General features: G+C 46.2%; 1 protein-coding gene and 1 long non-coding RNA gene across 5 annotated transcripts; one reads left to right on the top strand and one right to left on the bottom strand.

Annotated features, from left to right (window-relative positions):
* Window positions 1–17,126: 17,126 nt before the first annotated feature.
* On the bottom strand, window positions 17,127–28,976 carry LOC308593988. The gene is made up of 2 exons (XR_014011192.1): window positions 26,341–28,976; window positions 17,127–17,786 (listed from the first exon to the last, which is right to left on the bottom strand). It is a non-coding gene; the product is annotated as an uncharacterized lncRNA (long non-coding RNA).
* On the top strand, window positions 23,752–53,062 carry TFAP2A (transcription factor AP-2 alpha). Of its 4 annotated transcripts, XM_081206364.1 has the most exons (8): window positions 29,197–29,368; window positions 33,685–33,711; window positions 34,964–35,398; window positions 39,136–39,187; window positions 42,152–42,383; window positions 44,572–44,690; window positions 49,112–49,253; window positions 51,246–53,062. In XM_081206364.1, exons 1-8 carry the CDS (start codon window positions 29,318–29,320, stop codon window positions 51,532–51,534), a joined length of 1,347 nt encoding a protein of 448 aa, XP_081062490.1. In that variant the 5' UTR covers window positions 29,197–29,317; the 3' UTR covers window positions 51,535–53,062. The 4 variants fall into 4 exon arrangements, with proteins under 4 accessions (XP_081062492.1, XP_081062490.1, XP_081062491.1 ...); XM_081206366.1 differs by lacking the exons at window positions 29,197–29,368; window positions 33,685–33,711 and adding an exon at window positions 23,752–23,906; XM_081206365.1 differs by lacking the exon at window positions 33,685–33,711 and having other exon boundaries at window positions 29,198–29,368.
* Window positions 53,063–71,414: the final 18,352 nt, after the last annotated feature.

The raw sequence follows: 71,414 nt of genomic DNA, 5'->3' as shown, positions 1-71,414 counted from the left end.
GAACAATAAAATGGAAACAAACTATTCCCTTTTTTGTACTTGACTTTCTTTTTAAAACTGTTGCTCTGAAAACGGGCAGCGTTGAAAATGTTTCATGAAAACAGGATTGTACTGTAAATCTTAATGAAGTCTTAATTTTGATCCATAGTGAGTTGTGCAGTCCTGCTTTCTATTCAGAGGTAGGTGCCACTGAGCTCAATGGAGCTAACTTCCTTAAAAAATTGCATAGGATTGTGTGGCCAGTTAAGTTGAAATATTCGTGCTCTAACTGGTTAGTTCCTATTGATCCCATAAATATATTGTTCTGGGCTATGGATTACACTGTTTGAAAAGTATATTTTCAAAATAGTGCAGGGTTTCATGGCCAAGCACACACACAAAAATCTGCATTATTTTTAACCATTTTCCATCAATTAATGATATAGAAATTGCATTTGAAAGTTATTGAAAATGAGTGAAAATTTTAGCAACATTCTCATGGGTGGAGTGCAGGGTTTTGCTTTGCTTATCTTACTTTTGAGGTGAGCCAAAGAACATTTGTGAGGGTCTTCTCTTTCATTTCACATATCTTTTCTCTGGTGGTCTGCACCCTGCAGCCTTCCTGGGTGCTCATCTTTCCTGCAAACCCCATGACATCCTCCAGTGGGCTTTCCTGTTAGCACTGGGAGGTTGCCTACTCTTCACTGATAGCTGCTTGTTCTTACTTTGTTAAACATAACCTTTAAAGGCATCAGTGTGGTTTTTTTTTAAAAGGTCAAAGGAAATACTTCACTTAAAACAAAATCAGCAGACACACCAATCCTAGGTATTCAGTAGCCATGGCTCCCATGCTTCAGTTAAGCCAGAAACATTATAAAGCAGGTCATCCTGTGGGCCTTTTTCGTATCAGGAAGAGCAGCAAGCCAAGGAGGCTGCAGAGTTATTGTTGGCATCTGTCTGTCTCAGGAGACAATGGAGTGCACCTCTGGGGGTGAAGCCAAACTGCTGGAGAATCACAGCGCCTGCTGTGGCTGCAGAGACCGGTAACTCATAACTACTGCCTCCCGCGTTGCTTTTGCTGCTTTAGCAGCACCAAGGTGACCTTTCCAGGGTGCAAGCATGGGCTGTGTGTATGGAGGTCTTGGGCTGCTGAGGCAACAAGACCCCTCTCTCGGCTTCACTGATGTGGCAAAGCAATATAGTGGGCACCAGCTTGGCTGCAGGAGTTGTTGGAAGGAGGCGTATAAGATGCTGTAGAAATATTTAGTGGAAAGAAAAACACATACACCATCCATGGACACTTGGCAATGATAAAGTACACTAAACCCTGTGCCCTCCAATAGTTCTGAAGAAATTCTAATAAGACCTGAGAATGAGGAAGAAATTTGCCATTATTATTAGTAAATAAATTTATTTCCCACCTTTCTCCCAAGCTGGAATGCAGGTGGGATGGGGGTTAGCTTCACTGTGTTCTAATGTAAATAAGGCATTCATGTCCAACACCAGCTAACGTCAGGGACCCTTCAGGATATGGCAGCAGGCAACTCCTTTCTGCTCTGATAAAAACAGATTTTTCAGAAGCTGAGCTCTATGCATTGATTCAGAATCCCATTGAACTAAATGGGAGCTGCCTGAGAGGATAGTGAGGCTCTTTCGTGTCAATCAAGCTTGCCCAGGAAAACTTCCTGGCAGGTTGTGCTCTTGTGTAAAGGTAAAGGTAAATGGACCCCTGACCATTAGGTCCAGTCGTGGCCGACTCTGGGGTTGCGGCACTCATCTCGCTTTATTGGCCAAGGGAGCCGGTGTACAACTTCCGGGTCATGTGGTCAGCATGACTAAGCCACTTCTGGCGAACCAGAGCAGCACATGGAAATGCCGTTTACCTTCCTGCAAGCGGTACCTATTTATCTACTTGCACTTTGATGTGCTTTCGAACTGCTAGGTTGGCAGGAGCAGGGACTGAACAACGGAAGCTCACCCCATCGCAGGGATTCAAACCGCCGACCTTCTGATCGGCAAGTCCTAGGCTCTGTGGTTTAACCCACAGCGCCACCCGCATCCCTCTTGTGTAGTTCCTCTTAATTTCACCGATGTCTGCACAGATGAGCACTCTGGTAGATCATGCCCAGAGACTGCTAAGCTTCAGGACTCAACATTGAAGTGTTTTGATCTGAGTTCTTTAAAGATTTGAGCAATGAAACCAAAATGGAGTTTTTTCCTGATGCATGTTATTATTTGTAAGCAGCTTATATGAAATATGTGGCATTAGTCTGTGATTTAAACGTACACCTACCCACCATTGTCTTGCTGGATATCTGGGCAATGATCAGAAAGATTATGTTCAATGCTAAAGGTTTCATAACTACAAAAAAATCAGCCTTTTGAAAACATGACTGGAAACTGACGATTGAAGCTTGCAATGTCCTGAACAATATTAATCTCCCCCTACCCCTTCTTCCCCAAAGCCTTAAAAGATAATTTTAACAGGAAACTTACAAAGCGGTGTTCTTTAATCTACACCAGATTGCTGCAGCTGCAATTAATTTTACCTCTGGGATTAAGTTCTTAACCATTGTCCTAATGCAAGTCTGCATCTTCCAGCAGACCCTGGCATACTAAAAATAAGCAAGTAGAGTAGAGAGACAAGGATCCTGGCGCTTTCCAGATGTTGCTGGACTCCAACTCCCATCAGCCCCAGCCAGCATCGCCAATGGTCAGGGATCATTGGAGCTGTACAACTTCCTTACAGAAGTGTTGGATTTAGGGCAATGCAGGCAGTTCCCCTGCACAGGCTGCTAAGCTGGTGTGTGCGCACGCAAAATAATACTAATTAGAAGATCCATTAAAAAGCAATAATAATAATTTATTTCTTATACCTCACCTATCTGACTGGGTTGCCCCAGCCACCCTGGGTGGCTTCCAACAAAAGCACACCATCAAACATTAAAAACTTCCCGAAAGAGGGCTGCCTTCAGATGTCTACGAAAACTTATACAGTTGTTCAACTCTTTGACATCTACCGAGAGGGTGTTCCACAGGGTGGATGCAGCCACTGAAAAGGCCTTCTGCCTGGTTCCCTGTAATTTCACTTCTCACAGAGAGGGAACCACCAGAAGGTCCTCAGAGCTGGGCTTCAGTATCCGGACTGAGCAACTGGGCTAGAGATGCTCCTTCAGGCAACTGTACCAAAAGGAATTATTTTTAGCAACAAAGCTGGGGCATGGAGGGCAACAGTTGTATCTTCTGCCTTGAATGATGAGAAAGCCTTGGGAAGTATACCTGTCTGAAAATAAATGAAAGCTGTGGGAGAGGATGTTGGTGTATGGAATGAGGGGAGGAGCCAAGAAGTTATATAAAGCAAGGTTACAAGATTGAAATGATGTCCAAAGTTTGCATGTTCCCAAAGTAAATGATATCAAAAGCATTGTAAACCTGCAGCAACCCCTAAGAACAATGGATTCCAGGCTTTGTTCTAAGGAATCCCTGGGATTCTTGAGAAGCTTATTGAAGCTTCTTGTGATGTGATGATCGGTAATGAGTCAAACAAGATGTCCTCAGTGGCAGATGGCTTGCTTATAGCTGTCAATCTTCCCCAAGCAACGTTCAGCCCCCAGGAAGCCTTAGGTATATTGCAGGTTCATCCTCGTTTCATGCAACAGTGCAGACCAGCAGATCTGTATGGGGACAAAGGAACACAGGAACTCAGCCTTATTATACAGAGTCAGACTGGTGGACCCTCTAACTCAGTACTGCCCATGCCATCCAGCAGTGGCTTTCTGGTGTTTCAGGCAAGGAATATTTGCCAGCCCTACATGGAGATGCCAGCGATTGATCCTTGAGGAACACCTCAAGGCACACCTATTCATCCAGACCTTTGGGCGGTATGAGTATATGGCTGGGTCATCTAAATTGCTCTTATTGTTTGCTGTACTGACATGAGGAGCTGTAAATTCCTGGTTTTACCTACATGTGATGGTTTTATGGGTGGTGTTTTTATTGTTTTATTAATATATTGTGAACTGTCCAGTTATTTTGTTGTGAACGGTCATAATTGGATGGTCAATAAACAAATCCAATGAATAAAAATAAATAGTACTTTCTTTCCTTTTTTTTTTACTAGAACCCCCAAATCTCCCAGGCACGGACAGGTTCAATTACTCAAACTGCAGAATTCTGAGCCCAGGAATTTGTTTTTGAGTGCCAGAACTGAATAGCACATTGTCCTTCCTTACAGAAACCGAGTCCTGTTTCCTTCCCTTCCTCTGCTCTCAGCTTCTTTTCATTTTGGCAGTATAGAGTGATCCATCCATAGGGAAGCATGGTCAATGGCAACTCTCAATACAATACCAGGCTCTGTGTGACTTTAGTCATTTTCTGTCTCTGTGTTTCCACCGCTGAATCCTACTAGTTGGGAAAGAAGGGAGTGGAGATGTGTCATTCTGGCCAGCTATTGCTGTTGACAAGACAACAGAAGGTTGGGGGGTGGTGTGGGTTGTATCACAGCATCTGAGCTAAGTCCTTGTCAACATTACACCAGTCTGAGCAGCTAGGATCCATAAAGGGTACACAATTGTTGTTCACTACTACCTCATATCTTGCCAATCACTGTCCAGAGGGGTCAATCAAGGGTTTCAGTTACGGAAAAGATTGCCTCCAGATGTTGTTAGATACCAGCTGTCAGAGATGATAACTGTAGCCAAACAATATCTGGAAGGCCACAGGTTCCCCATCCCTGATTGAAGAGAATGGGGGGGGGGGGAACCTCTGTAGAACCTTCCACTGATTTTATTGTTGTGAACAATTTAAAAACACAAGAATCTTGCTGATTCAGACCAAAGGTTCATCAAGTTTTGGCATCCTCTTTCCTATAGTAACTAACCAGATACTTCCAAGAAGACCACAATTTGTGCAGGAAGTCAGCAATCCTCCCTCTGCCTAGTCATACCAAGGGCACAAGGCCCCCCCAAGTGTGCAAAACAGTTATTGTTTGATCTGCACTGATGACAGCTATACAACTTAATGCAGAAGAAAATATCATCAACAAATGGTTTAATATAGGATTCAGCTACATTAGTAAAAAAAAACCAACACCCAGCGTTTTGAATGCATTATAAACATGCAACACCAGATAGTGCTGGAGAGCAAAAAAAAAGTTATCTGCAATTTTCCATAGTGTTCCCCCCCTTTTCTTATAATGATTTAATTTATGACTTATTTATAGCTGATTTTTCCTGTGTGTAGATCCACCCATAGTCTTCTTTTCCCATTTTGTATGGAATTTAATCCAGAATGAGCTTTGAATCATGCCATAAATTTTGCCCCAAGGCTCCTACTGAAAACTTTATATTCATCCAACCACTTGAAATGGCACTCTCGGGATGGATTTCTGTGGAAATTCCTGTTTAATGCTTTTAACTTCTTTGTCTGTCTCAGGAGGTAGGATGGTCTGTCTGAATTTGTGTGATTCCAAAACCTCAAAGCGTCAAACGATGGAACGGCTTACCTTGGGTGTAAGAAACGACGAGTTACAGTACTGTGTGTTAGGTGAGAATCTCAGGAGTGACCCAACAGCCCTAAGGAACAATACAATCACTGTCATAATATGGACCTTTGTGGTACGAAAGATCAGCCAAGTTTCAGAGGCCTTGTCCCAAGGCAAAACATCTACAAAACTTTATTACTACATCCCAGACCCTGATCTAAAGGCTTGCTGAAATCTGCTGAATGACTCACTGGGTAAAATTAAGCACACATGTAAATTTTAGCAGGATTGAGTCTTACTGTCTGACTCTACAATGGAGGTTTTGTCTGAATAATGTCTTCAGGATCCAGCCATTAATGAGCAGCATTTGAGAGGACAAGCAGCCAAAGAGAAATGCCTAAAGGGCTCCACACTTTAAATGGGGGATTTGTCTATCTCTCTCCCCCCCCCAAAAAAAACCAGAATCACATTTTTGCAGTCGGCTTTAAGATAATAATCACTTTGTATGTCCTGAAACCTACCATCAACTGTCGATGCAGGACAAAATAAAGATGTGCTTAGGAAAATAAGTTAAATATGTGTGTGTACATTAACTGCAAAAGCTCCAAATTGGCAACCCTATTCTAGGGCACAAATACATTTTGAAGGTCTCCAGAGTGGCCTTGGTCCAACACAAAGTTAAGCACACTTAAGCTGTTGACATCAAAGGGTTTAATTGCATTTGAGACTGTGTTGGTTTGTGACCAGTTGTTATGCAGGGAATCAATGGGATTCCCTCAGTGTTCTTTTTATGCCTTACCACAGCCAAACTTCTCCTTTTAATATTCCATTATAAAAATCATGGAGAAGTCCAGGTAAAAAGAACCTTCTGTTTTAGAAATGAAGGCAAGTCTTTCTGTTTTGATGTGCAGCCTATAACAAGTTTTCATGGGACATTTTCAATGCCGCCTCCTGAATCTACCTTGAATGTGGAGTACATTCCACTTTGGAAATTATTTCTAGGGCAAGTAAGTAAATCTGGATGTACACATAGATCTTATGCCGGCATTTATACAACAAGGGTTTCTGTCTGCCAGTTGTTTAATGATGGCGACAATGAAATGACTCCCATTCTCTTAAAAAAGAAAAAGAAAAAAGAGCCTCTCCCTTGGCAGCTTGCTGGTGATAGCTAGATGTATTTACTTTACATTATGAAGGAGTAGAAAAACTGCTTAGCTGAAAGGGATGTCTGATGGTGCTTGATGCAGACACAGAGTCAGTGAGAAGAAGCAAGTGTCCCTCTTCCTGGCCTTATTCAATTTATTCAGAGAAGTAAAAGGACTTTACATTCAGTAGTATCGTCCAACAATAATGCAAGAGATAACCTAAAGATTATATGAAGATTTGCCCCTTTGTGGTGCGTTTCATTCTTCTGACCAGAATAAAGACTTGTTAGGTAAGCATTTTACCTGCTAAAGAATGTGTGTGTGGTGGTGAGGAATCAACAAATCACACTATGTGGATGGAAGACTTTTGTTCTCAGGTTCTGCTTCCAGGCTTTCCATGGACATCTGTGGATGCTGAACTAGATAGGACTTGAGGCTGATCCAGCAGAGCTTTCCTTATGTTCTTAAAGACTGGACTGCAGCCACGTGTATGCCACTCATCAGTAACCTGATAAATCACTGTGACACAAATCCATGCAAATAAAATTGCTCAATGACTCCCATGTGAACTTGCTTCCACTGAGGTATGGTTGCTGCAGTGATAGGAAGCTCTGCCTGAATGTTTGATTTGTGGTGACTCATATATACATGGTGATCAATGCTTCATGATGCCATTGTTGTGTAATGAACTCACATAAACCCCACAAAGTAGCCTTTTAAGGATTCATATATTCTTGGTGGGTTGATGCACGCCTTGATTGTGAAACATGCTAGCAGATAACCCAATGTTTGAAATTTTGTATAACTTTATAAAATCACCTCTTTCTTCAAGGAAAAGTAAGAGCTTAAGTTTAGACCTTGACTCTCACTTTTGTTTAGCCTGTTCTCTTGTTTTAATTTTAGTAAGAAGAAAGTTGATTAGGGCTGACAGGTCAAGATGAATCTTCTACTAACTTTAAGAATGGAAGAGGACAGAGTTCCACCAAACACAGTTTTTCCTGTTACTGATGGTAGAATTCTTACATTTCTGCAACTCGTTAAAATTACAGGACCCTACTCAGTGTATGGACTTAGGAACCCATATAGTGCAGTGCTGTGTGTTGTCTACTCAGAAGTAAGTACCACTGTGATCAATGGGACTCACATCCAGGTAAACACATATAGCTTTGATCTCATGGTATCAGGGCAGATTCTGGCTCTGCTGATACCTGGATTGATAATGTTGCTGAAACAATACTCAACCTTCCTAAAAACATCTCTCTTTGTCTAAACATTGAACTTGAACTTTCTCACCTGGCTTGGGATAGAGAGAACAGAGTGTCACTCCACTTCCTGTTTCTACTCATAGCTGCTTCCTGTATTCACACCTCTATCAACACCATTTGATATATCTGCAGTTCATTATACTTGCTGGTGACTTAACTTTACTGTTTTATTCAGGTACAGTATTTTCATGCTACACAGCTTTCTAATAACAGTAATTGTTACAAAATTATGCAGGGGGGAAACTACCCCAAAAGAGTAAATACATCCTAAGTCATCACCGTGCTAATGTAACAAATCTAAGAAAATATGAATATTAAATATTGAAGTTATAGGTAACTCTTATGACTGAAGTCCACCCCTTCAACTATCAAATTCCTTTGTCTAGCACATCAGCACAATTATCTTTCTTTCATAACATCACCGATAGTTGGATTACATGGAGCTGTTCCCATATTTTCCTAATTGTGTCTAGTTTGTTGGGGGAGGGGCTGGTATTTTTCCATCCTTAGCAAACACAATTCCTACTATTGTTGTAATGCATCGTATATTTGCACCCTGTATAGACATGGCAATCTCTCGTCAATGTAATTTAAGAGACACATAGTGGTAACTTTATCCGAACGATGAAATGGGGAAATGTTTTGTGCTTCATGGTTGTGGTGATGGCAATCTTTTTACTGTCACGGCAGTAAGATAAGATCACTTGGGAGCAGTGAGTGATTTGAATCTTGCAGTGTTTGCTGCCCACTCAGAAGTCAAACAAAGGTTATTATTTGATGCACAAATAAGCCGAGTGAATCCAGCTGGGCAAGCTCTTCTCCAATCATGGAGCTGTACATTTCCACCCACTGCATCACAGGCTAATTGGTGCTGCTCCTTGGACTCCGTAACCTTGCTCCTCCATGCCACTATACTCCTGCCCTCTGAAACTGCTGGATGGCGGGGTTTCAGGGAGGCCGCTCTGACATGCCTGGGCAGTGTGTCATCCTCAGCTCCTTCCCCTGAATACAAACCTTTTGCCAGCTCTTCCTCTCCTGTAGGTCTGCGCTACCATGGCATCCCAGCAGTGACATATGCATGGCTTCAGTCACAAGAGGTTTCGTGCATTGCACAAGCCTAACCAAAGTCCTACTGAAGTCAGTGGGCACTCGCTCCCATGTAAGTTGGGGTTAGCCTTAGTTGGCACTGGAAAACTGGAGCCTTGCAGAGAGAAACCAATGCTGCTCCCTGTAATGAAACTTTGGACCTCATATTGACCATGCTGGGAAACTGGTTAGAGCATGATGCTGATAACACCAAGGTTGCAGGCTTGATCCCCATATGGGACAGCTGTTTATTCCTGCATTGCAGGGGGATGGACTAGATCAGAGTTTCCCAAACTTGGGCCTCCAGCTGTTTTGGACTACAACCCCATCATCCCTGACCACTGGTCCTGCTAGCTAAGGATGATGGGAGTTGTAGTCCAAAAACAGATGGGGGCCAAAGTTTGGGGAACCCTGAAGTAGATGATCCTCTGGGTCCTTTCCAGTTCTACAATTCTATGATTTTATGACTTGGGAATCTAAGGCCATCTTCTGAATTGAATATGGGTGGAAGGACCAGACAGTTTGGCTCTGAGCACTGATATGCTCCTGCACAAGCCCTGTCACACCAGAAGCCCCTTCTGCCAAATGGGAACAACAAGAGAGACTTTGTTAGAGTTCAGCCTGCTGTTCACACTGGAAGAAAGTGGTTAAAGAAACCTTTGCCGGGGTGCAAAACAAAAATCAGCTTGCAAAATAAAGTGTTGGGGGGTGTCTTTAGGATTGGAAACTATGCTGTGGTTCTCATGGAAAATCCTGGAGGCAGATTGAGGCTTGGTCTACGCTTGCAATAGAAGCACCACTTCAGAGAGTTTAACATGTTTAAGACAGCTTTAAAAGTTTTTTAAAGGATGTATCCACCAGCATGCTAGCACAATGTCAGACAAAAAATGTGCTGAATGTATTGCAGTTGCAGGAACAGCACTCCAGCAATTTAGATAGGAAGAGAGAAATGCTGGGGATCAGGATATTAGATTCACTTACTTCACTCCCAACTAAAAAACAGACTGGACCAGGGTGCAGATGGAGCAATCATGCTTAAGTGGCAGTGAGGACATTTATCTCCTGCCCATCCTCTGATGAGCTCATCGTGGTGTTCGTTGAATTCATTTAAACTTCACAGTAAGCCTTCCTAATAAATACTGTGCACTATGGGTGCCCAAGGTCACCCACTGAACTTCATAGGTGAGCAAGGATTTGGAATAATAATAATAATAATAATAATAATAATAATAATAATAATAATTTATTTCTACCCCACCCATCTGGCTGGGTTTCCCCAGCCACTCTGGGGATATGCTTTCCTGTACATACAGGGCTGAATTATCCATTCCAGGCTTGAAAACCAAACCAAACCCATCAACTATGTTGGATGGACCCCGATCTTCATACCTGTCGGGGGGACTGCAAAATGAAAGGATCATCATGGTTGCTCGACTGCTTTCCACTTGGTGGGGGACAAAGAGGGCAGGCCTGCAGCTTTAAAAGACCTTCCATGCCCCACTTTGACTCAACTTGGGGTGGTGGACAGAAGGTTGTTTTCCCTGAGCCACCAACAGTACACTGGAGATGTTCTCTGCTTTCGCAGTACTCCTCCCAGAAGTTCTTTAAAAAGGATGGGGCAGTGGTGGACCTTGAGGGCTCAAATTTCAGTGGCACCCTGTGCAACTCCAAAATTCAGTGTCCTGCCGCCTCTCGCACACTCCATTCTAAATAACAGTTGTGGCGTCCTCTACAGCTTCCCAGAGGCTCTGCAGCCAGTGCCTCTGGATAGGGAACAAATAGGTCTCTAAATGTTGGACTCCAACTCCCATCTACCCCAGCCAGCATGGTCACAGGTGATGGGCTCTGTAGTCCAGCAACACCTGCAGGGTCACAGGTTCCCAATTCCTGCTTTGGGAGCTAGGGGAGGGGAGTCATTCGAATGGAAAGGAGGCTTCTGAAATTCTGCTGCTCCAAGCAGAGAAAGTCTTTAGGGCGGCGCCTTCACGTTCCCGAGGCGCTAGGGGAGGAAGCTGACAAAAGTTCTCAGGGCAAAGGAATTCAAACAGCCCCACCCGGAAAAGCAGGTCCTGATCAAAGGAGAAGAGGAAGGCAAAGGTGCCTCGCGCTTGCCAGCAGCTACATTTCGTCAAATAGAGCAGGCACCAAGAGGAATGCAGCGTTTTTAAGGGCAGGTGGATGGCTCAGTAGCAGACACCAAAGGCGAGCGCCCCAGTCAATCCTAGGAAGCGATTTCGTTCCTGTTAACAGCACTGGGACTGAACCGACTGCAGTCTAATCGCTCCGTTTTTTGTTTTTTTGTTTTTAAAAATGCCTATCAATGGGCGCGAAGAATCGCAGCTTTAAAGGTTTAGTCCTTTTATAACAGTTATAAACGCGCGCGCAAGATCTGGCAACAGAAGCAAAGCTAAACCCACAATTTATGCCTCTCCTCAATTCCCCCCGCCCCGTGTCTCTGCCCGCCCCCTTAAAGTTCTTTCTCATCTTTACAGTGGTCACCCTCAGGGCAACACTGTGTGGGGAGGAGGCACGGTTATGCCCACTTAACCGATGGGGACAGTGGCTGCCAACATTGCCGGAAGTGTCGCCAGCCACAACCGGATGCGCGAGTCTCCCTCTCCTTCGGAAGGTGGCGCTGTAGCGTTCCAAGGATGCCTTGCTGGAAGGGGGTAAGGGAAACTCAGCTCAGACCTGGGTTTCCCAGAATCCCGGATCCAGAGGTTGCCTGCGTATCTTGCCTTTCTTGGAGGAAGAAATGCTTTCGCAGCCTCTAGATATTTTGGACTACGACACACACAAGCCCCACCCAGCACCGTGGGGATTGTATACACTGTACTGCAATCCAAAATATCTGGAGGGCACCAGCTTTTGGGAGGCTAATTCAGCTGCAATTCGGCACCTGACCTAAGGATAGATTGTCCAATCCCGGCTGGCAACCGCCCAACAAGTCCTGCCGCAGGAGACTCCTCCCGAGTTGCTTTGCAGGTGGATTCCAGAGATCGGAAGCGAAGAAGTGTGAAAAGCAAACAAATGCTTGGAAGGCGAACGTTTGTCAAGTCCCTTGACGGCTATTGGCTGACACAGATACCAGGAAGGAACCCGCGGGGAGGATTCGCTTGTTTGCCTAGAAAACGTTCTTTTAAACTAAAGCCGCTGTCTTAGACACCTAGCGGAAGCACACGTTTAGGGGGGTTGGGGTTTTTTTGTAATGTGGCAATCCATCTCAATATTGTTGCATGCAGGCGACGATCGCTTTGTATAGGTGTTAAAAACTCCGTGCCTGGAATCCTTCTGCCTGAGTTTTCTGTGCACAAGGAGATTTGCAACTGCATATTCCTGCATTGCGTGTTCTGAGAATATCATTCGCCAGTCTTTCACCTGCAGTCTGAAATGGTCTATGCTCCAATAACACTTTTGACTGGGCGATGCGCTTTTTGTCTCGACCACGCTTCCCCATCTGGTGCCCTCCAAGCAGTTTGGACTGCGCTCACCATCATACTTGGATCCCGCTGGCTGGGGCAAATACGAACTGGGAGCACCAGGTTGGGGAAACCTGACTTTGAACACACCTGGCGTGCCTTAAGTAAGACTTGGTGCACTGGTCGTGCTTCATCGAGGAAGTCTTACTTTTTAGAAATTCAAATGTAGATTAATTTTGTGACTGGTTTTAATCGAGGCTTCTGCTGACTGAAAGCACGTTATGTGCTGATAGCCTTTTTTGCCAAGAGTATATTTCCACATCCAAAAAACGTTGGAGGTAGCTTTCTAAATGATGCGGGGGAGGGGGAGGGTTGCGTTTCACTCGAGAGAAATTGATCTCCTGATAACCTGCTTGCCGAATGCCGCCTGTGCTGCCAAATACTCATGTCAATATCTTGGCTGATCTTTGAAAGTAAGATAAGAGCACCCCAATAATATGCCCTTACTTGAAGTAAGTCACACTGTCCAAAGGTGCACTCTCGGGTAAACTTGCCGACGACTGCAAGTGCACAGCCGGAGCTTACACAGAGGTAAACTGCAGCTCTTTCAAGGGAGTGAATCCCATTGAACACAGTGGGAATTACTTCCGAGTAAACCTAAGTAGGGATCGGGCTGCCAAGTGTTGATCTTTGTATAGGAAAAAGGGAGTGGGTGGTGCTGTGGTCTAAACCACTGAGCCTCCTGGGCTTGCTGATCGGAACGTCGGAGGTCCGAATCCCCTCGACAGGGTGAGCTCCCGTTGCTCTATCCAGCTTCTAGCAGTTCAAAAGCACACCAGTGCAAGGAGATAAATAGGTACCGCTGCTGTGGGAAGGTAAACGGCGTTTCCCCGCTCTCCGGCTTCTGTCACAGTCCTCCGTGCGCCAGTAGCGGTTTAGCCATGATGGCCACATGGCCCGGAAAGCTGTCTGTGGACAAACGCCGGTTCCCTCGGCCTGAAAAGCGAGATGAGCGCTGCACCCCATAGTAGCCTTTGAGTGGACTTCACCGTCCATGGATCCTTTGCCTTTTTTACCTTACCGTTGTATAGGATTGGGAAGCATGGCTGCAAGCATCTGCAAACTTCCCTGGGTAACCCTATCAAACAGTGGCGAATAAACATGCGTAGAAGCTTGGAAACAGTTCCGATTTCAAATCAATTGAATCTACTTCGGCCAATAGGTGCGTTTAGCATGCGCATCCGGCCTGAAGAGCTGAATAAAGTTACACTGCAGTCCTTGAAAATGCTTAGTCTGTTGCAATCAGATTTAAACAATCGCTTTTCTCAAGATAAATTGCTCGAAATCCGCAGCTGGTTACAATACCAGTTCCATTCACCCTAATGGGGATTTCTTCTAAATCCAGTTCTAGAGCCACTGAGTTGAAGATCGAGTTTGTAATACATCTGGAATTACAATGCCACTCCTACACACAAGAGGGACGGGCTTTAAGTTCTTCATTCGTGGTTGCAGATGATCAGCTTGAACGCGATAGAAAAAAGATCCACGTTTCCCCAAACTTTACTTTCCCAGTCAAGAGCTGTTTTTCGAAGTTGTCAGAAAGCGAAACTTTCAAAACTCTGCTCTTTTTGTCTGCAGGTGAAATCCAAGTGGGATGTTCTTTTGTGGAGTGGATGCAAAGCTCTTCCTACAACTAGACTAAAGAGTCCAGGTGAACAAGAAAAGAGGGTTCCTTGCACCTTTAAGGGCTGTGCAGGAGAAGCGGCGTCACCCGACTTCCTAAGACAAAAACAAAATCCCCACTGAGTTGTTTTTTTAACACACCCTTGGGCCCGACCTAGAGAAGGGAGTCATCCTTAAGTCCCATTGAGAAGAATGGGAGTTGCATGTGTATTCACATATAAATAAATGCCAACGTCTTATTTGAGGCTGACTCCCCCCCCCCCAACCCTATGCATGTTTACTCACAAATAGTAAGTCCTAAGAGGCTTCCTCCGCCTGGTAAGAGTCCATAAGACTGCGAGCCTCTGATTATCCAAGGGGGTGACTAAATTTGCAATCCTATCCATTGACTTGAAGCGAGTCCTCCTACCGAACTCAGTGAGACTTACTTTTGGGGAGACGTATAGCTACCTCGGCCAAAAAAGCGAGATGAGTGCCGCAACCCCAGAGTCGGCCACGACTGGACCTAATGGTCAGGGGTTCCTTTACCTTTATAGGATTGCGCGCTAACTTGTCAGGAAATCTCTCCGCTTTGGCGACCCCTGGTGGATACGGTGAACGTCGGTCAACTTCTCCTGCTTCAACCAAACAGTGAAACTCCCATAGCAGGTGTGGGGGGGGGGGGGGGACGACAGCAGGCTCGTTCTTCTGTGAGTGCCTTACCCTACCGATTAGTCAGCACTAAGGCTTAATCCGACCCCAAAACTCTGGCCTGCATAAAGGTCCCGCCCTGGAACATGCAAACGTTGCAAACCCACTTCACATTTACGAAGTCTGTGTTCACACGGTACGTTTAAAGCATGTTCTAAGCACTTTCTTTCCCTCAAAGAATTCTGGGCTCTGCAGTTGCTAGGATTTGTAACTCTGTGAGGAGCAGACTGCGGAGCCCAGAAATCTCTGGGGGGTGGGTGGGGGAGATAATGTGCTTTAAATGTATAGTACACAGACTAAGAATAACTGCTATTCACTGCAACTGGAGGTGCCGAGGACTGAACGTGTTCTAGGGTCCCTGCCCTCTTATTTACCCAGGAGTAATTGCGTTATTTCCAATGGCAGTTACGTCTAAGAAAACCTGCGTAAATATCGGAATCCTAGATTGCATAATTTACGTTAGTACCTCAAACAAGTAGAGCCTGACACCCACGTCAGTGGGTAGAGCGTTTGCCTTTTTCTAGGGTTGTAATCCACCCCAAAGCATGGTTTTGGAGTAACTCTATAGAGTAGAACACTTACAGCCGGGTTTCAGGGAGATCTCACCGGAGTAAAAGGCTTGCAGAGCAACATTCGTGTCCGATAAGCATCACGGGCTGGAAGGTTGTGGAAGCGAAGCGCTCGTTGAATCCTATTGACTTCAATGGATGCTTCGCATTCCAGTTAAAATCAAAGGGGCTTCAAGGTGGTTTGCTTTGATTGCATAGCTCGAATCTTTTCGGATTTGTATTTTTTATGATTGGGTATTTAAAACGTTTTTAAAAATTTTCCTTAGGGGAAAAAAGCAACACATACAAAACGCTTGGGAAAGTGTGTAAAAGACAGGAAGACCCAAGTATAACATGGATTGCATTTTAACATGTTATATAATCTCCCTCTGTTTACTAACTGACGTACCTCTCAGGGTTGTCTTGAGGATGACAGCATAATTCACGAGGGTTACTCTAAATGTACGTATTATTTATAACTAATGCTCAGATTATCTGTTAAAGATAAGTAAACACAAAACTGGATAAGAGAGTGTTCATATACGATACATAGAAGCCTGTTGGTCTTTCCCACTGTAATGTGAAAACCCGGAGGGGCTGGGCGGGGTGTGTATAAAGGTAAAGGGACCCCTGACCATTAGGTCGAGTAGTGGCCAACTCTGGGGTTGCGGCGCTCATCTCGCTTTATTGGCCGAGGGAGCCGGCTACAGCTTCCAGGCCATGTGGCTAGCATGACTAAGCTGCCGGAGCGGTACCTATTGATCTACTTGCACTTTGACGTGCTTAGGAACTGCTAGGTTGGTAGGAGCAGGGACCAAGCAACGGGAGCTCACTCCGTCGCAGGGATTCGAACCGCCACCCTTCTGATCGGCAAGTCCTAGGCTCTGTGGTTTAACCCACAGCGCCACCCGCGTCCCTCGGGGTGTGTGTATACACACACACACACACACACAAATAAATACACACACGTACGTATATCTAGGGATAATTAGCCCTGCCTGAAGACGTATCAGTCTCCCTTATAAGCAAAAAACCGAGGCTTGTTTACTTCCGAGTGAATATGTTTAGGATCGAGCCGTCACCCACTGGTCTTCAGCTCCGCATTGCCTCCAGGTAAGTGGGTTTGTCACTATAGCGAGGGCAGTAATGTGAGCAACAACCCGTCCTCTCTATCTATCGCTCAAATTACACATCAAACCTCATTCAATTTAGACTTTAACATGTTCCGGGATCCAGATCCGGTTGCTTGTCTGGATTGCTCGTGACCCAGAACTTTTTTTTTTTAACAACCCCTTTCTTCCACCCCCAAATTCATCACGTGAAGTGAACGGACAGGGCCACGATCTCTAGCCAAAAAGCAACTCCGGAGGTAAACCCTGCGCTGAGAATCTTTGCGCAGAAGCCGCACTGAGTGAGTCCAATGGGGTTCACAAGCGCGTGCGCCTAGAACCTCAATGCCCTTCGCTTTCTACCGAGGCGTATTTGAGCCTCTTCCGCTGCAACCCGTGGACGTTTCACGACGGAAAACAGTGGGAATTCCCAGCTGAACTCCTGGCCCATTTATAAGAATACTTGTAGAACAGGGAAGTTCTTTATGGAAAGTATTATTGCCTTCCCTCTGATTTTCGAGGGAGATCATTCCGCAACAAAAGGCTAAGGAGTGGACGCTTCTATAAACTGCCTCAAATATTTCCCTATCAGCGCAATCTTGTACAACTCTATCCCGAAGAAACTCAGTGGGAGTTCAAGGGGCTTCCAGATAAATGGATATAGGATTGTATATAATGTCCTTCTAATGTCTTTTCTTATTTTGTGGGGCGAGAAGAAAATTACTCAGCAGACAATGGATTTATTGATGGAGGGCGTCTTGCTCCACGGGCAGCCTTTGCCAATATTCAAATGCGTTTTAAGTCACAGAAGAAGCTGCGTTTTGAAGTGTGTCCTCTGGTTTCCTCGCCTCCGTCCCTCTCCCCGCACAAGTATTTATACGGTTTTTCCTCCAGGGCGGATTAAACTTTTGACAGGACGGATAAGTGGTGATTTCGCCTCCTTTGATGCCGGGATTGCTGTGTAAACAGAAGGAAAATCTCAGGCTGATAATGGCCATGCCTCCGCAGCAACTTGCGAAAGCTTACAGAACAATCCTCCCGCTCCAATTGCGCCGCAGGGGAGGGGGAAGAAACGCCCCCCCTCTCCGCGCGCGCACTTTGAAAGGATCCACAGAAGAAATAATCTCTGGGCAGGGGGTGAGGACTCAGTGCTGGGTTAGTTGTATTTGTTGGCGGATGTAAACCAAAATACTGGGGATTAAACCAGTTTTAATCCCTTGCCCCCATTGGGCTTTAGTTTAACGGAGTTAGATCAGGCTGCCTGGAAGGTCGAAGTCCACTCCTGTCGGCTGCAGTGACTCCACTTCCGGACAACTGGTTATCTGTTTAGGATCGGGCGCAACGTTCTCTTCTGCGGGGATGGCAGTTCTTGGCCAGTTCCTAGGTAGCAAATGGGAGGGTGCGAGAGAAATAAAATTCTACGTTATAATCTCACCGGGTTTTTGGATTAAATGCACAATTCATGGGTCAAGGCTATGGGGCCATCATAGGCCGCCGCTTGGACCACTTTTCCGAAAAGGTTGTGGCCTTTTACGGTCCTGTTATGCAGGTTTCCTCTGGAATAAGTCCCAGTAGAGTCAAAGGTACTTACTCCCAAGTAGCAGCCTAAACAACAGCAACAACAGAACCATAAACCAAAGGAGGAGCTAGTGAGGGTGTGGTAGGCGATATAATAGTTTTTGCCAATATATTGCGGGTGACGTGGAGGACTCAGACTACATACAGTGTACTGGGGCCAGAAAACCCCCTGACACCCTTGTGTTCACGTGTAGGTTACATGAGTGGGAACCAGCGGTTTCAGAGCTGCAACCTGGGAAAACATCAATGAAATCCGAGGAGATTTAGGCAGGCACGACGACCCAGCCAGCCAACTATTTTTATGTCTTCTTGATTTCGAAGAGAGGCAGTGAATCCCCTAGCTAAAGCCAAAGAGATCTAAAACAGTTCAGTGTTGGCTGGATCGTGTCCTTTCTCCTTTCAGTTATATCTGTATAAGTATCAAGATTAGATTTTGGCTAGTCTGCACTGAGTACTGTGGAAGAAACCTACTGAACGCAGCACTTTAATTTTGCTCAATTAATTTTGCTAGGAGGCAAGCCCTCCCCTCAAGGCTTACAATCTCCAAGGTGCAAAAGTGTAGGTTCCTTTGAGGTGTCACCTTCAACCTCCTTTCCACTGCCAAAGAGGCGCGTTTATGGTTCTTTCCCAGATCCTTGCTAACTTTTCCCCGCCCTTTTTTTTTTTTTGGCCCAGGGTAGAATCCCACCTTTGAGAGCGGGAGAGAAATTAATGCAGCGTCTCTACCTTGCCGGCTGTTACAGTCCGACAATCTAAACGTATCTAACCTCGCATAATGCGGATCGCGTGTTTCCCGGTTCACTCTAACTGCAGCAGGTCGCCCCGAGGCGCTGGGACTGGGATGAAGTCGAATAGTTTCTGCATGGGCGCGGCTAGGCTGAGAAATTCCCGGGACCCTCCATCTACGATGGTCCGCGCGATTCCCCGGGAGATTGGGGATTCAATCCACACAGTTCAAGGGTATTTTCTGCCTCGGACCCCCATCCTAAGACCAGCTTGGAAATGATGTTCTGTTGAATTGATTTTGGCGCCGATCCAGGTGAAGTTATTGACGGCTCGGTTTCCATGGAGCACACTGCATCCAGGGCTGCAATACGCATTTACCTCCGAGTAAATCCCCTTGGATTCAGTGGGACTTCCTTCGGGATACATAGGCATAGGATTGAATCTGGCTTCAGCAGGAATAGGGAGCAAGACTAGGACCAGTATGTTGTTCTGATGACGATGACGATCACCCAAAGTCCAACATTAGCCCAGATTCGTGGTCCTCCGCGTAATTGGGGGAAGCCGCAGCGCCTAGCACTATTATTGGCTCTAAATCTATGTTAAACAATAGCTGCGCGATTCACACGGACTAGCGCCTCAGTCACATTTATTTGCTTGGGGCAGATTTGCGATTAGCTTAGTCCACATACTTCAGGGCTGTGGGGTTTTGTTGTATTTTTGTAAATGCAACCGTGAGGTCTACCAATCGGAACAGGGTGCAAAATAGTGACTCTGTTAACAAGCAAGTAAAGATGTGCCTCTGAGAACAGGAGGAGCTAAAGAATGTGTGATCAGTACCAGAATCAAGCTCCTAAGTCATTTGACACTAAATATGTCAGTCAGTCCACCCCATAAACGCCCTTCCCCTAGCAAACTAATTTTGCTGCTCTTGGGATTTGGAAACCCTTGCTGATCTAAATCATCCAGAGATCTACCAGTAGATCCCAAACTACCTTTTGCTCATCCTGACGAGAAGCAAGATAAGAGGGTCATAACGTTCTAAGAATGCAGAGAAAACTTTTTTCTACTTGTCCCATATACTCCAATGCAACTGATTGGCCGTCAGTTGCAGACTAATGAGATTGCAGCACACCAGAAACTTGTCCGTATGTAGGCTGCAATCCTATGCCCACTGATTTGGCAGTAAGCCTCGCTGAGCTCAAAGGGTCGCTAGATGTGGCGATATCCGCTGTTTTAGACGGCTAAAAAAAGAGATGTATAGGGGGGTGGGAGTGTCAATCGCGAGGTTTTCCAAACGGAATGATAACTCAGTGGAACCTCCACTAACAGTAGAAGTATATATTGCTGGGAATCAGCAAGGAAAGGTTGCCAGTTTCATGTTGCAACAGGCAGAAACTCGAAAAGTGGAATATCGGGTGAGTTTCATACATTCTTGAATCAAGTTTCCATTGCTTGCAATAGGAATTTATAATCCAAGCAATTGGTTGGTGGTTCACGAGGTACATCCCACTGCATCCCAGTAAAGGGTTTGAAGTCTCCGCTATTTTTTTGCAGATACCCAAAATAGAACACTACAGGATTCCGAGCCGACTTGCACCCACAACCATTATTATTATTATTATTATTATTATTATTATTATTATTATTATTATTATTCCCCGCCCATCTGTCAGCCTTCCCCCGTTGAAGTTCCTAACGACTCTCACCTGTTGCTGCGCCCTCTGAACAGCCTACCCTTCAGCGGGGTAAACCTGTTCACGCTATTGCTGTCCATGGGGAGAAATCGGGCAGACCCGGACACTTCTTTTCCGATTAAACCGCGTCCTCTCGCCCTTCTCCAAGGGTTTAGAGCCACTTAATATAACTTTTTTTATAGGACGGACCAGGTGCAGAGGGAAAATTTGATGCCACAGAGATTCGCACATGGGACTGGATCTAAGCTCGTTGATTTTAAAGGCTTACCAGTGGGCGTTGGTGGGACTGAGACTCACAAGGGATTTCGGCCGGAGACCTTTGAAATCAGCAATCCCAATGGAGAATTGACCAGGGGGGAAATCCGTGAGCTGGATTCATTCAGAGCATAGCTTGGTTCTGAGCCCTCCTGGCGCTCAAAGCACCGTGGTGAAGATGTTGCTAGTGTTTGGTGGTCATAGGTGGCTGTTTCGTTGCAAATATCTGGCTGGGCCCAGATTTCTACTTCCCAGCCCGCCCTGCCCCCTCCGCAGGGATAGAAATCTCGTAATTGCTAGTCGGAAGAACTCTTTGCCCTTCGGAAAAATAAAAGGCGCTCCCTTAAAATAAATTTTAAACATTGCTTAGCTACCTGAACCCCACTTTAGGGCGTGTGCAAAACCTCCCTCCTTTGGGAAAGGGATCGTTTCCAGGAAGTCCCTTGCGAAAAACTTGTGTAAAAACTAGGGCACCGATCCGCAACCCAACGCAGCTGATGTAGGTCTGGTGACTTAAAGGGTCTCTCATTCCCTGCTTAAATTGGGGTTGTTTTGAGCAGCAGTGGCACAGTTAGGGCGCTGTGGACTCTGATTCGTGGTCCCGTGAGGAGGGGAGGGCGCGAGTTCCCTTTTTAGACAGGTGAGGTGTTTTGCTTCAAAATGTGAGAAGCCGGACCTGTTGCCTTTGGGAAGCTCTCCTGCTCCTTCTGCTGGTTTTGGTGGGGCCTGGATTTCCGTCCCAAGGTCCTGCGCCCTGAAGGCATCACTGGTGAACAGGATCCAAAGCGCGCCTTCAGTCAAATCCTACATACATGGCTAGCTCTCTCTCTAATGCCTGCCTTCCTTCCTCTTTCTTTCTTTCTTTCTTTCTTTCTTTCTTTCTTTCTTTCCTTCCTTCCTTCCTTCCTTCCTTCCTTCCTTCCTTCCTTCCTTCCTTCCTTCCTTTCTTTCTTTCTTTCTTTCTTTCTTTCTCCCTCTCTGATGTCCCACTCTTGCTGAAACTCAGAAAACGGGACCATGCAACTGTTTCCCCTAATTCTGAAATTGACCAAAGTCTCTCTGTCTACCCAGAGAGAATCACCTCGCGGCTATGCAGGTTCTTTCCCGTCCTTTTTTCCAGGTATTTAGGGAGAGGGCAGATTCTACAGACGCCACTGACCCTAAACTTTTTACCGAGCTACTCTAGAGTAAAACTTATTTCCTAGCCGAGATCCGGCTCAGCGCGTCGGGACCAGAGCTGAAAAGGAGAAAGGAGCGTGACTCTCTTTTTATTACCGCATTTCCCTTTCCACCTACAAAGTTTCATCTTGATACAAGCACAGTTCCGCGCAGATCTCTCGTCCGATACTTGCACACAATGGCGTCACAGGAAGTGCGGCTCCCCCCCCCTTTTTATTAAACTCTCGGGAAAAGAAGGCTTTGAAAACTCCTAGACCTTGTCTTAAGATTTGTTATTTATTTATTTTGTGGGAGGAAGTTTAACATTTTGTGGAAAGTCTCTGAAAGTTGGTAAAACGAAAACTACTGTTTGCGGTGATCTGCTCTGGCCAGTGGCGTAGCGTGGGTTGTCAGCACCCGGGGCAAGGCAAGTAATTTGCGCCCCCTAACCCGTGGATTTGCGCCCCCTAACCCTAACCCCCAGATGTTGCGCCCGGTGCGGCCGCCCCCCCTGCACCCCCCACGCTACGCCACTGGCTCTGGCTCTGCTGCTCGCTCGCCGTAATTAGGTGAAAAATATCCTTTCATACATTTAAGCAGACCCAGCTTCTTCTGGAACAATAGTGGAAGCCCCTTGTTCACCATGGAAAAGTGAAGCCAGACGCGTTTGAAAAGACCCCGAACACTTAAAATATTAAACCCATAAATGATGCTGCTTTTAGTTGTCTTATACCCCATTCCTCCATTCTATTATCACTCCAACAGCTGCATTGTTTCGGTAAACAGAGTCCGTGCAGAATTTAACAACCCGATCCACAATTTGAATTAAACCCATGAACGGCGACGATTTAACAGAATCGTGCCTCTCGCTGTAGCAACTGGAACCCGCAATTCTTCCGCGTACGCAGCGCTGTTTTTACTGCCTCCCGCGCCCCAGGCTTAGTTTTCCAAAAAGTCTTAACTGTCTTGCTAACGGATACCGAACACATTTTAAAACAATCCCCGCTTTATTGACCGTGAGAGATCCGGTGCATATCATCTCTGCTGCTGCTCTGGCCCTCAACTCGTCCTACAGCCCCGGCTATTTTGAGCCAAAGCCGATCGAGTTCCAATCCGGACTCGACGGGCGCTTCTGCGCAAGTGGGTCGTCTTGGCAAAGGGCCGTTGAAAGGATGCCGCGCAGACAGAGCCGCGCGGCCCGCTATCAGAACCAGGGGAAGGGGAATCCTCGCCAGTCATGTCTCAAAGCCGGGGAAAAGAAGGGAGGGGGGTCTGGAGAGCAATTGCCCTCCGTTGGAAGGGGGGGGGGTTGCTTGTCCCAGCAGACAGCCTCTCTCTAGCGAAGTCTTTATTTTCCCCGAGCAACAGGAGACCTAAAGCACCCAAATCTGCAACTGAACCCCTGTGGCAGCTGCTTTTTCGAAACAAAACTCCTCGTCTCTCCTTATTTCGGTCGTTGCCCCCCTCCCCCCCCAGCTCAAAATCAGGTTGCCCAGCAGCGCCGGCTCCACGCTCCGGATCTCTGGGGCCAGCGGGAGTTAGTTGCCGGTCTCCATCTCTCTCGCTCTCCTATTTCTTCGCCCAGCCACCAATATACACCCAATTTCACTCCCCTGGCTTTTCTCCACACTGCAGTAAAGCCAAACAATAGAAGAAGAGTGGGGGCGAGGGGAGAAAGGCGACGAGAGGGGAAAGAGGAATCCCAGCAGCTCCTCTGACTCCCTGCTGTTTTGATCCCCTCCAGGAGGCGATCAGGACGGCTCCCCGGAGGTGGGAAGTCAAGAAACTCCGCTCCAGAGAGCTGCTGTTTGCTATAAATCCATCACCCGCGGAGACAGGTTGCGAGCTCTGGAAGGGAGCTGGTCGAAATGCATTCCTGCGCCAGTGCGCAGGCGCGGGCAGGCAGCACCCTGCCTTTTTTTTTTTTTTTTGACCAGGTGAGCTCCTCAGGCAGGTAAAAGAAGGCTTTGCCTAAAGAGATCGCAGGAGAGGCAGGCGGGCAGATCACTCCTTCCATGACCGGCAGGGACCTTGTGATAGGCAGCCCGGAGCCAGAATGTCACTCCTTGCGAAAATGGGAGACTGGCAGGTAACGCGATTTCTCTTCTCTTCTCTCCACCCCCGCCCGCCTTTGCTTTTCTTCCTCGTTTTGTCTGGGGATAAGGATAGGGAAAACTAGGAGGCTCGGATCCAGACCCAACAGACGAAGAGCGACTTGGGGTTCCTCTCTCGGGGCATTTTGGGGAGGACAAGCCACCTCATAAGGACAATTCACAGCGCGTAAAATTGTTTGCGTAAAGGAGACCTTTGATGGCTGCTCAACAGGTGGGGGAAGAGAGCCCACGGAGCAGCAAACGGCGCCACGGGCTTCCTCGTCCACGACAATCGCCCCCACCAACATTTCGAAAGAAACTTGCCGCGTGATCGCTGTTGATGTTAAACCACCACTGATCTGGCAAACCGTTGGTGGAGTTTTCCTCTAAACTGGTTCTCTTTATGTTGGTCGCCGAAAACTGGTTTGTGTGAAAGGTTTTTTTAGACCCAGCCTAAGTTTTGCAGGAGTTCTAACTCTTTAAAGTGCTCCAATTCTGAGCACTTTCAAAGGCAAACGCTGCTCCGCGCTAGACTAGGCCTCGCAGGCTTTTACTGGGTGAAAGGTAGGGGCCTTCTTTTCCAAAGGGAAGCAGGGTTGGGAAACTCTCCCTCTCCGCGTCGAACTTCCATGCTCAACCTGTGGCCGAACTTGCGCCGCTTCCTTGTGGCTCGCGCCTTTTTTTCCGATTTCAGGCCCCGCAAACAGGGAAAAGTGAACTCGGTGCGCTATTGAAACCGGTGGCTTTTCCTCGTCGAGTAAACGATCCGAGGAAGTTAAAATTCAGCTCTTGCCTTCAGTTTCTTTTATTCCGAATGGTTTTTCAGTACTCCAATTATCCCTTGGGAACGATCGTAAACAGGGGACCCCATTGACTTCACTGGAAAGATTTACCAGAAGCTAAACTCTCTCCAACTGAAAATCTCCAGGGACTTAAGAGTGCTTAACTTTGGCTGAGTCATGGAAAGCAATCCTAAATCTTTAAGGCATTTGCTGGGGGGGGGCACACACCTGACATTTGTTTGAATGGAGCATAACTTACCTATAAGAAACCTGATCCTAAGCACACTTCCGTGGAAAATGTGTCCAAATGAGGCTGGATAAAAGTTAAGGTTTTTTGTTTTGTCTTCCTATTTTGTCCCTATTTAACAGAATGGCATTGGCTTAAGTACAGCTATGCAGATATTGATCGGGTCGCAAATACTGTATTTATAGTATTCTGAGCCTAACCCCCTCGGACTGAATCTTCTCCCCCCCCCCCCCACCGCGAGGCGGGTAGCCACCCAAGTAGATCTTATTCCGGACTAGTCCCAGTTTCATCTTAATCATGCTTTCCCCATAGCGCTGTACAAACAGTATGGGGATTGTCACAAAAGGTGTGGGCTTTGCAGCACCCCCTCCCCCACTAATTCTAAGGAAGGAAGCGCCACTGATTTCAGCTCAAGGGGACGGAAGACCCTAAGCGATTGATTAGAACCCCGCGTTTTCTTTACATTCCCAGGGCCGGCCATTCTTTCCACTTACTCTCAAGTAGTCGCCTCGCTTTCGACCTGTGGCTTTGAAGTCAACTGGGACTCATCCAGCCGCTATCAGGCGGGCAACAGAAGGAAGGCGCTGCTAGGGAGAGGGAGGAGAAGGCGACGCGGCGCCTTGAGGCCCTTCGCTCGCTAATCTTTATAGATACGCGCGTGTGAGTGCGCGCGCGAGTGTGTGTGTTTAGGTCGGTTTTCTGCAGCCACCTGGGGAACTACTACCACTAGCTTCGGTTCCTGCGAGGGCTTGAAGCCCTGTCCGGCAATGCAATTCCCCGAGTCTTGCAAAAGCTGCACGCCTCTAGCTCTCTGTTGGGTTTCGCAACCGCCGAAGTCTTCGGCGGGAGGGAGCACCCAAAGCTTTGCGAAGTTCCCACACGGCTGTGCCGCCAAGGAGGCTGGTTGGACTGATTCCCTCTCTCTCCGGCAGCGGAAGAGAGGAGAGGAGCGGAGAAAGAGAGAGAGAGATCCACCCCCTTCCCGTGCGTCCGTGCAACCGGCAGTAGTATTGAGGTGTGTGTGTGTGTGTGTGTGTGTGTGTGTGTGTGTGTTGGGGGGAATCTTCCACTCCCGGTAGAGCCTGGGAGCCCAGTGGCGCAATCGCCGCTGGAAGGCGCAGGGCCGCGCGCGCGTGCACATTGATCTGCCACGAGCGCCCTAGCGTCAAGGCAATGTGCGTTTTAGACGGACCCTGGACTCCTGTGTATCAGAGGGGTGAGAGGAAGGGAGACCGCGCCTTAGTCGGAGTGGCCTCTCTCTCGCCACCTCCCCACAGCTCCCTTGGAAGTGGACCATCAACGGACAGTGCACCGACTCTTTTATTCCTAGGAAGAGCCCAGAGGTGGCGAGGGAGCCAGCCAGGCGCGGTGGTCCTGCAGAATCCGATAAAGGGGGCTCACCGTTTTGTGGCCGTCCAGAATCTCTGGGGAAACTCGCCGTTTCTTGGGTCGTCCAGAATCTCTGGTGCCGTGGCGTTGACTTGTAGATTTTTTTCCCCTCTCTCAAAAAAAGAAAAGAAAATCCCTTACTATCCCGATCTACAAGCTGCTTAAGCCAGAGCAAACCTGAGTCGATGCCAAATTCTAAATTCTCCAGTGGACCTTAATCCAATTTCATCCGGTTTAACTGGTTTAGGTCTCCTTTTGGGGGAACTTCAGAGTCTCCCAGACAGGCGAATTGCAGTGCGTTTCCCGTGCAAAGGATGCCTCTGCCTCCTTGGACCTGTAGATCTCGCTGTGGTTCAACAATAGGAGCGCATCGCGGAAGGTTGGTTCTATTCAGGAGGCTGGTCTCGAATTGCAGCTCTAGGTGGCCTCTTTATCCAGACACGTACAGACCCCAATGAGAATGTACGCATGCCGGTATCTGAATCCGCCAAATGCGACGATTCGCTTATAAAAGGGCCGGCAGCACACCTGCCTTGACACCTGGTGTCTTTTGATCCTGACCTGCAAAGCTGGGAGAGTAGGAAAGATGTTGCTTCTTTGTCTCAGGAAGCAGGGTTTCTAGTAAAAGACAGAGGAGGACCCCAACCTGAGCGATCCGAAATGAATCCGGATTAAAAATCAAAAACAGTGTCAGCCATGGCAAAAAAACCAACAACCCCAGTCCGAAGGGATCTATTATGAAACAGTGTGTTTGAGCTATACAAAGCAAATATAAGAAAGGAATCAGGTGTGCACTCGGGGAGCTGGAGAGGAAGGGGGCGCAGCCGTTCCCATTGGAGCTCAAGGTTGCAGTCCTCACTATATTTAGGGGCAAGTTCACATATGCACCTACCTGTCTGTCCCTGGTGTCAGTGCTGATCAAAACAGCAATGCCGGGACCCTGGTCGAACCAGTCAGGATGCTCTGCAACCTGCTGTTTAAACCTGAATGCTGTGGGGACAGAGTGCTGTTGAGAGAAAAACACTCTGCACATGCTTATGAGGCACTTTCCTTTCTAGTATGACTTCACATGTTCCAGCATTCGCCCTCGGGTTCCGAAAAGAGAGAGCAGGCAGAAGCCTTCGCATAAAAGAGGGTGAGGGTAACGGGAACTGAAACTGGATCTCGCAGCTCCCAGTTTAAGCTCAGGTGGCATTGACTCCGGTGGTACTACTGCGTTTCCCTCGCATCCTCCATCCGACCCCAAACACTGCAGTCTTCCGGAGGTAAATCTTATTGCCTGTCTGTACTCGTCTGAATGCGGTCTGCTTAGGATCACAGAGCAAAATAGCCTGTGGGCTAAGCGTTTATGCCTTTCTTCAAGTGGCTGAGAGAAAGGTTTGCATGGGGTTCAAACAGGTAGAGTAGGAGACCACTCCCCACCCCACCCCCAACTTCCTACACTGTCCACTGTCTCTGCCCTCTGATCGGTTCCTAATACTGTACTTCCGTGGTGCCCTTACAGGGCAGGATTGGGGGGTGGTGGCAGAAGAATTCAGGACTCCACTCAGCAGAACGAGTTGAAGGCCCCCCAAATGCGTCAGGGCACATCTTGAAGTAACGATATCCCACCCACCCACCAAGTCTATTAACTCCGGAATCTAAAATTCCCCGAACTGCACCGCCGCCTTTCTCGGCCACAGCTCTCCTCGATTTCTGCCGAACTTATTCCGAAATAATTGCGCTCAGGATCCCACGTTTGGACAATACTGGCGCAGCCTAGGATTATTTGCACGAATGTATCTTTCAGCCCAAGCGTCGCTTGTCCTTAGACGCAAAGAAAACCACACAAAAACATAATAGACTCTCGGTTGTCCCCACGGCGGGACGGGGAGGGGGAGAGATGTTAAAAACCCCAGGAAGTGGGCGTTGTTGTTTTCGTCACCTAAAAGGAGCTGCTGGTTCAAATCTAGTCCTTACGATGTAGGGGGGAGAATAGGCCTCAGTTTGGCGAAACAAAACCCAAATCAGAAAAGGAAGGATGGAGTGCTTTGCTGGGAACTCCTCAACGCAGTAGTGTCCTTAAGTCAAAGAACTGCAACCCTATGGAAAGGAATCCTATCGACCTCGGTGGGATAGGACTCACTTCTGGGTAAACACGAACAGGACAGGGCTGCGCGGGTAAAACCTTATCACAATCGGGAGTAAACTAGCGCCACGCCACGCACACTTGTAAACGAGCATAGGATCGGGTTGCACGTTGAGATCCGTTCGAGCCCATGGGAATGTTCCTTTTGACAGCTTTGCAGGTAAAACTGCATCTAGTTTAAAGTTTAAAAGTTATTTAAAGAGGGGGAAGAAAGGGAGAGGCAGAGAGCAATTAGATAGCAAAAGTAAGAACAGAAGGATGTGAGAACGAAAAAGTAAATGGACTCAACGAAGAAGATCGCAAGAATAGTGACTTTAAAAACACACATACGCCCCTCCATCACAATAAACCCCTCCCCTCCTGTCTCACCTCCCTCCCTCTCGCCTGCCAAGAGTCCTGCTGTGTTTAAAAGTAGCTTAGCCCAATCCACCCCAAACGCGACGGTGGCGGGCGTTTTCTTGGCTACCTGAGTCCATTCGCGCGCAGGTTGTTGCGCAGCGGAGCAATTGGCCTATTGTTGCTATGCTAATGAGGCGATTGGGCTGTTGGTGAAAAGACTCGCTTGGAAAGAAAAAAGGGAAAAGTTTCGACCATTAGAGGGAGATCTCCGAGCGGGCACGGGAGATCTCCTCCTCCTGCTGCTCTTCCTCCTCCTCCTCCTCCTCCTCCTCCTCCTGCTCAAGCACTCCAGCGGGCGCGCTCTGCATGCCAGAGGAGAGCGCAAGGCAGGCAGGCAGGGCAAAAGAGCCTCTTCTCTCTCTTTCTCCTTCTCCCTCTCTCTCTCTCTCTCTCCCTCCCTTTTTCTCTTTCTGACTCTGTCTGTATCTGTCTGTCTCTCTCGTTCTCTCGCCGCGCCAATCCATGAAAATGCTTTGGAAACTGACGGATAATATCAAATATGAGGAATGTGAGGTAAGCGCTTTCCCGCAGCTGGGGCACACATCAGAGAGGATCTCCCGGTCCCCCGCCCCCCAATCCGTCCAGCCTTCCCCACCCCCGCTCCACCTAACAAACAAACAGAAAACCCAGCTGTTTGGGGGAAGCACCTTGCAGCAGCTAGCGATGCCGTTGGAAGACCAACTTCTGCACTAGGCGACCGAGCAGACTTCGCAGCTGGAGAGAGGGCGCCTGTGGTGGGTTTATACCTGGGTGCCAGGTGGAGGAGGCTACGCGTTGAGGAAGGAAGGGGGGTGCTTAGGCAGGGTGGGGGTGGGGGAATCGACCTCCTCGGCCCAAGGAGACCAGAAGGAGATAGGAAGCGGGTGGAGTGGGAGGAGGAAGCCCAGGCAGATCTTTCTGCACCAGTGCTGAAACAGTTATTGAGGAGAGGAGGGGGAGAAGATGGAATGGATGAGTAAAACGAATGAATGAGGACGAGCGAGACGACCCTTCTGAGTCAGCAGAAGGAGCCCCAAGATGTCCTATAGAGGTCTGCCCCCGACAGAGGTCTTTTTGAGCCACAAGTTCTGTTGAGGCGCACTGAGCGACTTTTTCCTCTGGTTTGGACCGTTGTCACTTCCGCGTCAGATCTTGCTGGCTGCTCTTCTCCTCGCTCTCCTCAGCCAGTTGGTGAGGGTTTTAACGACTTGCTGGGCTTTTAAGAGCACGCCTTTCAAACTCCAAAAGCCTCCTCGAAGGCTATTGGGAGATGCTCCTCGCACAGGTAGTGTGGAGGAGAGACAGAACAGATCAGGGGTGCCTTCTGCGCGCGGTGGCAGAGAAGATGCTTACTCGTTCCTTCGCTTTACAAGACTCTTGATATTTATTAGAGGTATATAAAATGTAACTAGAGATGATGTTGGAGGTCGATGAAGGAGACGGATAGATGCATATATGTGATGTCTGATGTTGATTATTATTTTTAAAAAGCCAGAGAGATAGGTGCATAGACAGGCACAGATGGATAGGTTGAACCACTAGGGTGACCTCAAGGATGCTTTTCAAATAAACGCATCTCAGAGTGGTTGTGTACAAGAGCTGTACTGTTGAAGACTTTAAAATATTTGTTTTCCTGATGGGATTTGGTGCGTCAAAACTCTGTTTTGCAAGTCTTTCTTTTCTATCTCAATCCAACGGTTTGGTGAGCAACACATTATTTCTCTCTGCGCGCGCACACACAAATACACGCACACTTCCTTAATTCTGTGCACAGAATAGAATCTGACAAGCGCCAGCCTGGAAGATTAATTAAGAAAACAAATGTGGGTTGGTGCTGAGATTTATGGCTCCTTTGGAGAGGCGAGCCTGTCTACAAATGTCAGAAACTGAGAGTAGGCGGCATGCAGATCTCATTCTCACTTTCTCTAAAGAATGGAAAAGGATGTGTGGTTCTCTCCCTCTTTTTCACCCACCCTCCGGAAAAAAAGCCGTTTTGGGGCTAAAGCCGTTCGCTTCTCAGTGTCGAAGCGAAGTGCACGTGCGGTTGTGGATTTGCTTGGAAATGGCTTGTGTTGCTTCACATGGAGCTGATAAACAAACCAATCCAGCGGTGAGGCTTCCAGAGCAGGCGAGGGTGGTGTGTTTGGAGAGCTGTGAGTGCTTAGGCGCGATTTTCTTCTGTTAAGCGAAGGTATCGCTACGGTTAGGGCGGTGGCACAACGCTTGAAGCTGACTAGCAGCTCTTGAAATGGACTAGCAACGCAATCCTAGACGTGCATGGGAGTTAAATGGGGTTTGCTCCCAGGTCAGTCGGTGCAGAATTGCAGCTTATGGCTGCAGTGACACCCGCCCACTTACGCAGAAGTAAGTCCCATTGATTCTAGTGGGATTCACTTCAGGTAAACATACATAAGGTACTGAGTGCTCCAGAGTTCGGAGGCGATGGGCTTGATTTCAATTTTATTTCTAAAGTCTGTCTGTGTGCGGCAGCAGCTTCTGGAACGCGGTAGTGCTCTTGAGCTGGACTGAACTTGCTTCGGCGTTTGCTTAATGCGCTTGGCTTCGGATGGCGCCCCAAATCGCCCATGCAGCAATTTGGAGACATAAGCAATCGTAAGAGAGGGTGTTTCGGCGGTGAAGCTACAGTTCTTCTGCTTTTCTCTATATGGAAATAGAAAGTCGGGAGGTAACAGGCTTACAAAAGCTGAAGGTGCATGCTTCTCTCCCTGCCCCCCCCCCCCTTATCCTTCTCCACTCGGCGAGGTACGCTCTCTGGGAGTTTTGCAGGGACATGCTCGGTCGGCGGCAGAGCGCCTGTTGTTATGATAAGTCGGCAGCAGCAGCAGGAAAAGTGAAGCATGCCTGTCACCTCCCAGGATTCACTGGCTGCGAGTTGCCCAGCCAGTTGAGCGGGTTGGGCCGAGCCTGGGAGCCCCAGCTTGTCCGGGCCAGCCAAGCGCCAGTCGCCTCCCTTTTTCTTTCCCTCCCCTCCCCCCCGACAGTCTTCACCACCCCTTTTCCACGATCCTCAGCCCCAAAGGGGAAAAAAAGGGCTCCGCGGGGTTCCCGAGTAGCTCCGCCGCCCCGATTCCCGTCCCCTCCGCCGCCACAACCTCTGGGAGAACGGAGCACCGCAAGGGCGGCGGAGATTCCACGCGCGGAGCAGGGAGGGCCCTTCCCCTCCAGCCCGGGGCTCCGGCGAGGCCCTGTTGCTGCCGCCGCCGCCTCGGGCCCTCGAGCCATGGACGTGACGCAGCAGGACGCCGCCGGAGCCGAGCCGCCAGGCCCAGGAGAGCCGGGGCAGCTGAAAGGAGGCGGCGGCGCCGAGGCGGGCTCCTCCGAGAGCGGCTCCTCGCGGAGCAAGAGGGCGGCTGGAGACGCGCAGCTCTTGGCGCTGCCCTTCGACGGCGCGGCCTTCGCCCAGCCTCCGCCGCCCGAGGTGCGCCCTTCTTCGCTTCCCTGCTGCCCCAGGACCTTGCCTGGGCCTCCCTCGCTCCTTCCACGATTGCCCCACCGGGCCCAGGTCTCCTCTTTGCCTGCCTCCTCGCTGCGTTCCTCGTCGGGCCGTCTCTTCCCTCTCGCTTCTTCCTCGTTCACTGCCTTCCTGCCTCCCCCTCCCAGTCTCTTTCTCTCCTCCGCCCCCCGATGTTCCCCTGCTGCCTCCTCCCCAAGTTCACCCCAAGCCCCGGAATCCACCCGGGACCTTTTCCCCGGCCTGCCGCTTCTTTCTTTCCCTTTCCCACGCGCGCTGCCCGCTCCCCTCCCTCTCTACTTACCCCTCTGCCCTTTTCTCTCCTATCCACTCGCCTTTCTTCTTTCTCTCCCCCCCCCCCCGCCTGCCTGCCTGCTCCCACCCTCTTGCTTCTGCCTGGCTTTCTCTCTCACACACACTTCTTCATGCCCTACAACCTTTTAAAATGTTGCCCCTTTCCTGTGATTCGTCAGACGCAGCGGCGGCGGCGGCATGGCTCTCTCTCTCTCTCTCTCTCCCTCTCCCTCCCCCCTCCCCTCGCTCTCTTTTTGTCTCTCCCTCTCTCTCTCTCCGTCCTCCCCCCCTTTCTCTCGCTCCCCCTCCCCCCTCTGATTAGATACACTGATTCTTCATTCAATGGACGTCATTTAGAACAGCCTCTGCCTTGAGTTGCTTCCTCGCTTCACGCTCGATTTCCAGCCATTCTTCCCTTATTAAGTATTCGTGTAATATTAACAGTCATGAATATCTGCTATTAGGACTCTCGAGGAAAGCGAGCCGCAGATCTCTCCCTCCCTCCTTCTCTCTCTCTCTCTCTCTCTCTCTCTCTCTCTCTCTTATTAGGAGCTCACGTGAAGCCGTCGGAGAGGGAGGGGAGAGAGAGAGAGGTGTGTGGGGGCAACGCACCACACACGCACACACGGATTAAGGAACACACACACACACACACACACACACACACACACACACACACACACACACACACACACAACTTTGCACCGCAATAGCACCGCCGGATCCGGCTCTCCCTCGCCTTTTTTTCGCCGCTGCAGATCGCCGGGCGTTTGGGTCAAGTTCTGATGGATTTGAGTCGCGCCGCGTCCCCAGTGCTGCTCGCGGACCAGCCTGGGCGTTGGGCACTTGGTGTAGTCACAGTCTAGACCTGGGCTTCTTCTCCTCCTTTTGTGCGTGTGTGTGAGTGTGTGTGTGAGAGAGGAGAGGGATAGGGAGAGCGCGCTGCTCGCGTGCGGGAGAGGCAGAGAGCAAGAGACGCAGGCAGCGCGAGAGAGCCCGAGAGCCAGAGCGAAAAAGAGCCGACTTTTCTCTGCCTTTTTGTTTTTCTCCTGTGCCCTGACTTGGTCCCCCCGAATCCGCGCAGATGTTAGTTCACAGTTTCTCAGCGATGGTGAGTGGCTTTTTTAGCATTCTCTATCGGGGGCTGGCGGGATGGGTTGGTCTTGCTTGTGCCTTTTCTCAGTCTTGCTTATATGTGTGCGTGTTTCACATCCTGCCAGGGTCTGTCTGTCCTCTGTGTCTTTCCTCCTTTTTTAATTTTTTATTTCGAGAATACAAAAAAACAACAACCCCAACTTCTTTATTATTGCGTTGGCTGCTGCAAGTTAACTACAGAAATCCTCGTTTCCGCTTCCATGCCCGTCTATTGTGTTGGTGTTTTTGTCCTGTTCTGTCCCTTCCCGCTTTCCCCGCTGGATTTCACATCTTTTCCGCTCCTCTCTTTTTCCCGGGGATCATCACGCTCCTTGAGAGATTGAAGTCGAAGGCATTTAACGACATCTTTCTTATAATTCCCAACTGCCGCCCTCGCCCGTCCCCCCTCCTTTCCATTTCTGTGGCTGTTAATTTCCTTTAGTCGTACCTGTGGGCTATAATTTCATAACCTTCCAAGTCCCAATTGCACGCCGGCAAAACCATTTACATTTTCGTTCCTCTTTCTCCACGCGCTTTATTTTTATTTTTGTTTTCTAGTTATTCCCCTTAATTTTTGGACATTTCATTCTTTTATGAAGAATATGTGTGCATATGCAATATATGTATGTATAGTGTGTGTGTGTGATATTTTATATTATATCACAGTTCCAACTAACAAAGCAGCACATTTTTTATGAGTCATCAATCTTTTTTCTTTCTGCAAATGACTTATTCAAACCCACATTTTGATCATATTTATGGACGCGCTTTGAAGGAATAGCAGCTCTTTTGGGTGACGTTGCCCTGGGAATGCGACGAAGATACAGGTCCGCTTCTGCACCATTTACAGTCGTTCCCATTTAAAAGTTCCAGGCAGATGAGAGTCTTTTTCGTAAATGGTGTGGGAACGCTTTGGATGGGTGGGGGTGGGGAGAAAGATAGGCTGAATTTTCGAATGACAAAAAAACCAAATCCCCTCTAAGATTTTCCCCGCCCTCGGATCTGCCGTCAGTGTACGGATTTGGTTGGTTTTTCTATTTATGATTTTCCTTTTGTTCCAAGGAATTTCAACGCCTTTCCGTTTGGAAGATGCTTGGAACCAAATGTTTGCAAATCGCATCCTTTGTGTGTGTGCGTTGGGTGTATAATGGGGTGTGTGCGAGGCCTTCAAACCGTCCTGATTTTGATCTCCTCTCTCTTTCTCTCCCCCTCTTTTCCTCGTTCCCCAGGACCGTCACGATGGCACCAGCAATGGGACAGCCCGCCTACCCCAGTTGGGGAGCGTGGGCCAGTCGCCCTACACCAGCGCCCCACCGCTCTCTCACACCCCCAACGCTGACTTCCAGCCCCCCTACTTCCCGCCGCCGTACCAGCCCATCTACCCTCAGTCCCAAGACCCCTATTCCCACGTTAACGACCCCTATAGCTTGAACCCTCTTCACGCCCAGCCCCAACCCCAACACCCAGGCTGGCCGGGACAGAGACAGAACCAGGAAACGGGGCTTTTGCACACCCACCGAGGACTTCCGCACCAGCTCTCCGGCTTGGATCCGCGAAGGGATTACCGGCGGCATGAAGATCTATTGCACGGACCTCATGGCTTGAGCTCAGGACTAGGAGACATCCCCATTCATTCGATACCTCACTCTTTAGAAGACGTACCGGTAAGGAGAACTCCGCGCCTGTATCCTCGCGGCCGCTGACACCAGCAATGCCTCGTTCTCCGGCCTGCGATGCGCACATCCCGCGCGCCCTCGGGCTGGTGGATGGGACTTGCGCTGGGCGCACCCAGCCAAATGACCGCAGAGAAAGGCAGCGAGGCGAGGGTGTCTCTCCATCCGTTTGCAACCGGGCCGCTTAAATCGCGCCAGCGTCTTCCCTGCAAAAAATAAAATAATAGTAGTAATACCCAGCACACAGTAATAGTTGTTTGCATCTGTCCCCACCACTGCCTTAACGGGGAGTTGAGAGGGAAACACACCAGGAGAGACATAATCCAACCAAAATCATCCTTGACGGTTTCCCCCCCATGCCCAATGACAATGAGTGGGAGCTATAGGGAAGGCCGTGCAGTAATAATAATAATAATAGTAGTAGTAGTAATAGTATTAGTAGTAGTAGTAGTAGTAGTAGTAATAATAATAGTATTAGAATTAGAATTAATAATGTGATCCTCGGGCCTTGCCTTCGGTAGGATCCTAGATGTCTTGGGAAAGCAATCAGTCGACCTAAACATGCCTAAGGCTTCATGCTATTCTCGGTCAGGAGAAGAAAGGGAGCCTGCAAAATGAATTGCAAATCAACACCAAACCATTAAAAACAAAACAAACCCCCCCCACGTTATTCCGGACTGAAGAATTGGCATAGTCTGAAGTGGTTAGCCAGGCGGATGGAAGAAAGAGAATGCATTATTTTTGGGTGTGTTTTTTAAAATTAATGTCGTTTATTCGTTGGGGGTGAGGAGGAACTAGTAGCTAACAACAGATAAGTAGTCATATTCTGACCAATGTCTTTTAGTACCCTGAATATCTGCTGCCCTCTTTCTGGAGTTGGGCTCTCTTACTCGTTGGGGAAGATTTCTCACGAAGCCCGGCGTTCGGGTCTCGGCCCCTTTGCAAGCGAAGAGGGCCATTGTCCGCGGGGAAGCACCTTACGTGCTTGGCTCCAAAGGGCAACTCACCGTCAGAGGTCCCCTTGCCTTCTGGCTCCCCGGCTGAAAAGAGTATTTGAGTAGGCCAGTAATATTATGCAAGGCTCATTATACCAGGCAAAAAGCATTTGCGGGGGGGGGGGAGCTGGGGCTGCTGGCTGGTAGAAGCAGCTCCTGGTATCTGGATGTGATTTTTGCTGTTGTTGCTTAAACGCCACCCCAAATTACAGGATCAAATATTATAACAATATGTCCACTGACAGTTTAATGATTTACAGTTTCATGTTGCAAGGATAATGTTCCGATGGGTTCACCTATTTGGGGGTCATTTTGGAAGCCTTTTATTCCTTCCCGGTTTAGTAAATCATACTTGGAGGTGGTGTTGAATAGGGGATTTCGTGACATCCCGCCCTCCCTACGAAACCGAGTCAGTTGTTTTGCAACAAACGCATGCATTCCCGTGTGTGGGAATTCAGGGAACGGTTGGGGATTAAAAGAACAGAACAATACGCAAAGCACGTTTGGGACAGGCCGCGGTTCTTAAAAATACTTCTCTGTATGGAAACGCCTTTTAAATGGCCGGGATCTACTTCCAAGAGAAAGGAGTACAGTTGAAACCAATGGGACTTCCCAACACATGTCAAGATGTAAACGATTTTGAAGCTAGCAGCTGGGGTTTCGGTTCTTGCAAGGAACATGAGCTAAAATATATTCCTCTTTCGGAATTTCCTTTTGTTCAAAGTCTATTGCAAAGCGCAAATTTCATTTGAATGATAAATACATCCCATTTTATTCCCTGCTCTGGCAAGAGATGACTTATCGCTGGCACGTTTTCAGAAAAATCAGTTGCCAGCTAGTTTAAATTCCCACTCCTCACGCCCGCCCTTAAACTGAGCTGGATCCACAACACAGTTAAGCAGGAGTACCTTGCTTTGAGTTGTGGTTCCATTAAGCAGACAAAAGTGGCATGAAACTGCTTTGGCAACTGAACACACACACACACACACACACACACACACACACACACACAGAGAGAGAGAGAGAGAGAGATCGCTTGTGGGTTTGGTTGTGAATCCCTTTATCAAGAAATGTGGGTCACAGAAAAAGGGTCATTTTCAGCGTCCCCGTTGCTGCCGCAGTTAACCTTTCCCTAGGAGTGACTCCTCGGTTCTGAAGACATGCTAAGTCGAGGGCGAGAATTATTTAAGCATAAATATCTCGGCGGGATTTTAAAACCTAACAGTCGGCGGCTTGCGTGGACTCCATATAGGTAGAGGAATCAGACAAATAAAAACGTTACGCCCCACTACATTTACTTTATGGGTTTGGGGCCTCCTGCTTGAAAGGATCATATTTCCCTATATAGTTAAAAAAAAAAAGACCCCCAAAGAAAACTGCAGCGTTAGTCATTTCTGAACATTTCTCAATTTAATTATGCTCAAATCCAGAAGCACTTTAGGCAAGTTACAAATGAGAGCATTGAGTACAATAAAACCCGTAATAAAGCAACTTCGTACCATCCACCCGGAATCATTGAGATCAGGCACAATTAACAGGAGCATAAATCCAAGGCAGAATGGAAAATGTTAGGCTCGGTATTATTGCTGGACAGAGACAGAGAAGGAAGGGGGGGAAAGGGGGTTTGGGGGTATCTCTGCGCGCTTGTCTTTTGAACGGCGGCCGGTCGCCTGCAATTTTTGCAACGCGGCCGCGAAATGTTCTATATCTCAGCAGCGCTAGTGCTAATTTGTAAACACAGACAGACACATTAGATTGACTGTCAGGTTGGGAATTAGAAAACACGATTTTCATTTTACTTTCTAATCACGTTTCGAAGTCGAGGGCGCGCCTGGCGGGCACGCGGGCACACACACGCGCGCAAATCCATCTGTAGGAGAATTAAAAAGGCACCAGCCGAATCTGCTAGTGGACAATAGAGCCGCGAGCGAGGCTTCATGTTCTTGGGTTATTCAGCTAATATAAAGCTGGCTTCCTTTCCCCTCCAGTTCGTTTCCCCCTAAAAAATGTCCTCACCTCTGTGCCTCCTTCCCAAACGGATTATTCTGCCTCTTCTCCCTGGTTTCCATTGTATTTTCCCCTCTGTTCTCTGTGCCCAGTGGTGGCACAAAATTACCATTCTGAAATCTCCAAATCACTTTTAATCACCTTTAAAAAAAAAAATACTGCAAGACTAAGACACTAGTCCTGTGCACATTTCCTGGGGACACAATTGCAACTTACTTCCGAGTAAACATGCAAAAGATTCCGTTGCGTGGCTGCAAATAGACGCCCATATTTGTAGCCAGCGGGTGTTACTTGCGAGTAAATATGTTCAGCGTTCCCCTGCACAGGCTGCAATCGTGTGCATGCGTTTTTGAAAGTAAGTTGCATTGAAACCGATGCGGCTTTACTGTCGAGTAAACGTAGTGAAAAGATTGAGCTATTAATTGTAAGATTCCAACAGTCCAGCCAAATGCCCCATCCCGATTAGACCTGGGGGCTGTGGTTAAAATATTGTCCCCCCTTTGTTAAATCCTTGCACGATAATGCATCGAAATTAAACATTTCCGCACTGCATATATATCTATATCTGTTTGTGTGTTTTGGATCCAAGTACCGTAAGGCAGAAATATCAGAAAAAGAAAGAAAGAAAGAAAGAAAGAAAGAAAGAAAGAAAGAGAAGCAGCTTCGTAACATGTTTCTTTTGGTATGTTTAAATATTCACATCCTTGTGTATCCCTTTTGTTGCAGCACGTAGAGGACCCGGGTATTAACATCCCAGATCAAACTGTAATTAAGAAAGGTAAGCCATTTCCTTTAACATTCCAGGCATGTCCTCACAAGCTCGGTGCTGTTGCGGAGAGAACTTGATAAAGCCATTGTTCCCCTCCCCTCCTCACCCTCTTCCATGTAATTCACAACAGGCTTTTGAAAGTGGACAACGACATGGACAGTCCTGGTTGCAAACCACCTTTCACGCGAGCCCAAACGCGCCGTGGTTTTTGTATGTGTGCGATTATATTATCTCTCTTGAACGGATCTAGGTTTTAATTCTTCCTAATAATCCCACCCGCGGTTCGGAACTGACTTCGAATTTCTACAGTGAAATTATCTCTCGTGACCAGAACCCCACACCAACCCTTTCCAGGCCCTAGTCTCTCTCTCTCCCCCCCCCAACCCCCACGGCGGACTTCAGGTTTATGAGATTGTTCTGAATTGTTTATATCAGTAGGCTTTGTTGTAACAAGCGAGCTAAGGATATGGGAAGGGGACTTTGGTGTCGTCTCCGCGGCGGTGGCTTCCGCTTGTAACTGGAATAGTCTCTCCTGGGTTGTTGCTGCTGCTACTGGTTCTTAATGGTGTGCTGTCGTTGGGTGTCTAGAAGACAGAGTGGTCTCATTCCCAGCCCCTTCCAAATGACTTTGCAAGGGGTTTCATGGGCTTGGGCTTTCCTTTCTTGGTTTCTCAGTGTTGGCAAGGGAGCGAAACGATGGGCTCCCCTTTTGGGTACTGCTCGGAAGACTGCTGTTGGAGAGAGTGAAGCTCTCTCCGGGTTGAGCGCTTGGCTATTATTCGCTGGGAAAGGGGCGCGTGTTTGCCTTCGCTCTAGCGGAGTGTCTGGGTATTTTAGGCACCGCCAGGGTCTGATGCTCTACAAAGCTTTGGAAACCTCAGCACTGCCACAGTGAAAGCTAAAGTTTCACCCACCCCACCCCCCTCAATCTGGGGAGCTTTTGTCACGTCAAATTAGATGTGCAAGGAATAAATCTTAAAGAGATGCTCTTTCCGAGTCGACATGATAATTGGCTCTTTTATTAGTAATCTCAAGAGTTCGTTTAACTCCTATTGTCTCTATTAGCCTCCCCAGAGCTATTAATGTCACAAGTGATCTATCCAAAACCTAGATATCCCCCCTCGCTCCACCCTTTAACATTTGGATTAGGCCCACTAAAGTGAGGATGTGAAACGGGGGTGGGATTGGGAACGAGGGGAAGAAGCAGATGATGACAAAAGAGTAAATATTTATAGTGTAACCGGCCTGGAACGTGAGCACAGCGCCCATCGCATGCAAAGGCGGCTGCCCTTATTTTTTCACTTATGCTTAGCCAAGTTGGGAAACGAAAAATAAGGCTTGCCGAGTTTTGTGCTGGTCCTGGATATCTTCTAACAAAGCTCTAGATCTTTCTGTCTCTTAAGGGGAAGATATGAAGGCGGCAGCAGGGAGGTGGTTTGTTTTTGTTTTCTTCCCATTTTGAGACGCAGCTCTTTAAGGATCTAGGAAGTTTCTGTTTTCCTATTATGTTTTGGCTGCGTGCTTCTTTTTTAAAAAACAAAGCGCTCCACTGTCGTGTTCTTTTGACGATAGAAACTGCCTCCCTTGTTTCACGCTTCTCAGTGTGAAAAGTTGCACGCAGAGAGGCTGCGACACTCGGCCCAGTTTATTTGAAACACTTGGAGACAGTGTGTGTTGGGGAAGCGGGGAGGCTACTCTAGAACAATGGCACGCTTAGATGTTCCAGAACCGGCTAAGGTGCATTGTTTGAACGTCTCCCTTTTATCTCTAAAAGGACGAATGTAACATCTCTCTGTGTGTGTGATATAGCGAGTATGGTAAGTGTTCATCAGGCTACCAGCTTGAGAACATTAATTTGGCTCCAAGTTCCAGCGAGATCCATAGGACTTAGATGCCCCTGGAACCGTTTAGCAGATGAGAGGCAATTCCCCGTAAGCTCCGCCCCCTCCTCTCCGCTTGACACAACCCCCGCTTCTGATTGGCCTTTCCCCCGAAGGGGGCGGGCGGAGAACAAACCAGCCCAGACGCTCGCCTTGTCGGTGTCCCTGCCTCATGCCAGCTCCTTTAAAGAAGCTTAATTCAGTTCAAGGCATAGTCAATATACATCGGGATGCATCAAGCTTTTAAGCCAGAAATTGCAAGCCCCTTGAGCTTTCACCTCCCCACAATGTCTCCCCGCCCCCAGAAACAAAACAAAACGTGGCGTGCTCTGTAAATAACATCTTGGGTTGAGTCAGGTGGTGCGGCTGCTTGTTTGCCTGTTTATTTGGTGGCATTTCAGAACAGGCGGCGGAGTCTGGGCTTTCAGGCCTTCCCCCATTCCCTCTCTCTCTCCTCGCATAGGAGCCAATAAAGTATCTGAGATGGGCATGGCCATTTAAATGGTGTGCATGTGCCGTGTCCTGTGATCGATTATGTGTGTGTGTGTAGGGGGGGGGGCTAACCTGCCCCCGCTCCCCCGAGTATTTTATTCGAGTTGGCACCCCTGCCTCCTCCTGTGCAACGTGCGGGAAGGAAGGGAGAAAACTGCTTCTCTCAGCCTTCGGCCTTCAAAGTGAAAAAAGCGAGGGGGTAGGAGGAAGTGGTGCTTGGAGCTGGGGGGGGGGAGAAAGAAGCAGCCGCCAGTCAGCCACCCCCGGGGGTTTTCCAGCGTCCCTTGGCGCGGAGGACAGTGCCCGAGGGGGCTCCGCTTCTTGCCCGCCATAGTGGTCGACTGAGCGCCCCCCTCCTCTTCATCCCTGTCGTCTTCCATCTGCCGCCACCTTTCCTGGCTTGTTGTTGTCGTCTTCTTCCCCGCCCCCCACCACGAAGTTTGTCCCGAGGCAGCCCCTCCCCCTCCCAGGCGCCCCTCCCCCCTCAGGCTGCTGGCAGCTGCTAATCCCCTCAGCATTTGTGCACTAACGCGGCTCTCCCTCCCCTCGCCCTCCCTCTTCCTCTCCTACCCAACCCGCCCCCCCTTCCCGGACTCTGCAGGCCCCGTGTCCCTGTCCAAGTCTAACGCCAACGCCGTCTCCTCCATCCCCATCAACAAGGACACGCTCTTCGGCGGCGTGGTGAACCCCAACGAAGTCTTCTGCTCGGTGCCCGGGCGCCTGTCCCTCCTCAGCTCCACCTCCAAGTACAAGGTCACGGTGGCGGAAGTGCAGAGGCGCCTGTCCCCGCCGGAGTGCCTCAACGCGTCTCTGCTGGGCGGAGTGCTTCGGAGGTGAGGCAGCCCCAGCCGCAGGAAACGGGGCGGGATCTCTTTTTGGAGGGAAGGGAGCCCATTGGAAGGGACCGTGCGCGCGACTTGAGGTGGTAGCGCCCCGTCCAATCACTTGCTCGCCAAAGGGCGCCACTCGTCCACAGTTCTGCCAGTGCTTAATTCCCAAGCCCCGGGGCACCATTGTTCAGTGTGCATCCCCCTAGGCTAGAAACCTAGGCAGATCCTCCACGGTGCCTTGGGTTAGTCAGAAGGGAAGGGGAAACTGCTCTTGCTTGTGTTGTCAATGATGCTCCACACTCTTCAGGGTCACATTCAAGAAGAGACCAGAGCAGGTGCTGCCAACCTGGTCGTTTTAAGCCAAGCTCCACAATTATTTCAATAAAATAATCGAAATAAATATTTATTTATTTTTTAAAATTGTCCAGTAGCAATTAAAATTGTCCAGTAGCACCTTAGAGACCAACTAAGTTTGTTCTGGGTATAAGCTTTCAAACAAACTTGGTCTCTAAGGTGCTACTGGACAATTTTTAAAATTTAAATTTTTATTTTGATTGCGTCAGACCCTCACTGCTACCTACCTGAAACAGTAAAAGCATGTCAGCCTAGTCTGCCTTCATGGCCTATGGCTTCATTTCAGGATAAGCTAAGTATCCTTCATAATAAGGATACCTTGTAACAGATTTTTGGAGGGAAATGTATTATTTATCTTTCACCTGTTTATTTCCCTCCTTTCTTCCAATATGGAACCCAAGCTAGCATATATGTGGTTCCCAGGCAGTCTCTCCATCCAGCCACTAACCAGACCCAGACTTGTGTAGTTTCATCAAGGTGGTGGCCTCACCTGACTTCCGACAATTGCAGACCTGATATTACTCACGTGTTAAGTGGTTTTGTTCTCGCCTCAGTGCAATCGCAAAGCCCCGTGCCTCTTGTGTTAATATTTGTTCTGGGTCCACAATTGTAAAAAGTTATCCCTTTTGTGTGGATATGTTGTTACACGGGGCACGAGAAGGCAGCAGTTAACCTCAGAACACACCAGATCTGCAGAATATTTTGAGATCAGAATCTTAGCTCAGTAGTGACCTGAGTGTCTTTAATGAGAGGACATCACTTGCTTTCAAGCCGTTGAACCTGGAAAATGTGTTGAACAAGTAACTATTCTTCAGCCTTAGTTTGGGGCCTTGAAAAACAGCCAACACCCCTCTGCAAAATGAACCACCCATCTCACAGGGTTGTTAATAATGAGATCACATTACACAGCATCTTGTAAACTGCAGATAGAAAAGTGCTTCCTGAAAGTGCAGAGATGACCTTAAATATGAAAAAGCATTGATTATATCTGCTGCTGTTGTTGTTGTATGTAGTATGTGCCACAATCACACAACACTGCCACACAACACCAATGGATCCAGTCAGCAGCCTCAGCAAGGAACACTGTCCCCTCATCATAGCAGGGCATGCATCTCAGCAAAGCTTCTTGAAAGCTTACACACACCAGCTGAGGGCACTGCCAGCATTGCTTTGCTGAGTAATGCTGCAACAAGCGAGTAATGCTAAGCTACAATACAATAAGGAATATTAAAAAGATTTGATCCAAGTTGCTGGCTACAGGGATACGATGAAGTATTTTCTTTTAAAAAGAAAACCACACCTGAACAGGGACAAAATAGCAGGTATCATTCCAACTTCATATTTTGAGCAAACTGAGTGCAGTTTCCATAATGGAAGACAAATGAACACACTTAACAATTGTGAATTAGGCTAGTTAACAATGCAAGGAGGGTTGGCTTAAGCAAGTCCCCACTGGATTGCAAATGTGTGAAAGCACTAATAGTGGTTATGACTTTGGTCCATACCAGGATAAGGTAAGGGCCACCTGGTGCCTGTTTATGGTTTGCAGTAGACACTGTGAGAACGTAAAGGGCTTAATTTTAGCTGTTCTATCTCCATGGTTATTTCAGACACAAGGAAATATTTCAGGGCATTTCCCTGTTTTGCATTTAATTGTCCCTTTCATAGCATGTCTTCCACACCTAGCATTTCCTGAAATGGAACGCCACTATATCATTTATAATAAGGATTTGTAAAATAGCTTTGGAGGAAAATATTTGAAAGAGTTGCAATACGAACTGCTAGATATTAGTCATGTGTTAAGTGTTGTTGTTGTTTTTTTTAACGTGTGGAACAGGGCGAAATCAAAAAATGGAGGGAGATCTTTGAGAGAAAAACTGGACAAAATAGGATTAAATTTGCCAGCCGGGAGACGTAAGGCTGCTAATGTTACCCTGCTGACATCACTAGTGGAAGGTAAGTGATGGCTTTGGATTTGGCGAGGAGAAGGGCATTCTTTGGGAAATGTGTATTTTTATCGTTTGTTTTTACCACTGAACAAAACCAGAACCTTTTGGAGGCCTGTGCTGAAATGTTTATGGGCATTGTTTAATTTAAATCATTATGTCTGAGGAAAATGCTCATTTTGACCTTTTTGCTTTGTACTTTTTCAAAAGGTGAATTGAAGCTGTCAGCCCAGTCCAGAATCCATTTATGTCTAAATATAATTTGAAGCCGGCTCTGTTGAAATCTGGGCTTAAATCCCTGTAATGTGGTTAGGATCTGGGTTGCCAGGTCTCAGTGAAGTGAATAGAACAAAGTTGGTTATAAATTCTGAAAGTTCAGTTTAACTGGGTTGTTCACTTGCATTAAAAAAAGTAGGGCTGAAAATATTAATTAAGCATAATTAATGAATTAATTTATTAATCACTGATTGACATGGTGGGTTTTAATTGGATTTTCATCAGTGCAGTCCCCAGTGAAAGGGGCATGGTAGTGATGTGTACAATCATTGTACACATCTTAATTCAGACAACAGGAACTGGGGGTTGTGATGGTTTTATAAACAAGATATGACTTAGCTGGACTTCTTAGTCAAAAGAAGTTTATTTTTGGGAGAAGTGAAACTTAGTGTTTATTAATGAACTGATTAATTGTGCTACTATAGGTAACTGGATTCTAATTCACCAGTCAGTATGGGTAGAGTTTTTTGTTTTAAATTGATATGTAAAACTGCAATCCAGTTTCATTTAAACCTGTTTAGGTCATTCACATCAATTGAATGAAGGCTGCTCTCCAAATAGACTTCTCTCTATGTTATAAATAAATTAACAGATCGTAATGACAGTACCATCCTATGACTGTCTACTCAGAAGTAAAACACACTGAGTTCAATGAGACATACCGTACTCCTGGTTTGATTGCAGCCTAAATGTGTTTAGGATCTGGGTGTAAATTTGTTAAAAGCCAAATATGTTAACTTAAGTGCATTGTAGGTCTGTATGTAATCTTCAAATCAGGTTGAATTCAAACATTCCTGTTTTGCTAGTTTGTGAATCCAGATGACAATCAGCCACAAATAATACTCATTGCAATACTGAGAGAAAAGTGTATTACTGTTGAAGCCTGTGGTTCTGTTCTGTTAGTTTTGCAGAAATGAATGGGCCTAAGTAAGTTCAAAATGACTCTTAATTGTGCAAGAGCTTTGTGTGTAAAATGAAACCCATGCTGCTTTGCTGCTTATATGAGTAGATGCTTGCAGAAAGGACATTATAATGAATTCAAAATGTTAATACGTTGCAATAATTGTTGACCACTTCCAATCTCAAAAAATCCCATCACCCGTGAAGGCCTTATAAATGCAACAAATATAAAGCTGGACAGAATACTTATTTATTAGAGTTTATATTCAACCTTTCTTCCAAAGAGGTCAAGGTGGCTTATCTCTTTTCCCCAGCCTCATTTTATCTTCAGAAAAGCCCTGTGAGATGGAGCCAACCTCTCTCAACCTCTCTTGAACTACAACTCCCATCATGCTGCCTAGGAATGATGGGAGCTGTAGTCTGACAACATCTGGGGACCCAAGGTTGAGAACGGCTGGGTAAGGACACCCCGTGAGCTTTATGAGTGAGAGGGAAATTGATCTAGGGTCTCATTGGACCTAGTCCAGCAATCAGACCCCTGTACCACAACAGCTCCAATACATATATCAGGGGTAGTACTAGACTACCAGTAACATCTTGGCCTATTAATCTGTGGGATGCGATTACTGTTCAGGATTAAATAGCGTATTAAAAGGGTTCCAGCAGGCCGTCTCTCACATTCTATATGAATGGCCCACGTTGAAAGAGTGCATGGCATCATTATGCTTCGCTAGGAAGACCCCGACTTTGCCAGTTGCTGCACCAAGACTACCACCACATCAACAAATTCCTGCCTCAAACAAATTTTCCAATTTCTGTGAAGTTGGGTAGAAAAAAGAAACTTGTTTAGAAATTAGGCCAGACCCTTCTTCGTTTTCATTCAGCAGTTTATTAATGTGCTGCATTGATGCAGTCTAACAGGTCTATCTGAGCAGACCATCTTTCAATGCAGATCTCCAGCCTTTCCCCTTTCATTCTCAGTTCATCACTAGGCAGCTTTAAATGCTAGGTGCTGCAGCCACCCGAAAAGAAGTAAGCCTCTGCTGCTTCAAACTGCATACCAGTAAATAATTTAAGTTGTTCTGACATCTGCATTTGAGAAATGCGTGACCATTACTTCCTGAATTAGTTTTGGAATCCTTGACCTAAGTCATGATTTAATGGTGTCCTGAAAGCTTCGCAGCCAGCCACTGAACTCCTCCTTTGTTCCCAATTGCTGCATATTATGGGGGAAACCTTCTTTGATATCTTTTCCAATTGTAAAAAGGGGGAGGAAGGACATACTATTCTAACATTAATGAGAGTGCAAGGGCTAGGAAGCTTCATTTAGCCAAATGCCTTATAATGTGGAAAGAAACATATTGGTCCAGCTTTAAGTGGGGTTAGTTTGCCACAGCTGTTGACACAAGGAAGTTGATATGGGGTTGATACTCATGCAACCTTTCTTCTCCAGTGTTTAATTCTTGAGGTCTTTAACCCCGATTTCAATAACTGTAGAGTGTTTTTTAAGCTTTTCTGGACCCCTGGTTAGCTTTGGTTTTGCTTAGAAATAGCCTAATAGTTTTCTTTGCTTTGTGGCCTGCTTTAAAAAATATTGAACGGTTCAAAGATGTAAAGCTGGAGTATTTTAAGAATGCCAGCCACAACTGAAAGAGTATCAAGGAGATTTTCATTTGTCGTTTGTAACTAAAGTATATTTACATGGCATAAGTAACTGATGCGTAACCAAGCAAAGCAAAACAAAGTTTACAAGCAGCTGAAGGGAAAAAAAGAATTCAATGTATACTGAAGAAAATAATAAAATGGGAAACATGCAAAAAGAATTGGCAGGGGCAACTCGCCAGTTCTAATGCTTTTGCGATGTTAAGTAATATGTAAAAGGTTTAATAGGATCTATTTGCTGACCTCATACTTTTTTTTATAAAGGTTTTATAAAAAATAACAATTGGCTAGGGTTTGATCCACTTATATTAGAGAAAAAACAAAGGAGTAAAGGCTAATGCTCAGATAAACTGATAATAGTGGGCAATTTTTTTCCCTTTGAGAGATAATATACAGTTGTTTTGGCTGTGAGTCCCTGTGCGATGAGGCAGTTTCTAAAGTACTGTTATTGTTTATGATCCGCTCCATTTTATGGAAACAAGCTCACTGGACTGAGGCTTTGAAGCTCTAATTGGCGCATGCGTTCTTCCGGACCTAAAGCTAATGGCAGGAAGCCCTGCAGTAAAAACCAACTGGTTCAGGAAATTAAAACCAAAGATTTGAAAATCAACAAAACAGACAGACTCAGCAGAATGACCCTAAAATTCTTATGGTTAATCGTTTGAAGGGAGGGGGGAAGGGAAGGGTGGATAATTATATGCGATCAAGTTAAATTTTAAACACTTAACTGTTTAATGCAATCCATTTAGGGGAGCTCTAGAATTAATGGTGATCAATAATCAATATTAATCTCTAGTATGTGATAAGAAATAAGAAGAATTAGCATAGTTTAAACATATGCTTTTGCCCAGGCATGCATATAGATTTTTACTTCCTGTATATAAGTCGTGAATGGATCTCCTTAAGTGTACAAACACAAGCTCACTATTCACTTTGCAGAAAATAAGTATTTCAGATAAAATTTGTGTATTTTAAAATAAAATATATTGCGGTATGATTTAACACTGAAAGAGTTTAGTGCATTAATAAGCAGTTTAACCAAGGTGTTTATTAATCACAGTCCCCTCCCACAGCAAATTTTAACAAACTTTAATATGATCTGTTGCCCGTGAAGAGACAGTGTTCAGTGTTAATGTTCATTATGTAAACAATGCCCATTGCTTGATTTTAAAACAACGTTTTAAAAAGCTGTGTTCTCCTAGTGCAGCTAATGAGGAACTGATCATTTCCTGCAGGAAATGCTTACAAAATATTCCTTGCACTGAAATCTTACATTTATAACAATCAGGTGTTTTGATTAATCTTACACCAGGGTTTTCATAGTACTTTCTTTAAACCAGCTTTTTTTTTTTTTACTTACAAATTATACATTTGTAGATTTTTTAGTAGTTTGGGGTCTTCATTGTCTGGAGTGTATGGTAAAAGTCCAAAGGTGCAATTATACACCCAGGGAAGTCAACTAGAAAGCTCCCATTGATTGTAATGGAGTGGGCTAGCTGCTCCACCATGTTAGCAAGTTCTCCTTCTCAGCCCTGCTTGAGCTTTGTGTATTGATTAGCTTTGTCTTCCCACTCCACCTACCCCTCATTTCAGGAGAAGCCGTTCATCTAGCAAGAGATTTTGGTTATGTCTGTGAAACAGAATTTCCTGCCAAAGCAGTAGCTGAATTTCTCAACCGACAACATTCCGATCCAAATGAGCAAGTCACAAGAAAAAACATGCTTCTAGCTACAAAGTAAGACATTTACCTTTGTGGAGTATCAACGAGCTGTAAGGAAGGCTTTCCATTGCTTGCTTGCTTGTTCTGATATTGTGTGATTATTAGCTTTCACATTTATTAATTGTGGGCGGTAGCTTTCACCATGCATACAAGATTCGCATTGTATAATTAACTTTATAAAACATGCATTCATTCAAGAGTATATTATTACTGTCCAAACCAAGTTTGTGTAGATGACTGAGAAGGACCCTTCCACATGCCCCCCCCCCCGGAGATTGTGATGTCTGCAAAGTGATGGTTAGATCTGAGCTTATAAATTCAAAGAGGAAGGATATTCCATTTTTTTAGCAGTGAAGTAAAAATGGCTCATTAAGTCTGTAAGCTTGTGCACACTTACCTTGAAAAAGCCTCACTGAACACAGTGGGACTTATTCCCAAGTAAACATACATAGGATATCAGAATTCTGTGTTCACTTACTTGGGAGTAAATAGGATTGATCTCAGTGGAACTTGAGATACCCAAAACACGTGTAAGAGCAGACAGACTGCATACTAGATCTTAAGAACTGGCAACATTTTCCTACCCTTTTCCCACAAGTTTGTCCATTAACTTGAAGACATAATTGAACCTGCAAACTGCAGAAATGCCAGTGGGGGTTATTTTAGCAGAAGGATATGTGTTTGTCAAGTCTAGTGGATAAGAAAACCAACTAGACTTCCAGGTTGGGTGGGGTGGGGGAGGAAGAGAGAGAAGCCCCGGCTGTTGTGCATGATGTGTTTGCTGGAAATTAAAAGCCTTGTTTAGCACTCCTTAATTACCGGTGGCGATGTCACCAAAGTGCACTGCGCCAGAGGGCACCCACCAGCTGAAGTTGGAGGTAGTTTATGCCTGGGAGATATTTAATGCTGGCCTTTAGAGAGCCAAGTGTTTCAATATGCCACTTATTTTTCTGCTGTATTCCCCCCCAAACAATTGGCTGTTCTGAATGTGACTTCTGCTCAAGACCCTCCATGTTTCAGCTCCAGGGAAAGTAGCTCTTACTTCTGTCAAAGGGGAAGTCCTTGGGTCGATAGGCCTAGCAGAACTTTCAAAGGACCCCATCTCTTTAAAATCTTACTGGGTGTAAGTGTTATTGCAATCTCTTCAACTTACTTCCAACAAATGATGGCTTTTAAAATCATGCTATAAGCTAACTGCTGACTTGAATTTGGGTATGGCATTTTTAAAAATGGTTGAAAGGGGTGTATTTTTTTTGGGGGGGGGGAGGAAGATGTAGAGAGGAAGTGAAAGAGAAATTGTGTAGTGAAGGGGTGTGCCTGTGTGGTTTCTGCTGTATTTAGCGTGTGTATGAAGATGCACATCTGTTTATGAAAGTGAGGAGCTGTGTTAAAGGGAGAGAGACCTGTATTGTGTGTGTGAGAGAGGTATTGTGTGTCTGAAGTCAACCTGAGTGCCTGCAAGTGGAGGAATAAATGCTAGATAGGTTACACCTGATAGTTGTAGGGGAGTAGGGTTGAGATTACTTTATTTATTAATAGCATTTGTATGGTGCTTTTGTAAGGTTTTGTGGGTGGCTCAGTAAGAATATTGAGACAGTGTTGTTGTTGTTAGTTAAAGTAAACAGGAACCAAATATTGTTCTTAGAAGGAAATAAAGGCACAGCCCCCTCCTTCAGGCAAACTGCCTAGGTCTAGGAGACTAGCAGAAACACAAAGGAAAGCTGGCCGAGAATGTGTGTGTTGCAGACAAAAAAAATAGGTTTCTTCAGTTTAAAAATGCATAGATGTGTTAGAAAGCAGAAAGGAAAATATTGCTCCTGGAGAAGAAATGTGCACATGGAGGGGTGTGTGTGTGTGTGTGTGTGTGTGTGTGTGTGTGTGTGTGTGTTTGTTTGTGTTTGTGTCCGCTGATCTCTGAAGGCATTGACTCCTTGGCTTGGCTGCTTTCTGACAAGGCTGGCTCATTTTCCCCCTCTTCTCCTTCTCTCTGCTCCATTTGTGCTGCAGACAGATCTGCAAGGAGTTCACCGACCTGCTGGCTCAGGACCGATCTCCTCTGGGGAACTCTCGGCCCACCCCCATCCTGGAGCCGGGCATCCAGAGCTGCCTGACCCATTTCAACCTCATCTCGCACGGCTTCGGCAGCCCTGCTGTGTGCGCTGCAGTCACTGCCCTGCAGAACTATCTCACCGAGGCGCTCAAGGCCATGGACAAAATGTACCTCAGCAACAACCCGAACAGCCACACAGACAACAGCACCAAAAGCGGCGACAAAGAGGAGAAGCACAGAAAATGAGGATTTTTTGCTTCTCCAAACCCCGCTGCCCAACCAGCCAGCCTGGCTCTCTCTGCATTTTCCTTTCAGTCTCTCCCTCCTTCCCTCATCAGCCCCAAGGCTACAGCAGCAGAAGCCTAGAGATCTTCTACCCCACGTAGTAGGACTGGAAACCCACGGCCCTCCCCGCCCCCAATCTCCTCCCTCCCTTTCTCCCTCCTGCACTTCCCATTTCATTCTCAGTTGCTGCCCAGTCTGGAGCCTAGGAAGATGAACAAGGCGACGGAGCCAGCCTAGGATTTTTTATTTTTTATTTCTGGTCGACTCAGTTTGTGTGGACTTTCCATTTTTTAAAAAAAGCAAAAACAAACAAAAACGATGAAAAATTCAAAAAAAACAAATAGAACTTTTTTCTAAAAAAAAAAGACAAAGTGTGAGTGAGAGAGAGAGAACTAAAACAAACAATTAATAAACAATTAAGTAAATGTGGAGAAAACAAATGAGTTTCATCGGACTGAATCACCATCTTCCCTTACATAAACTTCTGTTTAAGATTGTAGCCATATTTAAAAGAGAGAGAGCGAGAGAGAGACAAAAAGGAGGATGATGACATTTTATCAGTATTGTGAATAAACTTGAACACAAACCACATGCAGTTCCATGTCATGTCTTCAGTTGTAGAACTTTTCTCCTGCCCAAGGTAAAGCGACCAATTTGAACTTTCTTATGGTAACACCAACCCACAGTTGTTCTATAAGGGGATCAGTGTTCATGTATGTATATATTTATTTATGTGTAATTTAATGGGAATTGTAAATATGGTGAGTCTGTTTGAAACTTTTTTTTTATTTATCTGGTGATCTCGTTTGCCTCTTGTTTAGTGGGTTTTTAAATCTTTCCCCCTCCTTAGTTCCATCACTGTGGTTCATGGTTACTTATTTAGAAATCAAAAAAAGGGAGGGGGAAGCTTTTTTGGAGGGAGGGGGTGGAATTTTTCTGGGATTCATCACTTCAGCCCTGTTGTAGCATGTTTTTTTAAAGGAAACAATAAAGCAGCTAAACAAATAAAATAATCTGGATTTTAAAAATATATATTATTAGTATGACCTTTAGTTTCCAATGGATAAAAGCGGAAAAGGCCCCCTAACCACCACCTGAAATGATGTTCAGTCTCCTTCAGGACAGATTTTTTCAAGTATTAGTAGTTTCTAACAACCCCTTATGTGTTGTGGCTTAAAAAGAAGGAAAGAAAATAAAAAGTTGATATCCCGTGTTCTTCTACTGAAAGCATCATCAGAGCAATAAATTGATATTGTCTATTCAGATAAAGGATTTAGGGATCTTCTCTCCCCCCCCTTCATTTTGAGTTGTTTTTTTGATTCAAAGAACTTCCATACATTTGGGACCACCTGGTATCCTCTATTTCCACCAGCCATATTGGAAGCAGTTATAGTTGTATTGTATTGAGTTGTGCTGGCAGTAGTTTCCATGCCTGTCAATGTATCATAGTCCTTTGTTGCCCAGATAAATAAATATTTGATACGCTTTATGTCGATTTTTTTTTATTCAGTGGCTGTCTTTACCCAGGCGTATTTTTGTTCTTGGCAGTATTTTTTATTCAGTATGGTTACAGTAATTGAGTTTAACTCTCCCTTGACAATTGCTCCTTGCAATAAGCAGCTGAACCCATTGTTTCCCTCAAGTATAATAAAAACTTACTTTCAAGTTGGAGTTCAGAGCAGGGTATCATTTAGATATTCCACCGAGTCTGTATTCAGACAAATTACACAATAAAACACAATGTACTCTTTTGGATAAAAAAAATTGTACTGTTAAAGAAATGGCGTACTTTTCTTTAACTGAAAGGTACTTTTATTTTTTAAAAAATAAAGTTTTATTTTATTTATTTGATCTTTAGGTTTTTATTCCTGCTTCATAATTAAGGATCAGTATTACTTATCATAAATGTCCGACATAATCTTAATTTGCATTGCCTTTTAATCTCTATTAGCCAGTTGGGGAGGAAGGGGAAAGCATATACCTGGTTAAGGATAATTGTAAGTGTACACATGCAAATGCTTGCACACAACTTTTAAATAATTGATTTAATGTGTGACTATAGTATATAATGGTATAAAGGTATACTGAAGCAATACTTATTGTTCATATTTGATAATAATTGTGTTTCAGTTTATATATATATCTGATGTACATATTTATTCATAGATTTCGGCATTTTTTATTGTTTTGGATGAGGGAGGATGTGAAAAGTGTGGCATCCCAGCAATAAATGTTCCAAATTATTATCAGTGCAAATTAAATATTGGATATAGAATATTCTCATATTGTGCAGATCCCGGCTCCAGTCAGAATAGGTATTCAGTGGAAACAGATACTTGCTTGTTTTTAACCAACTTAAATGGTCTCAGAATGTAGAATTGTGGAAAAAACGCAGTTAGCCTCATTGTTTCAGCTTCATTGTGGTGTTTTGTGGTGCAGGGTTGTCTATGCAAAGATGGCTTTGATAGAACAGAAGTGGAGGTGGGGGGCCCCTCCAGGGCTGTCCTTAAGATGTTCTCCCTGTGGTAACTTTGAAAAAAACAAAACAAAACAGCAAAACAATTTGCTTACAGGGCTTATTTGGAATGCTAAACCTGAAGCATCTGAGTGAGCAAAACATTGTGAAACTTAACTCCCAGTGCAATCTGGTTGGCTCCATCTTGTATTTCGTGAAGCGTTGCAAAATAGGTGAATGTGTGATGGTATTTATGAGGCAACTTTGCACTGTGTGTTTTTGGAGGCTTTATATTTCTCAGGCAGAATTGAGAGAGGTTAGCAAGCTTGATACATGTCTCAGTGTACCTTCAAAGAGAATTGGGCCTGCTGCTTCTGTGATTTTCCTGTTGGTAGTTGGGTGAGGCCAAATGCATAAGATAAAGCACAAGATGTTCCATTCTCCCAGTTTGGTAATCTCATTAGGGAAGGCAGTAGAAAACCAGTGTGGTCAAGCAGAGGAAGGAGAGCTCGTGAAATTGAAATGCTATTTTTACAGCGACAGACTGTTGGTGAAATGGTGTGTGTGTGTGTGTGTGTGTGTGTGTGTGTGTGTGAGAGAGAGAGAGAGAGAGAGAGAGAGAGAGAGAGAGAAGGTCTTCTGCTTGGAAAGATGGCATCATTTTGAAAATGCTTATTCATTTTTCCTCCCCAAGATACATTGGTTAACTGTAAAGTGGATGTAACAAAATAATGAGGTGAATGAACCCTAACTGTACACGCAGCCTTGACATAAATGAAATGCACAGCGTTGTAGCAGGTGAAGTGAAGCATTGTCTATCTGGGCTGTTTTTGTTGGCTGCATCACAGATTGTGTGGGGGATCCTAACCTCAGGCACAATGGCATTCATAAACAGCAATGCACACACTGCTGCTCTTTCTCCAGCTATGCATAAATACTCATTTTTAAATGAGGAAAAAACAATCTTATTAAATACCATTCATTCATATCTGGTTTTACAGATGCTTGTTACTTTTCTTTTTTTAAAAAAAAGTCTGCCTAATCGTTTTAGGCTGTAGCTGGGCAATGTATAAAAACAGACTTAATCTTGAAACACAAGGAGGTCCTAATAATTTTAAGGATGTGGCTATAAAATACAATTTAAGAAATTAAATGCAACGAATAATATTGCATATTTGATACACTGCAAACAACTATTTTAAGATGTTTTCATGATTGTGGCCTTGTAACATTATTATACAAAGTCAGTGTAAGGAATGACTAACATTTATACATAGCCCAGATATAATATTAAAAGGTGTATTATATATAATTAACCAATTGATTTTAGACTTCTATATTTTTAAGACTACAATCTAGGCCTAGTGAAATCAATTAGAGATTTGCCATTGCATTCTATGCCCCCCCCGCACAATCCAAAGTACCTTTACTTCAAAGTAAAGTCAATTGAAATCAGTGGGTCTACTTTGAAGTAAGTGAACATTATAACTGCTAATTGATAGTTTTCTTGAAATTTGCCATTGATATATGCTGACTTCCATTGTACTCAAAATAAGCTGAATAAGCTTGAAATGTATTTTCAGTGCAGTGTCGCTGTTTAGATCCTTACTTGAACATAATCTCATTCATTTGCATTTTCAGTGGAAGTAACCTACTTAGAACTATGGTGTTGATTATTAATAAGGTACCCTCACTATTTCACTTTGGAGAAACTGAATGAAATTACTGAATAATTTCTATCCTGCTATTATTTCATTTTGTTTACCATTTTTTAAAAAACAACAAAGGGAACTGGTAACTTTTGCATGTGAAATTAATGGAAATGCTGCTCATTGAAGTTTGGGGCTCATCTGCTGTGACCAAAGTGCAGTTACCAAATCGTGCTAATTACTTTCACATTCTTTTTTGGGGGGGGGGAGGGTGGTATTTTACACATTGTAATCAATCATTGTTTCAGTCTTTCAAATTCTAGGCCATGCTTTTAGCTGCTAACCCCAAAATGGTTTTTTTTCCTTTGCTCTTTAGATTAACTGAAATTAGGATGAATGGTTAAATGTTAATGAGTTATAGCTCAGTTCCTTCATGCTATGCTAATTTATGCATTTTTAAAAATGTAGCACAATGCTTCTTCGAGTTGAATGGTTACCACCCTCCTCTGTAATAAATCATCATCTATCCCTCCTCCCTTCCAACCTCCAAAATCGAATATTAATATAATTTGAGATTTAACTGGTGGAACAGCCATCAGGACAGCAATGCCCCGCAGCTGAAATAATATTTAAAATAGAAGAGATTTGACATTTGATAAGTCAGTGGCTTGAAATACCCAGTTGTACTTAGCTAATTCAGTCCTTAACCTCTGGTTTCAAATAAATCAATTACAGTCGATTCCACTTCAGTTCAGAAGTGCAGGAGGTTTTGAGTTAATTGAATACATTTTATTCACTTGCTAGGAATATTCATTTATCCAAATCCTTAAATATAAAGGAGATTTCTTTGATTGCCCATGTTAAATCTAAGTGCATAATCAGATCAAGCCTTTGCTTGTTTGCTTGGAATCGCTGTAAATTCCATAATGGGTATATCTCGTTTTCTCTCTTAACACACACATATACATACACAGGCAAGCTACGATTTCGCTGAGTTCGACTTAAAGCAACTAGGATGCTAGATCACAGAATGTGGATTAAGTTTCATTGAAACCGGCTGAACCTACTCTTAAGTAAATGTGTTTCGGGCTGAAGTTCCAAAACATGTATAGGATGAAGTAGAAAATGTGCTTGATTCTTCAGTATGTCATTCGTTAGCTGGGCTGCCACTTAACTCACTGCCAAAACCAAGATGAGGATAATGTATATCTCACGAATATACTCTTCCAAAATAAAGAAGTGCCGTCGCAAAATCCATAGCCCCTCTCAACTTGGAGTATTAACGCCCGAAGGCTTTTTGCCATTAAGAACCAATGCTCCAGTCCTATAAGGGGGCGAAGGCCTATTGAACTCCGTGAGACTTCTGGGCGCGCAGGCACAGGATTGGGCTGGAAGGATACTATCCTATCTGAAGACGGTGGGATTTTCCTCCAGATCAGCATACATAGGATTGGGCTGCACGGTCGCAATTCAGCTCTTTCTTGAAGCCAAAGAAACTGAATGAATGAATGAATCCCATTGATTTTAACGGAGGAAAACGACAGCCTAAATAAACAGCTGAATATGCATGTTTCGAGGGAGTTTTTAGAAGAAAACCAGGAACCCTGTTTTTGGCGCAGCAGCTCGCTTAATGGAGTTAAAGAGGCGGGAAACGATCGCTGTCTTGAAAGACCTCCCTTTCGTCACTTCATTCGTTAGTGCTGAGCGTGGCATCTCTCTCCACGTACAATTTAGACAACTGCCAGCTTCACTACTACAGTACTAGAATCATGGAATCGTAGAGTTGGAAGGGAACACGAGGGCCATCTAGTCCAACCCCCTCTGCAATGCAGGAATCTTTTGTCCAATTTGGGGCTCGAACCCACCGCCCTGAGATTAAGAGTCTCATGCTCTATTGAGCTATAAGTGGAGGCATTTGCGCAGCACTGCGTGAGCGCTCATCCATTATGTGACTGGTATTTACAACAAGCCTGCGAGGTAGGTCCGTTATTTTTTTTTTATCGCCACATTACAGCCAAAGGAGGCAAGGATGCGAGATAACCATTTGTCCAAGGCTTATCTAGTGAATAAATCGAGATTTGGACCAGGGGCTTCAGCCGCAGCTCTCCATTAGCCTCGTCATAAGAAACGCAGTTTGCAGCAGCAGCAACATCTGGCTAGATCGCCCATACAGACAAAGCAGCCCACGGCACACGCGTCGGGCTGACGAATCCATCACACTATCAACTCGTTTGCACGCTTTTCTACTGGCCGGGGCCCCGGCTGATCTCTTCCTCTGTATGGATCTCATCGCCTCCATCTCTTCGCGCCGTCATCCGCCCAGCCAGCCCTGCTCTTTCGGGATGGAAGGGGCCTCCGCGACGAAGCGTCATTATCCATCACTCCCGCTTGCCTAACGTGTCCAAAGAATAATCAGGTTAGACAAGTGCTGGAAAACCAACATCTGCTCCCCTTCCCACCCCCAGTTAAAGCCCCTTCCCCTTTATCGGCCCATTATAGGGGGAGAAGCCGGCGAGTCTTGGGCGCAGGGGTCAGGGCCATAAAGCAGAAACAGATCGTTAGATCACGACTTGGGGGGGGGGAGCGCCGGGCATGACAAAGGACTTTCCATCATCGCCGCTGCTGCTGCTGGAGTTGCGACTGGAAGCGAAGAGGTTCGGGATTACTAATCGCCCTCCCCTCTCTCGCTCCCCACCCCCAAACCAACACCCTTCCACCGTGCAGAGGTGAGATGTTTCTCGCTGCAGAATAGCCTCCATCCCCTCCCCTCGCACCTGATTTCTTACTACAAGCTAGAGGAATAGGAGGAGTAGAAGGACCGAGAGGAGGACTTCTTGATCGTTTCCGTGAGTCACGCTCGGTGGCTCCCGTTTAAAGAATGGAAAACAGCCCCCCGTGAAAGAGAAGACTGGACCGTGTGCTTGTGTGTGTGTGTGTGTGTGTGTGTGTGTGTGTGTGTGTGTTTCCCACTCGCACGCCTACATTTCTAGGAGAAGCGAATGCCTATTCGGACTCAACCTCGCTTCACCCGAATTAGCTGCTCTTTTGAACGTTCAGAAATGCTCCGGAAATCCCTCCGAGGAACAAACATTCCCCCCGCTCCATCTCATTTCCCCAGAACGATGGGATCCAGATCCCACTCCTCATTCGTGCTTTTGAACACTGAACCACCAGGCACGTCAGTTATTTCGAATAAACGAATCCGGAGTCAGTTAGCTTACGTGTGTGTGTGGGGGGGGGGAACGCGACAAGAAGCCTGGAATCGGTTTGCACAGGATTTGCCCAGCCGTTTTTGGAGAAAGGTGCACGAAGCTGTGTATAAACAACGTGATTTGTTTCGCGAAGCCAGCGAAACCAGCAAGTTCGAAACAGTGTTTCTTCTCTGTACGCAGTAAATTAAATAATGTTGCTTATTTCACTCCCGCCGCACCCCTCGTACCCCCTGGAGCCTCCAATCCTAACTATGGGTGCAATTACACACCCCACGGTCGATTTAAACCGGAGCTGGACTCGCTTTGAGCCTCTTCTGTTATCCCCAGGGCTGCAACCCACTGAGCTCAGTGCGACTTCCTTCAGAGTAAAAATGCGCCAGGATCAGTGGTGCACGTCGTTTTCGGTTCGAAATTTCGATTTCACAAGTCTATAGATCCAGCCAAACACCCCTCCCTCCCTTCATATGCTGGGGCTAACAATCTTGCCCCCACCCCTCTCGAAATAGGTCCCCTGTGATGCAGAATGGTTGGGTTGGGGGTGGGGTCAATGCCTTAAACTCTCTGCGCACAACAAGATTAGATCGCAGCATCTCTGGCAGGTTAGTCTATTTTTAGTGGTCGGCGTGCCTCATGGCCCAGATTGCTTTCGCTCCATAGATTATGTCAAAGCACTCTGCACTCTATCCTAGGGTACCGCTGCTCAGCGGTACGGCTCACCTTCTTGACGCAGGAATTCCCAGATCCAGTCCTTAACATCTTCAATTCAAAGGACTGGGTGGTGCCGCTGAGCCTCGCCTGAGACGCTGGAGAATTGCAGCCAGTTTAAGTAGGCTATGCATAGCAGCCTGACTTGGGACAAAGTAGGCGAATGTCGTGAAGGATTTGGGTCGCCAGCTTCAGTGTTTAGTGAAATCTGCTGTCGGACAGAGAGGATACAGCAGGTGCAGCTTGGACCAACTCATGCCAGAAGGTCAAATAAAGACCCAACACCATTCTCACCTAAGGAAACAGGACTTTTTACATGGTCCAAGCCTATTCCATACTCTTTATGCTGCATCTAAAAGAAGAAAACCATCAGCACGCTTAATTTTGAACAGGAAATGGCCTTTCCTTAGGGTCTCGGAGAAAAACAAGGTCTGGAAAATAGCCGGGCTGCAGATACTTTTAGAAACGTGTTTTATATATTTAATCACAAGCCCTAGAAGAAGGAAGAACTTCAGAGATCCCCTACTTCGAACTACAGAATCTCTGAAAATTTTCTTAGACTGCACTCTGCATTACGTCAAACCTTACATTACATTAAGATTATTTTTAAAAGTTTTTTTAAAATAGATTTTTCATTGTATACAAAGAATGAAATAAACTTAATATGTATGTTTAAAAAAATATATATTTTGGGAAAAACCCCACCCGCCAAACTTAAATCACCGTGATACTTCCATTTGTAAACTATTGTTCTAATAAGGATGCACAGGAACTTTGGATATCTTACTTTTATTCCAAGCAATCAAGTACAGGAGAAAGATTTCTCAAGGATGAACTCAGTGAGTTCAATGAGACCGAACCCCTAGTTTCATCTTTAACATGAGCAGCAATCCACCCAAAACGAAGTCCTAGAAAACCTCATTGATTTTAATGGGAGTGAATTTCTGCCATTGAAATCAGTGGGACTGGAAGGGACTGCCACCCTATTATACACATTTACCTGAGGAATTCTGGGTAGACATGCATAGGATTGCACCGAAAGTGGTTAACTTCAGCTGGATCCTACCCTTTCTTTGTTGTTGACCTCTTTTTATTATCGCAGCAGACACTCATTAATTCTGGAAGGTTGCGCCTTAGCAAATCTTCCTGGGTCAGGTTACCTCGACCACACTTCAACCACTCTGTATTCTTCGCAGCTGTTTGAAATAGCACAACCCAGCCTAAATTAAGCACCTTAAAAAAATGTGAAGAAAGCCAATGCAATATAGGTGCTTTCTTGTGCCTCTGGACTTTGATTCTACATATTTCAGCTTTTCCTTCCGGGCTGTAACGCAGCTGGAAGAGGAATGGAGGAGAACGCACAACGTCTATAACCATAACTGGGCATCATATTCGTCAATTTTAACCCTGTCTTCCATATACAACCCTAAAAAGGATTAGAGCACTGTTGCAAAACACTACCAGCTGGCAATTATTTCGGGGATAATCTCACGGAGGTCTTGTAGAAGACATGGGAGTATTCTCTGGGATTAGTTTCCACAGGTGATTCCAAGCAGACGATCGAGGGTTTCCTACTGTAACTTCGATGGCAATTTATCCGGATCCCGCCCTCGCTCTCTGGGTAATCTTGGAATGTTATCCAGAGCAAGGAGATTTTCTGCAGTGTTTTTGGTCTAGTAGTATACAGGTTGTCGGGCTATTTATTATTTCGCTCTGCCCAGGGAAAACAGACTTGATTTGGGACTTGAATGAAAATAACATACAATTAGGGAAAATTGATCTGCACTAGGTTCAGAAAAGTGTTATCTGTACCCAGGACGCATGCATTTGTTCATTTCCTAGTTTGTAGACACTTCAAGGAGAGGAGACACCTCAAGGAGGAGAAAGAGGAGAGATAATTTCAACAAGCACTGCCTGCCCAGGAATTCAGAAATCTTTGACACCCCCCGCAATTAATTGTGGTTCATTAATACATAGCCCAACAGGACTGGGCAGTTTTTAGGAGAGGCAGCGTGGAGCAGTGGTTAGAGTGTTCAAAACTGCACTCGGCCATGAAGCTCACTCACTGGGTGACCTTGGTCCAGGTCATAGTCTCTCCGCCTAACCTACCCCCCAGGGTTAAAACGAGGAGTTTGAGAGCAATGCACGCAGCCTTGAACTCCTGGAAGATAAATAAAATAAAAAGTATTAGTAGTAATTATTAAATATTATTACTTATTATCGTTATCACCACCAGTATAAGTAGCATTGTCACTGTTGTTGTTATGGCTGGGGTTTTTTTTGTTAGTCCTACTAGTTTCAGTGGAATTCGTTTCTTGGGCATCCTTCTTGATTTTTTTTTAATGTTCAACATCCTAATGGAATATGGAATATTGCTTTATTTGATACAATCGGTTTATTTTAAAGTTATGTTTTTATTATGACTTTTTTGTATTGGATCAGATTGTTATTCGGGGTCTGATATTTGGTGTCTATTTAGTTGTTTCTTCATCTTGTAAACCGACTTGTGTTTAGTAATATCGAAAGGCGGTATACAAATTAAAAGTGAAATGAAACTGGAGCTTTGACCGCAGCTGAACCTGGAAAACACTAGCCTGTATTGAGTTAAACGAACGTCGGTTTTGACCCCTGAATCTAACCGTATCTTTTTTGAAGGTGTCTTCTCTGATCTCGACTTCCCACACAGTACAATATATTTTCTTAGCAGATCCCTCGTGGGAGATACTTGAATAGCCGACACCCTAAAGGAGACAAGGAGTGGCCGGTTTACGCGAGGACTCGCATCATTCGCTGACTGGGGCGTGAACGCAGCGAGAACTTTCGACTTTCCTATGTGCTTCGACAGGGCCTCCTGCAAAGGTGCAGAAATCCGGAGGGGAGCCTTCGAGGGCGAATCAGCCTGCTGCCTTAAAGATCAACGCAGGCAGGAAGAGGACGGTGGGAGAGAGGAGATGCTCCAAATAACCCGTTTCTTCCACCTGGTGGATCTGCAAAATGAACAGCCCGAAGGTGACCCAAGAGAGAAGAGCCCTTTGGAGAGTCTTGGTGACTGACGCCCTTCCAGAATGTGGCTTCTTTTGCACAATACTGCCAAAGGATTTTTGAAAGCTCACTTGCGCGCAGAAACCAAATCTCAGGAAAACATCCCCAAAGAATAAGTCAAACGAACCAACTCACTGAAGGACAGGAGGGGAGTGGCACGTGCGTGCGTTTTGCCCTAGCGACATACAACCTGCAAAAGAGACGCTTGCAAATCCAGTGTGCGCTTTATCTGAGTGAGGAAATGCGGTCAAGCACAACACAAGCTAGAACTGATCTGCTTCTGAATATGGGCAAGATTTTTGGTTGTTGATGCTGCTGGAGAACCAGATCTGGGCAGGAAGGAGCTCAGCAAAGACTTGTCCCCGGTCCTTCCATTTAGGGCCGGCTTCTGGGGAATGAGATTTGGAGACCGGCTGCTTATTTGTTCCCATTGTCATTTTCAGGGCGATGTTCACCTCTGGCCCCTCTTTCCCTTCCCCTTCGGCGGGGGCTGCGAGCGCGCTTGCCTGGCCTTCTCCTAGTTTGATATTCCAGGTTCAGCCTTTTCTCTCCCTCTCCTCCTCTCTCTCTCCTTTCCCGGCGCTCATTCTCTAAAGCCAGCCAGGGGGAGAGTCGCCCCAGGCCAAACATATGCTTCTTTCCATAGCACTAATCCACCTTTAGCGTGGAGGAATAATTGCTCGAGTGGCCATGGATTCTGGGCGCTTTTGTCCCTCGCTGGCTCCCATCCGCTTGGCACACGCCATTTCAATCAAATTCTTTCTCTAATACTGTCTGCTTTTATCAAATCCCAGCCTCGGCAAATGAGGAGAGAACACTGGAGAGGAATTGGGGGTGGGGGGAGAGAGATATAGAGAAGAAAAGAGACGGAAAAACCACACACCCACACAGAGGCGAAATTCAGGGGCATCCTGCTAACATGTCATGGGGACCACAGCAGGGTGAAGAAGGCGATTTATGGCAGCTTCAGCCTCAAACAAAATGGATCTCTCTCTCTCTCTCAATAAAATCCACCAAAAAACCGAGCCCTTCTCAGGAGCACAAGGTTATCAGCCCTTCCGAAGAGGGACACAAACACACAGCATCTTTTATTCCACTCACTGCAAGATCTATAACCCAATTACACAGAAGTCCTCTCATTTGGTCCCATTGATCATCAATGCCACTTGGGAGTGGGGGGCGGGTGGGGAAGGTAATCTCTCCCACCTTCCATGATTCAGAACATATGTGATTATGGCTTTCTTCTGTAGGAGCAGCTATATCTCTGGCTGGTTGTTTTTTTTTTTTTTTTTAAGAGATATGAAATGTAACTCCAGCAAAATGCTCTTAAAATGCACAGGACTTGAGATAGGTCAGATTGGGTAGGATGCAGCTGAAGGTATCTAAGACGGGGGTCTTCCTGTGAATCTTGCATCTCCCACCCCAGCTGGAAAATCTCTCTCTCTGTGAAAATCCTAAAGTGCCACCCCCGTTCACAAAGCACCCATTGTTATGAAACAATTAAATGGCCCTGCGTTCTACTTAAGTATGTGAATGGGATACGACATTTTCCGTAAGAAAAAAAATAGGGCGAATCACTTGATTTGTGCTTACAGCATTGCTATGGGGTATTATGTGATATAAAAAGGAAGGTTTCAAGAAAGGCTCTTAAAACACAGTGAAGTGGACTCTCGACTACATCCAAGAGTGAACTCTTAACTCTCTTGCTCAGAACTGTGCATCTCTCTGCTGAAATCTCTTGTGCCCTGTGCCTACTGAAATCTGAAATGACTCCCTGCTGCCAGTGACAGAGAAGTGGGAAGAAATTGCCTTGGGTGTCTGCTTAGAATCATGACATAGTAACTGAGAAGGAAGCCTGCTTAGAATGATGACACAATCCATTGCATGTGGAGTGTTTGGGTTCAAAATTATTCCATCAAGGTAACTAACACTGCATTCCCTTATACGTCTACTCCCACTGAGCTCAGTGGGACCTGCTCCTAAGTATGTGGGTACAGGGCTGCAGCTTTAAATAGTTTTCTGTCTAACATCCAAATACTTTCAATATACTAGCATAAGTACATACTGCTAGCAAGGATGCATACTTCTTTAACTGGTTGCTTTCAATGTTCCATTTTCTGCTTCATAGAAAATCAGGTTCTGGGTGGTGGGGAAAAAAAAGGTAAAGGGACCCCTGACCATTAGGTCCAGTCGTGACCGACTCTTGGGTTGCACGCTCATCTTGCTCTATAGGCCGAGGGAGCCGGCGTTTGTCCGCAGACAGCTTCCGGGTCATGTGGCCAGCATGACTAAGCCACTTCTGGCGAACCAGAGCAGCACACGGAAACGCCTTTTACCTTCCCACCGGAGCGGTACCTATTTATCTACTTGCACTTTGACGTGCTTTCGAACTGCTAGGTTGGCAGGAGCAGGGACCGAACAATGGGAGCTCACCCCGTCATGGGGATTCAAACCGCCGACCTTCTGATCAGCAAGTCCTAGGCTCTGTGGTTTAACCCACAGCGCCACCCGCGTCCCCTAAGGGTAGCCTAAGGGTTCCCCTATGGTAGAAGGGGAAAACCTTCTACCATAAAACTTACATCCTCAGTGCATTAGGTGTAAGCTGAATAATAATAATAATAATAATAATTTATTATTTATACCCCGCCCATCTGGCTGGGCCTCCCCAGCCACTCTGGGCGGCTTCCATAAAAACCAAAAATACAATAAAATATCACACGTTAAAAACTTCCCTGAACAGGGCTGCCTTAAGATGTCTCCTGAATGTCAGATAGTTGTTTATCACTTTGACATCTGCTGGAAGGGCGTTCCACAGGGCGGGCGCCACTACCGAGAAGGCCCTCTGCCTGGTTCCCTGTAGCTTTGCTTCTCGTAATGAGGGAACCGCCAGAAGGCCCTCGGCGCTGGACCTCAGCGTCCGGGCAGAATGATGGGGGTGGAGACGCTCCTTCAGGTATACTGGACCGAGGCCGTTTAGGGCTTTAAAGGTCAGCACCAACACTTTGAATTGTGCTCGGAAACGTACTGGGAGCCAATGCAGGTCTTTCAAGACCGGTGTTATATGGTCTCGGCGGCCGCTCCCAGTCACCAGTCTAGCTGCCGCATTCTGGATTAGTTGTAGTTTCCGAGTCACCTTCAAAGGTAGCCCCACGTAGAGTGCATTGCAGTAGTCCAAGCGGGAGATAACCAGAGCATGCACCACTCTGGCGAGACAGTCCGCAGGCAGATAGGGTCTCAGCCTACGTACCAGATGGAGCTGGTAAACAGCTGCCCTGGACACAGATTTGACCTGCGCCTCCATGGACAGCTGTGAGTCCAAAATGACTCCCAGGCTGCGCACCTGGTCCTTCAGGGGCACAGTTACCCCATTCAGGACCAGGGAATCCTCCACACCTGCCCGCCTCCTGTCCCCCAAAAACAGTACTTCTGTCTTGTCAGGATTCAGCCTCAATCTGTTAGCCGCCATCCATCCTCCAACCGCCTCCAGACACTCACACAGGACCTTCACCGCCTTCACTGGTTCTGATTTAAAAGAGAGGTAGAGCTGGGTATCATCCGCATACTGATGAACACCCAGCCCAAACCTCCTGATGATCTCTCCCAGCGGCCGCATGTAGATGTTGAAAAGCATGGGGGAGAGGACAGAACCCTGAGGCACCCCACAAGTGAGAGCCCAGGGGTCTGAACACTCATCCCCCACCACCACTTTCTGAACACGGCCCAGGAGGAAGGAGCGGAACCACTGTATGACAGTGCCCCCAGCTCCCAGCCCCTCAAGACGGTCCAGAAGGATGCTATGGTCGATGGTATCGAACGCCGCTGAGAGATCCAGCAGAACTAGGAAACAGCTCTCACCTTTGTCCCTAGCCCGCCGGAGATCATCAACCAGTGCGACCAAGGCAGTTTCAGTCCCATGATGAGGCCTGAATCCCGACTGGAAGGGATCCAAATGGTCCGCTTCTTCCAGGCGTGCCTGGAGTTGTTCGGCAACCGCTCGCTCAATCACCTTGCCCAGGAATGGAAGATTTGAGACTGGGCGATAGTTGGCCATCGTGGCCGCATCTAAAGATGGTTTTTTAAGAAGCGGTTTAATAACCGCCTCTTTCAGCGGGTCTGGGAAGGCTCCCTCACGGAGGGAAGCATTCACCACCCCACGAAGCCCATCGCCCAGTCCTTCCCGGCTAGCTTTTATAAGCCAGGATGGGCAAGGATCCAGGAGACAGGTGGTTGGTTTCACTCGTCCAAGCAGCCTGTCCACATCCTCGGAGGTAACAGATTGGAATTGATCCCACTCAACTTGACTAGACAGAACTCTAGCACTCTCCCGCCCCGGCCCTGCTCCCACGGTGGAGTCTACTTCTTCCCGAATCTGAGCGATTTTATCTGCAAAAAACTTTGCAAAATCATTGCAGGAGAACATGTGGCCCGTACTGGGCCCCGATGTTGCAGGTGGTTCCGCTAAATTGTGAACCACCTGAAAAAGTCTCCTGCTGCTGTTTTCTGCAGATGCAATAGAGGCGGTGAAGAAATTCTTCTTCGCCGTCGCTATCGCCACTTGGTAGGCTCGACGTTGAGCTCTAACCTGTGTCCGGTCAGATTCGGAATGAGTTATCCGCCACCGGCGCTCTAGCCGTCTCAACGATTGTTTCATTGCCCTCAGATCCGTGGAAAACCACGGGGCTGTCCGGGCTCCATGCAATCGGAGAGGGCGCTTCGGAGCCAAACAGTCAATAGCCCTGGTTAACTCCACATTCCAGCGGGCCACCAGGGAATCAGCTGAAAGGCCATCAACATGGGATAAAGTATCCCCTACCACTCTCTGGAAACCATTTGGATCCATTAAGTGGCGGGGGCGGACCATCCGAATTGGTCCCACCTCCCTGCAGAGGGGAAGGGTCGCGGAGAAGTCCAGTTGCACCAGGAAGTGATCTGACCATGGCACTTCTTTCGTTTCGCTTTTACTTAGTGTCAGATCACCAACATCCATAGAGGTAAACACCAGGTCCAAGGCATGTCCACGGCTGTGGGTTGGGCCAGACTTATTCAGGGACAGCCCCATGGAGGCCATGCTTTCCACGAAGTCCCGAGCGGCCCCTTGTAAGGTCGTGTCGGCATGGATGTTAAAATCCCCTAGGACAACCAAGCTAGGTGTCTCCAGGAGAACATCCGCCACGACCTGAAGCAGCTCGGGCAGGGAATCCTTGGTGCAGCGGGGAGGTCGGTACACCAACAGGAATCCTGTACTGCCCCTATTGCCCAACTTCCAGAACATGCACTCAGAAAACTGGGTCTTCCCAATAGGACGCCTGGTGCAAACTAATGACTTCCTAAAAATCACTGCAACCCCCCCTCCCCGCCCATGTGACCTGGGTTGCTGTGCGTAAGAGAAACCTGGTGGACAAGCAGCGGCAAGGACAGGCCCATCTGCTTCATCCAACCAAGTCTCTGTTACACATGCCAGGTCAAGTCCTCCATCCATTTCGATTAAAGTTGTATTTATGACATTGGTAGTCCTTTCTTGCAAAAAAACTCAAGGTATGAAACATAGTCATCGCCTATATTGTCCATCATCACCTATTTTGGTTAGGATAAGAGACAGTGACAGACCCAGTGGGGGTTGGAACCTGTCTTCAACACCATGACCACCCCACTAGTCTGGCACTTTTGTTAAAATATACACTAGGTTGAAGACCAGGCCTTTAGTTCACAAAGTTATGAAGAACAGAAATGTTTGCAGCTGGACCTAGGACTATAGGCTATGATCTGAGCATTGCAGGCCTAGTTCCTACAAACAGCAGGTGAGGTGGTAAATCTGTGCCTGGGATCTGCCTTTCATAACTGTAGGTAACTGCTCACATGAGGGAAGGTTTGCATACAAGATTACCCCTATGCATAGAAATCTATTGTGGCTAGATTAGATATCACATCTCCCTGATTCTACCTTTTCTACTGCAGGGGATTTTCATGCACGATTCAGTTGTGCACCCCTGCAATTTGAAACGGTACAGACCAGACACAGGGTAGGGTTTGTAGGGATAAGTCCTTACTTGATTCTGTGTGCTTGTTTGTTTAAATACGATAATAAACCACCCTTCATCCAAAAATCTATTTCAGGGTAGTATGCAAAGGCATATAAAATCTACAAAAATACAGTAAAAGGAAGAGGAATAAAACCATTCAGCTAGCATTATCTTGCTCTGAGTTCCTCATCTTATCTGCTGTGGACCAAGAAAGATTTGGGTTGGTTTTCTGTTCTCTTCCCAGTGCCTGATGTTTGCTTTAGCATTGCTTTATCATATTTGAAGGGCAGTTTTACCCTTTGATTTCTCCAAGACTCCTGCAGCTCAGTCTAAGTGTTGTCCTTTGGAGAAAACAAAGCAAGTCGCACCAATGCCAGAATTTGTTTTTACAGCCTTCTGTGAGTGACTTCATGTTCATTTGCATGGCAAATTTTGTCACATGGTCAAGAAAGAAAGAAAGAAAGAAAGAAAGAAAGAAAGAAAGAAAGAAAGAAAGAAAGAAAGAAGGAAAACCCCAAAATAAGCTTCCCCAAGTCCCTTTAATAATGGATTTACTGGGTTAGCTCTTCTCCTCCTCCTCCCCCCCAAAAAACCCCCCCATCCAGGCTATTTTGGGGAAAGCCTATCACTTTGCCCTGTGAACTCAGTCCTAAATCCATTAATTTGTGTATAATCCTGTCCTCAGGCTTCTGGTGTGTGTGGGGGGGGGGCAGGGGGAACAGAACTCAGGAGCCAATCCAGCCAGTTTCAATTTTATATCACACCTTTATATAGACACTCTCTGGGTTTCCCTTGCTCTGTTTTCAGCCCTTACACATTTCCTACTTTTTATTCAAGGTATTTTTATTTATTTGTCCCACTCTTCAATTGACAAAGCTCCTAGAGCAGCTTTCATACATCCCAAAAAATCTTTAACAATCAATTCAGCAATCAAACCCAGAAAAGAATCGTGATATCAAGCAGCATTAAAATCAAGAAGAGGGTGGTGGCAGTAGTGACGATTTCTAGCATAAAATGCATATTGTATTAGAAGTTTGGGGTAAAATAATAAAAAAAAAGTTTTCACCAGTTACTGAAAATAAAATAAAGATGGCACCAGGTGACTCTCTTAGGGAAGGGAGTTCCATAAATGGAGTGCTACAACTGAAAAGATTAGGTTGGGCTGCATGTTACTCATGGACTAAGGATAGAGAACCCATGTTGTCCTCCCAATGTTGTTGGACTGTAGCGCCTATCATTCTTGAGCATTGATCATGCTACCTAAAGTTCATGGGAGATGGAGTTCAACAGTGTTTCTGTCTCACCTGGAGGGTCTCAGGTTCCCCATCCCTGTCACACTCGCTCCCACTCTAGGAATGTTGGTGACCGGCTGGCATAGGAGTGGAAAGTGAGTTACCAGAGGTGGGGCATGGTAAAATTTTGCACAAATCCATGAACAGAAAGCACAAAGAACCCTGAGTGAAAAACATGATCTAGACAGGGGTTGGCAGACTTCGGGCTTGTTGAATCTACTTTGCTTTTTACTTAGAACCTCAAGATCTATTATCCTGTGCTAACTGCAAAAGAACAGCTTAATTTAATAGTTATAATTTAAAAAAAACAGGATGCCTCATTCTGAGCCTAGGAATTTATTTTCAAGACCATAAATGTTGTTGTTGTTGTTGTTGTCTAGTCGTTTGGTCGTGTCTGACTCTTCGTGACCCCATGGACCAGAGCACGCCAGGCACTCCTGTCTTCCACACCATAAATGTACTGAGAGGATAATCCGTTCACAGAAAAATCCACTCTCTGGTCAGCTTTCTTTTTTCCAGCAGCCTAATGGGGAGAAGCCATTTTGTGGTTGCTGTTGTTAAATAATTTAGAAAACTTTGTTGATCTGCTGCAAAGAATCCAGAGCTCTACCAGGAGATCAGAATCTATCTGCCCACCCCTAGTCTAGAGAGAGAACAAGTGGTCTCTGAGAAGCCAGGTGTAGCAAATTGGATGACAGGAGACAAGCACCACTCAGCTATCTGTTAACCGCACCCTAAAGAGGAGACATTCAGATTAAAAATGGCAAGATTTTACTTAACAAAGAATGGATCATGCTGCATAGCATAACAGCATTTTAGATTACTTTGAATTACGAGAATACATTGTATATTATTAATTTGAATTCCAGTAATTTATTATTACAATACATCACTTCAGCCTTCTATTTTGCACACATGATATTATTTCCTTCTCGAACGCATGGTACAACTACAGTACAGATCACCAACAAATGTATATGGTTTTATAAACAAAAGTAACAACAGGGAACCATGGGATATAAACAGAATCATAGTGCTGGAAGTGATCTTGGAGGTAAACGAGACCGAACCCCTGTTCAATCCAGTATTTGTAATGCAGGATGAACATTGACTTGACTTCCAAAAGTGAAATTGAGATAATCAGTGAACAAACTGCTCAGCAACAGGATCCAAAACTCAACCATGGAGCCAACATTCCATTAAATGCTAATGATGCTATCATACCATCTGAGTATATGTGTGTACAAATAATGGCATTCAAATGCTAGGTATCCTCTGAAGTCAGACTGTGTTCTTCCCTCATGACATCTACTTGGGTGTGTTCTGTTGCTGGCTTGAAGTGGTACCATCAGGACAGGACTTTGGGAAAGATGTCCAGAGCCCACTAGGCAGAATGTGCTGGGAGGGCACAGCAAGACTGCTAACCACATACCGATGTACATAGTAACTTCTTCTTCTTCTTTCTT

This window comes from Podarcis bocagei (genome assembly GCF_964188305.1).
Source record: "Podarcis bocagei genome assembly, chromosome: 8".
Taxonomy (NCBI): Eukaryota; Metazoa; Chordata; class Lepidosauria; order Squamata; family Lacertidae; genus Podarcis; species Podarcis bocagei.
Note: the sequence above shows the minus strand (reverse complement) of the source record. Positions and strands in the feature narration are given on the sequence as shown.

Coding starts and splice junctions, on each gene's coding strand:
- TFAP2A (XM_081206363.1), top strand. CDS start 31,500: ATGGAAATAGAAAGTCGGGAGGTAACAGGCTTACAAAAGCTGAAGGTG. Junction 32,274..34,963: donor CCCAGCCTCCGCCGCCCGAG/GTGCGCCCTTCT, acceptor CTCGTTCCCCAG/GACCGTCACGATGGCACCAG. Junction 35,399..39,135: donor ACTCTTTAGAAGACGTACCG/GTAAGGAGAACT, acceptor CTTTTGTTGCAG/CACGTAGAGGACCCGGGTAT.